Source organism: Salvelinus fontinalis, unplaced genomic scaffold (assembly GCF_029448725.1).
Source record: "Salvelinus fontinalis isolate EN_2023a unplaced genomic scaffold, ASM2944872v1 scaffold_0086, whole genome shotgun sequence".
Lineage (NCBI taxonomy): Eukaryota > Metazoa > Chordata > Actinopteri > Salmoniformes > Salmonidae > Salvelinus > Salvelinus fontinalis.
Genome location: NW_026600295.1, coordinates 122,359 through 194,447, shown reverse-complemented (window position 1 = coordinate 194,447; position 72,089 = coordinate 122,359). Strand labels below are relative to the sequence as shown.

Below are 72,089 nucleotides of genomic sequence, written 5' to 3'. Positions count from 1 at the left end.
AAATCATGTTGAAATACAGAAATAAACACTTCTCCATAAACAAGCTCTAAATCATGTTTGATGCACTCTGGAAGTTAATTTTTTTTCACTACTGTTTAATCAGGATGTTAGGAACACTGTGGACAGTTTTCAGCAAGTTGCAACATTGAAATACAGAAATAAACACTTTTCCAAAAACATGCTCTAAATCATGTTGAAAAACAGAAATAAGCACTTTTCAAAAACAAGCTTCAAATCATGTTGAAATACAGAAATTGACACTTTTCCAAAAACAAGCTCCAAATCATGTTGAAATACAGAAATTGAAACTTTTCCATAAACAAGCTCTAAATCATGTTTGATGTACTCTGGAAGTTAATTTTTTTTCAGTACTGTTTAATCAGGATGTTAGGAACACTGTGGACAGTTTTCAGCAAGTTGCAACATTGAAATACAGAAATAAACACTTTTCCAAAAACAAGCTTCAAATCATGTTGAAATACAGAAATTGACACTTTTCCAAAAACAAGCTCCAAATCATGTTGAAATACAGAAATAAACACTTTTCCATAAACAGGCTCTAAATCATGTTTGATGCACTCTGGAAGTTAATTTTTTTTCAGTACTGTTTAATCAGGATGTTAGGAACACTGTGGACAGTTTTCAGCAAGTTGCAACATTGAAATACAGAAATAAACACTTTTCCAAAAACATGCTCTAAATCATGTTGAAAAACAGAAATAAGCACTTTTCAAAAACAAGCTTCAAATCATGTTGAAATACAGAAATTGACACATTTCCAAAAACAAGCTCCAAATCATGTTGAAATACAGAAATAAAAACTTTTCCATAAACAAGCTCTAAATCATGTTGAAAAACAGAAATAAGCACTTTTCAAAAACAAGCTTCAAATCATGTTGAAATACAGAAATTGACACTTTTCCAAAAACAAGCTCCAAATCATGTTGAAATACAGAAATAAAAACTTTTCCATAAACAAGCTCTAAATCATGTTTGATGCACTCTGGAAGTTAATTTTTTTTCAGTACTGTTTAATCAGGATGTTAGGAACACTGTGGACAGTTTTCAGCAAGTTGCAACATTGAAATACAGAAATAAACACTTTTCCAAAAACATGCCCTAAATCATGTTGAAAAACAGAAATAAGCACTTTTCAAAAACAAGCTTCAAATCATGTTTGATGCACTCTGGAAGTTAATTTTTTTTCAGTACTGTTTAATCAGGATGTTAGGAACACTGTGGACAGTTTTCAGCAAGTTGCAACATTGAAATACAGAAATAAAAACTTTTCCATAAACAAGCTCTAAATCATGTTGAAAAACAGAAATAAGCACTTTTCAAAAACAAGCTTCAAATCATGTTGAAATACAGAAATTGACACTTTTCCAAAAACAAGCTCCAAATCATGTTGAAATACAGAAATTGACACTTTTCCATAAACAAGCTCTAAATCATGTTTGATGCACTCTGGAAGTTAATTTTTTTTCAGTACTGTTTAATCAGGATGTTAGGAACACTGTGGACAGTTTTCAGCAAGTTGCAACATTGAAATACAGAAATAAACACTTTTCCAAAAACAAGCTCTAAATCATGTTGAAAAACAGAAATAAGCACTTTTCAAAAACAAGCTTCAAATCATGTTGAAATACAGAAATTGACACTTTTCCAAAAACAAGCTCCAAATCATGTTGAAATACAGAAATAAAAACGTTTCCATAAACAAGCTCTAAATCATGTTGAAAAACAGAAATAAGCACTTTTCAAAAACAAGCTTCAAATCATGTTGAAATACAGAAATTGACACTTTTCCAAAAACAAGCTCCAAATCATGTTGAAATACAGAAATAAACACTTCTCCATAAACAAGCTCTAAATCATGTTTGATGCACTCTGGAAGTTAATTTTTTTTCAGTACTGTTTAATCAGGATGTTAGGAACACTGTGGACAGTTTTCAGCAAGTTGCAACATTGAAATACAGAAATAAACACTTTTCCAAAAACATGCTCTAAATCATGTTGAAAAACAGAAATAAGCACTTTTCAAAAACAAGCTTCAAATCATGTTGAAATACAGAAATTGACACATTTCCAAAAACAAGCTCCAAATCATGTTGAAATACAGAAATAAAAACTTTTCCATAAACAAGCTCTAAATCATGTTGAAAAACAGAAATAAGCACTTTTCAAAAACAAGCTTCAAATCATGTTGAAATACAGAAATTGACACTTTTCCAAAAACAAGCTCCAAATCATGTTGAAATACAGAAATAAAAACTTTTCCATAAACAAGCTCTAAATCATGTTTGATGCACTCTGGAAGTTAATTTTTTTTCAGTACTGTTTAATCAGGATGTTAGGAACACTGTGGACAGTTTTCAGCAAGTTGCAACATTGAAATACAGAAATAAACACTTTTCCAAAAACATGCCCTAAATCATGTTGAAAAACAGAAATAAGCACTTTTCAAAAACAAGCTTCAAATCATGTTTGATGCACTCTGGAAGTAAATTTTTTTTCAGTACTGTTTAATCAGGATGTTAGGAACACTGTGGACAGTTTTCAGCAAGTTGCAACATTGAAAAACAGAAATAAAAACTTTTCCATAAACAAGCTCTAAATCATGTTGAAAAACAGAAATAAGCACTTTTCAAAAACAAGCTTCAAATCATGTTGAAATACAGAAATTGACACTTTTCCAAAAACAAGCTCCAAATCATGTTGAAATACAGAAATTGACACTTTTCCATAAACAAGCTCTAAATCATGTTTGATGCACTCTGGAAGTTAATTTTTTTTCAGTACTGTTTAATCAGGATGTTAGGAACACTGTGGACAGTTTTCAGCAAGTTGCAACATTGAAATACAGAAATAAACACTTTTCCAAAAACAAGCTCTAAATCATGTTGAAAAACAGAAATAAGCACTTTTCAAAAACAAGCTTCAAATCATGTTGAAATACAGAAATTGACACTTTTCCAAAAACAAGCTCCAAATCATGTTGAAATACAGAAATAAAAACGTTTCCATAAACAAGCTCTAAATCATGTTGAAAAACAGAAATAAGCACTTTTCAAAAACAAGCTTCAAATCATGTTGAAATACAGAAATTGACACTTTTCCAAAAACAAGCTCCAAATCATGTTGAAATACAGAAATAAACACTTCTCCATAAACAAGCTCTAAATCATGTTTGATGCACTCTGGAAGTTAATTTTTTTTCAGTACTGTTTAATCAGGATGTTAGGAACACTGTGGACAGTTTTCAGCAAGTTGCAACATTGAAATACAGAAATAAACACTTTTCCAAAAACATGCTCTAAATCATGTTGAAAAACAGAAATAAGCACTTTTCAAAAACAAGCTTCAAATCATGTTGAAATACAGAAATTGACACTTTTCCAAAAACAAGCTCCAAATCATGTTGAAATACAGAAATTGACACTTTTCCATAAACAAGCTCTAAATCATGTTTGATGTACTCTGGAAGTTAATTTTTTTTCAGTACTGTTTAATCAGGATGTTAGGAACACTGTGGACAGTTTTCAGCAAGTTGCAACATTGAAATACAGAAATAAACACTTTTCCAAAAACAAGCTTCAAATCATGTTGAAATACAGAAATTGACACTTTTCCAAAAACAAGCTCCAAATCATGTTGAAATACAGAAATAAACACTTCTCCATAAACAAGCTCTAAATCATGTTTGATGCACTCTGGAAGTTAATTTTTTTTCAGTACTGTTTAATCAGGATGTTAGGAACAATGTGGACAGTTTTCAGCAAGTTGCAACATTGAAATACAGAAATAAACACTTTTCCAAAAACATGCTCTAAATCATGTTGAAAAACAGAAATAAGCACTTTTCAAAAACAAACTTCAAATCATGTTGAAATACAGAAATTGACACTTTTCCAAAAACAAGCTCCAAATCATGTTGAAATACAGAAATAAAAACGTTTCCATAAACAAGCTCTAAATCATGTTGAAAAACAGAAATAAGCACTTTTCAAAAACAAGCTTCAAATCATGTTGAAATACAGAAATTGACACTTTTCCAAAAACAAGCTCCAAATCATGTTGAAATACAGAAATTGACACTTTTCCATAAACAAGCTCTAAATCATGTTTGATGTACTCTGGAAGTAAAACATTTTTCAGTACTGTTTAATCAGGATGTTAGGAACACTGTGGACAGTTTTCAGCAAGTTGCAACATTGAAATACAGAAATAAACACTTTTCCAAAAACAAGCTACAAATCATGTTGAAATACAGAAATTAACACTTTTCCAAAAACAAGCTCCAAATCATGTTGAAATACAGAAATTGACACTTTTCCATAAACAAGCTCTAAATCATGTTTGATGTACTCTGGAAGTAAATTTTTTTTCAGTACTGTTTAATCAGGATGTTAGGAACACTGTGGACAGTTTTCAGCAAGTTGCAACATTGAAATACAGAAATAAACACTTTTCCAAAAACAAGTTTCAAATCATGTTGAAATACAGAAATAAACACTTCTCCATAAACAAGCTCTAAATCATGTTGAAATACAGAAATAAACACTTCTCCATAAACAAGCTCTAAATCATGTTTGATGCACTCTGGAAGTTAATTTTTTTTCAGTACTGTTTAATCAGGATGTTAGGAACACTGTGGACAGTTTTCAGCAAGTTGCAACATTGAAATACAGAAATAAACACTTTTCCAAAAACATGCTCTAAATCATGCTGAAAAACAGAAATAAGCACTTTTCAAAAACAAGCTTCAAATCATGTTGAAATACAGAAATTGACACTTTTCCAAAAACAAGCTCCAAATCATGTTGAAATACAGAAATTGACACTTTTCCATAAACAAGCTCTAAATCATGTTTGATGTACTCTGGAAGTTAATTTTTTTTCAGTACTGTTTAATCAGGATGTTAGGAACACTGTGGACAGTTTTCAGCAAGTTGCAACATTGAAATACAGAAATAAACACTTTTCCAAAAACAAGCTTCAAATCATGTTGAAATACAGAAATTGACACTTTTCCAAAAACAAGCTCCAAATCATGTTGAAATACAGAAATAAACACTTCTCCATAAACAAGCTCTAAATCATGTTTGATGCACTCTGGAAGTTAATTTTTTTCAGTACTGTTTAATCAGGATGTTAGGAACACTGTGGACAGTTTTCAGCAAGTTGCAACATTGAAATACAGAAATAAACACTTTTCCAAAAACATGCTCTAAATCATGTTGAAAAACAGAAATAAGCACTTTTCAAAAACAAGCTTCAAATCATGTTGAAATACAGAAATTGACACTTTTCCAAAAACAAGCTCCAAATCATGTTGAAATACAGAAATAAAAACGTTTCCATAAACAAGCTCTAAATCATATTGAAAAACAGAAATAAGCACTTTTCAAAAACAAGCTTCAAATCATGTTGAAATACAGAAATTGACACTTTTCCAAAAACAAGCTCCAAATCATGTTGAAATACAGAAATAAACATTTCTCCATAAACAAGCTCTAAATCATGTTTGATGCACTCTGGAAGTTAATTTTTTTTCAGTACTGTTTAATCAGGATGTTAGGAACACTGTGGACAGTTTTCAGCAAGTTGCAACATTGAAATACAGAAATAAACACTTTTCCAAAAACATGCTCTAAATCATGCTGAAAAACAGAAATAAGCACTTTTCAAAAACAAGCTTCAAATCATGTTGAAATACAGAAATTGACACTTTTACAAAAACAAGCTCCAAATCATGTTGAAATACAGAAATTGACACTTTTCCATAAACAAGCTCTAAATCATGTTTGATGTACTCTGGAAGTTAATTTTTTTTCAGTACTGTTTAATCAGGATGTTAGGAACACTGTGGACAGTTTTCAGCAAGTTGCAACATTGAAATACAGAAATAAACACTTTTCCAAAAACAAGCTTCAAATCATGTTGAAATACAGAAATTGACACTTTTCCAAAAACAAGCTCCAAATCATGTTGAAATACAGAAATAAACACTTCTCCATAAACAAGCTCTAAATCATGTTTGATGCACTCTGGAAGTTAATTTTTTTCAGTACTGTTTAATCAGGATGTTAGGAACACTGTGGACAGTTTTCAGCAAGTTGCAACATTGAAATACAGAAATAAACACTTTTCCAAAAACATGCTCTAAATCATGTTGAAAAACAGAAATAAGCACTTTTCAAAAACAAGCTTCAAATCATGTTGAAATACAGAAATTGACACTTTTCCAAAAACAAGCTCCAAATCATGTTGAAATACAGAAATAAAAACGTTTCCATAAACAAGCTCTAAATCATATTGAAAAACAGAAATAAGCACTTTTCAAAAACAAGCTTCAAATCATGTTGAAATACAGAAATTGACACTTTTCCAAAAACAAGCTCCAAATCATGTTGAAATACAGAAATAAACACTTCTCCATAAACAAGCTCTAAATCATGTTTGATGCACTCTGGAAGTTAATTTTTTTTCAGTACTGTTTAAACAGTACTGAAAAAAAATTAACTTCCAGAGTGCATCAAACATGATTTAGAGCTTGTTTATGGAAAAGTGTCAATTTCTTTATTTCAACATAATTTGAAGCTTGTTTTTGAAAAGTGCTTATTTCTGTTTTTCAACATGATTTAGAGCATGTTTTTGGAAAAGTGTTTATTTCTGTATTTCAATGTTGCAACTTGCTGAAAACTGTCCACAGTGTTCCTAACATCCTGATTAAACAGTACTGAAAAAAAATTAACTTCCAGAGTGCATCAAACATGATTTAGAGCTTGTTTATGGAAAAGTGTTTATTTCTGTATTTCAACATGATTTGGAGCTTGTTTTTGGAAAAGTGTCAATTTCTGTATTTCAACATGATTTGGAGCTTGTTTTTGGAAAAGTGTCAATTTCTGTATTTCAACATGATTTGAAGCTTGTTTTTGGAAAAGTGTTTATTTCTGTATTTCAATGTTGCAACTTGCTGAAAACTGTCCACAGTGTTCCTAACATCCTGATTAAATAGTACTGAAAAAAAATTAACTTCCAGAGTGCATCAAACATGATTTAGAGCTTGTTTATGGAAAAGTGTTTATTTCTGTATTTCAACATGATTTGGAGCTTGTTTTTGGAAAAGTGTCAATTTCTGTATTTCAACATGATTTGAAGCTTGTTTTTGGAAAAGTGTTTATTTCTGTATTTCAATGTTGCAACTTGCTGAAAACTGTCCACAGTGTTCCTAACATCCTGATTAAACAGTACTGAAAAAAAATTAACTTCCAGAGTGCATCAAACATGATTTAGAGCTTGTTTATGGAAAAGTGTTTATTTCTGTATTTCAACATGATTTGGAGCTTGTTTTTGGAAAAGTGTCAATTTCTGTATTTCAACATGATTTGAAGCTTGTTTTTGAAAAGTGCTTATTTCTGTTTTTCAACATGATTTAGAGCTTGTTTTTGGAAAAGTGTTTATTTCTGTATTTCAATGTTGCAACTTGCTGAAAACTGTCCACAGTGTTCCTAACATCCTGATTAAACAGTACTGAAAAAAAATTAACTTCCAGAGTGCATCAAACATGATTTAGAGCTTGTTTATGGAAAAGTGTTTATTTCTGTATTTCAACATGATTTGGAGCTTGTTTTTGGAAAAGTGTCAATTTCTGTATTTCAACATGATTTGAAGCTTGTTTTTGGAAAAGTGTTTATTTCTGTATTTCAATGTTGCAACTTGCTGAAAACTGTCCACAGTGTTCCTAACATCCTGATTAAACAGTACTGAAAAAAAATTAACTTCCAGAGTGCATCAAACATGATTTAGAGCTTGTTTATGGAAAAGTGTTTATTTCTGTATTTCAACATGATTTGGAGCTTGTTTTTGGAAAAGTGTCAATTTCTGTATTTCAACATGATTTGAAGCTTGTTTTTGGAAAAGTGTTTATTTCTGTATTTCAATGTTGCAACTTGCTGAAAACTGTCCACAGTGTTCCTAACATCCTGATTAAACAGTACTGAAAAAAAATTAACTTCCAGAGTGCATCAAACATGATTTAGAGCTTGTTTATGGAAAAATGTTAATTTCTGTATTTCAACATGATTTGGAGCTTGTTTTTGGAAAAGTGTCAATTTCTGTATTTCAACATGATTTGAAGCTTGTTTTTGAAAAGTGCTTATTTCTGTTTTTCAACATGATTTAGAGCATGTTTTTGGAAAAGTGTTTATTTCTGTATTTCAATGTTGCAACTTGCTGAAAACTGTCCACAGTGTTCCTAACATCCTGATTAACCTGTTTGGGGTGCAAGCCCGACCTCGGACCAAAAATGACAACAGCTGCAGAGCGCGAAATTCAAAATCTATTTTTTAAAAATATTTAACTTTTACACATTAACAAGTCCAATACAGCATTTGAAAGATAAACATCTTGTCAATCCAGCCAACATGTCCGATTTTTTAAATGTTTTACAGAGAAAACACCACATATATTTATGTTAGCTCACCACCAAATACAAAAGTGGACAGACACGTATGAATTATGATTATGAAGTATGAATTATGATTGAAGTAGCATGCACAACCAACCGAAATAAACTAAAACCAACCTAAAGAGCCCAGAAAAAACGACCTCAGATGACAGTCATATAACATGTTACACAATAAATCTATGTTTTGTTCATAAAAAGTGCATATTTTAGCTATAAATCTGTTTTACATTGATGCTACCCAAAAATGCTAACACATAGCTAGAGTCTGAATCCAGCCGGGAGTAGCCAGAGAAAATACATACACCAACGTCGGCTACTAATTACACCTCATAAAACATTTCAGAAAAACATATGGTGGATAACTAATGAAAGACAGATATCTTGTGAATACAGACAACATTTCCGATTTTTGAAGTGTTTTACAGCGAAAACACAATATATCGTTATATTAGCTAACATCATAAGCTAGCATAAGGCAGCATTGATTCTAGTCAAGCGCTAGCCTAGCATAGTTAGCAGCGTTAGCATTCAACAGTTCGACATATATATGAAAAAGCATCCCAAATTGGGTCTTATCTTTCTTGGTACTCCATCAGAATGTTGTAACGGGGTCCAATGTCCAGTAGAGTCTTTAGTTGGGTTCCAGAACGAAGGATTCCCCTCTTTGGTTAGCTAGCACGGTAGCATTGCTGCGCCAGAAAGCGTTTCTTCAAAAAATTCTTCCGTCGTTTCACATCTAAAGTCCAGAATAAATTGCAATAATATAATTAAAGTATATTGAAAAAACAACCTTTAGGATGATTTTGTGACATGTAGCAAATAATATCGTAGTCAGGCATCATATTCAAAGTTACCTACCTTGTTCCAGAAGCCGAGATCAAATTATCCTTCGCGCCCGGATTTTTATTTTAACTGCGCATGTCTCACAAGAAGTTCTGTTATTCAGTCCAGGGACGAGATATTCGACCCCTTTCAATTCTCACTTCCGCATTACAGTCTAAGGTACGCCTCTGACGTGTCCCTATGGTCCTAAGTCAAATGGCCTTTTATAGAGAAGGTCTTAAAGAGACACATCGCATTTTGGGAAACTCAATTCGGCTGGGAAAATGGCTGTAAAAATATTTCTGTTCGACTTAGAGAAACAATTCAAACCTTTTTAGAAACTACAGACTGTTATCTATCCAACAGTAGTAAATATATGCATATTGGAAAATAAAAAGTTTCTTAGGAGGCCGTTTGAAAATGTGCACACATTTTCCAGTTTTTTCAATATTCAGCGTGCAGCCATAACAGGTTAACTTCCAGAGTGCATCAAACATGATTTAGAGCTTGTTTATGGAAAAGTGTTTATTTCTGTATTTCAACATGATTTGGAGCTTGTTTTTGGAAAAGTGTCAATTTCTGTATTTCAACATGATTTAGAGCTTGTTTTTGGAAAAGTGTTTATTTCTGTATTTCAATGTTGCAACTTGCTGAAAACTGTCCACAGTGTTCCTAACATCCTGATTAAACAGTACTGAAAAAAAATTAACTTCCAGAGTGCATCAAACATGATTTAGAGCTTGTTTATGGAAAAGTGTTTATTTCTGTATTTCAACATGATTTGGAGCTTGTTTTTGGAAAAGTGTCAATTTCTGTATTTCAACATGATTTGAAGCTTGTTTTTGGAAAAGTGTTTATTTCTGTATTTCAATGTTGCAACTTGCTGAAAACTGTCCACAGTGTTCCTAACATCCTGATTAAACAGTACTGAAAAAAAATTAACTTCCAGAGTGCATCAAACATGATTTAGAGCTTGTTTATGGAAAAGTGTTTATTTCTGTATTTCAACATGATTTGGAGCTTGTTTTTGGAAAAGTGTCAATTTCTGTATTTCAACATGATTTGAAGCTTGTTTTTGGAAAAGTGTTTATTTCTGTATTTCAATGTTGCAACTTGCTGAAAACTGTCCACAGTGTTCCTAACATCCTGATTAAACAGTACTGAAAAAAAATTAACTTCCAGAGTGCATCAAACATGATTTAGAGCTTGTTTATGGAAAAATGTTAATTTCTGTATTTCAACATGATTTGGAGCTTGTTTTTGGAAAAGTGTCAATTTCTGTATTTCAACATGATTTGAAGCTTGTTTTTGAAAAGTGCTTATTTCTGTTTTTCAACATGATTTAGAGCATGTTTTTGGAAAAGTGTTTATTTCTGTATTTCAATGTTGCAACTTGCTGAAAACTGTCCACAGTGTTCCTAACATCCTGATTAAACAGTACTGAAAAAAAATTAACTTCCAGAGTGCATCAAACATGATTTAGAGCTTGTTTATGGAAAAGTGTTTATTTCTGTATTTCAACATGATTTGGAGCTTGTTTTTGGAAAAGTGTCAATTTCTGTATTTCAACATGATTTGGAGCTTGTTTTTGGAAAAGTGTCAATTTCTGTATTTCAACATGATTTGAAGCTTGTTTTTGGAAAAGTGTTTATTTCTGTATTTCAATGTTGCAACTTGCTGAAAACTGTCCACAGTGTTCCTAACATCCTGATTAAACAGTACTGAAAAAAAATTAACTTCCAGAGTGCATCAAACATGATTTAGAGCTTGTTTATGGAAAAGTGTTTATTTCTGTATTTCAACATGATTTGGAGCTTGTTTTTGGAAAAGTGTCAATTTCTGTATTTCAACATGATTTGAAGCTTGTTTTTGAAAAGTGCTTATTTCTGTTTTTCAACATGATTTAGAGCTTGTTTTTGGAAAAGTGTTTATTTCTGTATTTCAATGTTGCAACTTGCTGAAAACTGTCCACAGTGTTCCTAACATCCTGATTAAACAGTACTGAAAAAAAATTAACTTCCAGAGTGCATCAAACATGATTTAGAGCTTGTTTATGGAAAAGTGTTTATTTCTGTATTTCAACATGATTTGGAGCTTGTTTTTGGAAAAGTGTCAATTTCTGTATTTCAACATGATTTGAAGCTTGTTTTTGGAAAAGTGTTTATTTCTGTATTTCAATGTTGCAACTTGCTGAAAACTGTCCACAGTGTTCCTAACATCCTGATTAAACAGTACTGAAAAAAAATTAACTTCCAGAGTGCATCAAACATGATTTAGAGCTTGTTTATGGAAAAGTGTTTATTTCTGTATTTCAACATGATTTGGAGCTTGTTTTTGGAAAAGTGTCAATTTCTGTATTTCAACATGATTTGAAGCTTGTTTTTGGAAAAGTGTTTATTTCTGTATTTCAATGTTGCAACTTGCTGAAAACTGTCCACAGTGTTCCTAACATCCTGATTAAACAGTACTGAAAAAAAATTTACTTTCAGAGTGCATCAAACATGATTTAGAGCTTGTTTATGGAAAAATGTTAATTTCTGTATTTCAACATGATTTGGAGCTTGTTTTTGGAAAAGTGTCAATTTCTGTATTTCAACATGATTTGAAGCTTGTTTTTGAAAAGTGCTTATTTCTGTTTTTCAACATGATTTAGAGCATGTTTTTGGAAAAGTGTTTATTTCTGTATTTCAATGTTGCAACTTGCTGAAAACTGTCCACAGTGTTCCTAACATCCTGATTAAACAGTACTGAAAAAAAATTAACTTCCAGAGTGCATCAAACATGATTTAGAGCTTGTTTATGGAAAAGTGTTTATTTCTGTATTTCAACATGATTTGGAGCTTGTTTTTGGAAAAGTGTCAATTTCTGTATTTCAACATGATTTGAAGCTTGTTTTTGGAAAAGTGTTTATTTCTGTATTTCAATGTTGCAACTTGCTGAAAACTGTCCACAGTGTTCCTAACATCCTGGTTAAACAGTACTGAAAAAAAATTAACTTCCAGAGTGCATCAAACATGATTTAGAGCTTGTTTATGGAAAAGTGTTTATTTCTGTATTTCAACATGATTTGGAGCTTGTTTTTGGAAAAGTGTCAATTTCTGTATTTCAACATGATTTGAAGCTTGTTTTTGGAAAAGTGTTTATTTCTGTATTTCAATGTTGCAACTTGCTGATAACTGTCCACAGTGTTCCTAACATCCTGATTAAACAGTACTGAAAAAAAATTAACTTCCAGAGTGCATCAAACATGATTTAGAGCTTGTTTATGGAAAAGTGTTTATTTCTGTATTTCAACATGATTTGGAGCTTGTTTTTGGAAAAGTGTCAATTTCTGTATTTCAACATGATTTGAAGCTTGTTTTTGAAAAGTGCTTATTTCTGTTTTTCAACATGATTTAGAGCTTGTTTTTGGAAAAGTGTTTATTTCTGTATTTCAATGTTGCAACTTGCTGAAAACTGTCCACAGTGTTCCTAACATCCTGATTAAACAGTACTGAAAAAAAATTAACTTCCAGAGTGCATCAAACATGATTTAGAGCTTGTTTATGGAAAAGTGTTTATTTCTGTATTTCAACATGATTTGGAGCTTGTTTTTGGAAAAGTGTCAATTTCTGTATTTCAACATGATTTGAAGCTTGTTTTTGGAAAAGTGTTTATTTCTGTATTTCAATGTTGCAACTTGCTGAAAACTGTCCACAGTGTTCCTAACATCCTGATTAAACAGTACTGAAAAAAAATTAACTTCCAGAGTGCATCAAACATGATTTAGAGCTTGTTTATGGAAAAGTGTTTATTTCTGTATTTCAACATGATTTGGAGCTTGTTTTTGGAAAAGTGTCAATTTCTGTATTTCAACATGATTTGAAGCTTGTTTTTGAAAAGTGCTTATTTCTGTTTTTCAACATGATTTAGAGCATGTTTTTGGAAAAGTGTTTATTTCTGTATTTCAATGTTGCAACTTGCTGAAAACTGTCCACAGTGTTCCTAACATCCTGATTAAACAGTACTGAAAAAAAATTAACTTCCAGAGTGCATCAAACATGATTTAGAGCTTGTTTATGGAAAAGTGTTTATTTCTGTATTTCAACATGATTTGGAGCTTGTTTTTGGAAAAGTGTCAATTTCTGTATTTCAACATGATTTGAAGCTTGTTTTTGGAAAAGTGTTTATTTCTGTATTTCAATGTTGCAACTTGCTGAAAAATGTCCACAGTGTTCCTAACATCCTGATTAAACAGTACTGAAAAAAATTAACTTCCAGAGTGCATCAAACATGATTTAGAGCTTGTTTATGGAAAAGTGTTTATTTCTGTATTTCAACATGATTTGGAGCTTGTTTTTGGAAAAGTGTCAATTTCTGTATTTCAACATGATTTGAAGCTTGTTTTTGAAAAGTGCTTATTTCTGTTTTTCAACATGATTTAGAGCATGTTTTTGGAAAAGTGTTTATTTCTGTATTTCAATGTTGCAACTTGCTGAAAACTGTCCACAGTGTTCCTAACATCCTGATTAAACAGTACTGAAAAAAAATTAACTTCCAGAGTGCATCAAACATGATTTAGAGCTTGTTTATGGAAAAGTGTTTATTTCTGTATTTCAACATGATTTGGAGCTTGTTTTTGGAAAAGTGTCAATTTCTGTATTTCAACATGATTTGAAGCTTGTTTTTGAAAAGTGCTTATTTCTGTTTTTCAACATGATTTAGAGCTTGTTTTTGGAAAAGTGTTTATTTCTGTATTTCAATGTTGCAACTTGCTGAAAACTGTCCACAGTGTTCCTAACATCCTGATTAAACAGTACTGAAAAAAAATTAACTTCCAGAGTGCATCAAACATGATTTAGAGCTTGTTTATGGAAAAGTGTCAATTTCTGTATTTCAACATAATTTGAAGCTTGTTTTTGAAAAGTGCTTATTTCTGTTTTTCAACATGATTTAGAGCATGTTTTTGGAAAAGTGTTTATTTCTGTATTTCAATGTTGCAACTTGCTGAAAACTGTCCACAGTGTTCCTAACATCCTGATTAAACAGTACTGAAAAAAAATTAACTTCCAGAGTGCATCAAACATGATTTAGAGCTTGTTTATGGAAAAGTGTCAATTTCTGTATTTCAACATAATTTGAAGCTTGTTTTTGAAAAGTGCTTATTTCTGTTTTTCAACATGATTTAGAGCATGTTTTTGGAAAAGTGTTTATTTCTGTATTTCAATGTTGCAACTTGCTGAAAACTGTCCACAGTGTTCCTAACATCCTGATTAAACAGTACTGAAAAAAAATTAACTTCCAGAGTGCATCAAACATGATTTAGAGCTTGTTTATGGAAAAGTGTTTATTTCTGTATTTCAACATGATTTGGAGCTTGTTTTTGGAAAAGTGTCAATTTCTGTATTTCAACATGATTTGAAGCTTGTTTTTGAAAAGTGCTTATTTCTGTTTTTCAACATGATTTAGAGCATGTTTTTGGAAAAGTGTTTATTTCTGTATTTCAATGTTGCAACTTGCTGAAAACTGTCCACAGTGTTCCTAACATCCTGATTAAACAGTACTGAAAAAAAATTAACTTCCAGAGTGCATCAAACATGATTTAGAGCTTGTTTATGGAAAAGTGTTTATTTCTGTATTTCAACATGATTTGGAGCTTGTTTTTGGAAAAGTGTCAATTTCTGTATTTCAACATGATTTGAAGCTTGTTTTTGAAAAGTGCTTATTTCTGTTTTTCAACATGATTTAGAGCTTGTTTTTGGAAAAGTGTTTATTTCTGTATTTCAATGTTGCAACTTGCTGAAAACTGTCCACAGTGTTCCTAACATCCTGATTAAACAGTACTGAAAAAAAATTAACTTCCAGAGTGCATCAAACATGATTTAGAGCTTGTTTATGGAAAAGTGTCAATTTCTGTATTTCAACATAATTTGAAGCTTGTTTTTGAAAAGTGCTTATTTCTGTTTTTCAACATGATTTAGAGCATGTTTTTGGAAAAGTGTTTATTTCTGTATTTCAATGTTGCAACTTGCTGAAAACTGTCCACAGTGTTCCTAACATCCTGATTAAACAGTACTGAAAAAAAATTAACTTCCAGAGTGCATCAAACATGATTTAGAGCTTGTTTATGGAAAAGTGTCAATTTCTGTATTTCAACATAATTTGAAGCTTGTTTTTGAAAAGTGCTTATTTCTGTTTTTCAACATGATTTAGAGCATGTTTTTGGAAAAGTGTTTATTTCTGTATTTCAATGTTGCAACTTGCTGAAAACTGTCCACAGTGTTCCTAACATCCTGATTAAACAGTACTGAAAAAAAATTAACTTCCAGAGTGCATCAAACATGATTTAGAGCTTGTTTATGGAAAAGTGTTTATTTCTGTATTTCAACATGATTTGGAGCTTGTTTTTGGAAAAGTGTCAATTTCTGTATTTCAACATGATTTGAAGCTTGTTTTTGGAAAAGTGTTTATTTCTGTATTTCAACATGATTTAGAGCTTGTTTTTGGAAAAGTGTTTATTTCTGTATTTCAACATGATTTAGAGCTTGTTTTTGGAAAAGTGTTTATTTCTGTATTTCAATGTTGCAACTTGCTGAAAACTGTCCACAGTGTTCCTAACATCCTGATTAAACAGTACTGAAAAAAAATTAACTTCCAGAGTGCATCAAACATGATTTAGAGCTTGTTTATGGAAAAGTGTTTATTTCTGTATTTCAACATGATTTGGAGCTTGTTTTTGGAAAAGTGTCAATTTCTGTATTTCAACATGATTTGAAGCTTGTTTTTGAAAAGTGCTTATTTCTGTTTTTCAACATGATTTAGAGCATGTTTTTGGAAAAGTGTTTATTTCTGTATTTCAATGTTGCAACTTGCTGAAAACTGTCCACAGTGTTCCTAACATCCTGATTAAACAGTACTGAAAAAAAATTAACTTCCAGAGTGCATCAAACATGATTTAGAGCTTGTTTATGGAAAAGTGTTTATTTCTGTATTTCAACATGATTTGGAGCTTGTTTTTGGAAAAGTGTCAATTTCTGTATTTCAACATGATTTGAAGCTTGTTTTTGGAAAAGTGTTTATTTCTGTATTTCAATGTTGCAACTTGCTGAAAAATGTCCACAGTGTTCCTAACATCCTGATTAAACAGTACTGAAAAAAATTAACTTCCAGAGTGCATCAAACATGATTTAGAGCTTGTTTATGGAAAAGTGTTTATTTCTGTATTTCAACATGATTTGGAGCTTGTTTTTGGAAAAGTGTCAATTTCTGTATTTCAACATGATTTGAAGCTTGTTTTTGAAAAGTGCTTATTTCTGTTTTTCAACATGATTTAGAGCATGTTTTTGGAAAAGTGTTTATTTCTGTATTTCAATGTTGCAACTTGCTGAAAACTGTCCACAGTGTTCCTAACATCCTGATTAAACAGTACTGAAAAAAAATTAACTTCCAGAGTGCATCAAACATGATTTAGAGCTTGTTTATGGAAAAGTGTTTATTTCTGTATTTCAACATGATTTGGAGCTTGTTTTTGGAAAAGTGTCAATTTCTGTATTTCAACATGATTTGAAGCTTGTTTTTGAAAAGTGCTTATTTCTGTTTTTCAACATGATTTAGAGCTTGTTTTTGGAAAAGTGTTTATTTCTGTATTTCAATGTTGCAACTTGCTGAAAACTGTCCACAGTGTTCCTAACATCCTGATTAAACAGTACTGAAAAAAAATTAACTTCCAGAGTGCATCAAACATGATTTAGAGCTTGTTTATGGAAAAGTGTCAATTTCTGTATTTCAACATAATTTGAAGCTTGTTTTTGAAAAGTGCTTATTTCTGTTTTTCAACATGATTTAGAGCATGTTTTTGGAAAAGTGTTTATTTCTGTATTTCAATGTTGCAACTTGCTGAAAACTGTCCACAGTGTTCCTAACATCCTGATTAAACAGTACTGAAAAAAAATTAACTTCCAGAGTGCATCAAACATGATTTAGAGCTTGTTTATGGAAAAGTGTCAATTTCTGTATTTCAACATAATTTGAAGCTTGTTTTTGAAAAGTGCTTATTTCTGTTTTTCAACATGATTTAGAGCATGTTTTTGGAAAAGTGTTTATTTCTGTATTTCAATGTTGCAACTTGCTGAAAACTGTCCACAGTGTTCCTAACATCCTGATTAAACAGTACTGAAAAAAAATTAACTTCCAGAGTGCATCAAACATGATTTAGAGCTTGTTTATGGAAAAGTGTTTATTTCTGTATTTCAACATGATTTGGAGCTTGTTTTTGGAAAAGTGTCAATTTCTGTATTTCAACATGATTTGAAGCTTGTTTTTGGAAAAGTGTTTATTTCTGTATTTCAACATGATTTAGAGCTTGTTTTTGGAAAAGTGTTTATTTCTGTATTTCAACATGATTTAGAGCTTGTTTTTGGAAAAGTGTTTATTTCTGTATTTCAATGTTGCAACTTGCTGAAAACTGTCCACAGTGTTCCTAACATCCTGATTAAACAGTACTGAAAAAAAAATAATTTCCAGAGTGCATCAAACATGATTTAGAGCTTGTTTATGGAAAAGTGTTTATTTCTGTATTTCAACATGATTTGGAGCTTGTTTTTGGAAAAGTGTCAATTTCTGTATTTCAACATGATTTGAAGCTTGTTTTTGAAAAATGCTTATTTCTTTTTTTCAACATGATTTAGAGCTTGTTTTTGGAAAAGTGTTTATTTCTGTATTTCAATGTTGCAACTTGCTGAAAACTGTCCACAGTTTTCCTAACATCCTGATTAAACAGTACTGAAAAAAAATTAACTTCCAGAGTGCATCAAACATGATTTAGAGCTTGTTTATGGAAAAGTGTTTATTTCTGTATTTCAACATGATTTGGAGCTTGTTTTTGGAAAAGTGTCAATTTCTGTATTTCAACATGATTTGAAGCTTGTTTTTGAAAAGTGCTTATTTCTGTTTTTCAACATGATTTAGAGCATGTTTTTGGAAAAGTGTTTATTTCTGTATTTCAATGTTGCAACTTGCTGAAAACTGTCCACAGTGTTCCTAACATCCTGATTAAACAGTACTGAAAAAAAATTAACTTCCAGAGTGCATCAAACATGATTTAGAGCTTGTTTATGGAAAAGTGTCAATTTCTGTATTTCAACATAATTTGAAGCTTGTTTTTGAAAAGTGCTTATTTCTGTTTTTCAACATGATTTAGAGCATGTTTTTGGAAAAGTGTTTATTTCTGTATTTCAATGTTGCAACTTGCTGAAAACTGTCCACAGTGTTCCTAACATCCTGATTAAACAGTACTGAAAAAAAATTAACTTCCAGAGTGCATCAAACATGATTTAGAGCTTGTTTATGGAAAAGTGTCAATTTCTGTATTTCAACATAATTTGAAGCTTGTTTTTGAAAAGTGCTTATTTCTGTTTTTCAACATGATTTAGAGCATGTTTTTGGAAAAGTGTTTATTTCTGTATTTCAATGTTGCAACTTGCTGAAAACTGTCCACAGTGTTCCTAACATCCTGATTAAACAGTACTGAAAAAAAATTAACTTCCAGAGTGCATCAAACATGATTTAGAGCTTGTTTATGGAAAAGTGTTTATTTCTGTATTTCAACATGATTTGGAGCTTGTTTTTGGAAAAGTGTCAATTTCTGTATTTCAACATGATTTGAAGCTTGTTTTTGGAAAAGTGTTTATTTCTGTATTTCAACATGATTTAGAGCTTGTTTTTGGAAAAGTGTTTATTTCTGTATTTCAACATGATTTAGAGCTTGTTTTTGGAAAAGTGTTTATTTCTGTATTTCAATGTTGCAACTTGCTGAAAACTGTCCACAGTGTTCCTAACATCCTGATTAAACAGTACTGAAAAAAAATTAATTTCCAGAGTGCATCAAACATGATTTAGAGCTTGTTTATGGAAAAGTGTTTATTTCTGTATTTCAACATGATTTGGAGCTTGTTTTTGGAAAAGTGTCAATTTCTGTATTTCAACATGATTTGAAGCTTGTTTTTGAAAAATGCTTATTTCTTTTTTTCAACATGATTTAGAGCTTGTTTTTGGAAAAGTGTTTATTTCTGTATTTCAATGTTGCAACTTGCTGAAAACTGTCCACAGTGTTCCTAACATCCTGATTAAACAGTACTGAAAAAAAATTAACTTCCAGAGTGCATCAAACATGATTTAGAGCTTGTTTATGGAAAAGTGTTTATTTCTGTATTTCAACATGATTTGGAGCTTGTTTTTGGAAAAGTGTCAATTTCTGTATTTCAACATGATTTGAAGCTTGTTTTTGAAAAGTGCTTATTTCTGTTTTTCAACATGATTTAGAGCATGTTTTTGGAAAAGTGTTTATTTCTGTATTTCAATGTTGCAACTTGCTGAAAACTGTCCACAGTGTTCCTAACATCCTGATTAAACAGTACTGAAAAAAAATTAACTTCCAGAGTGCATCAAACATGATTTAGAGCTTGTTTATGGAAAAGTGTTTACTTCTGTATTTCAACATGATTTGGAGCTTGTTTTTGGAAAAGTGTCAATTTCTGTATTTCAACATGATTTGAAGCTTGTTTTTGGAAAAGTGTTTATTTCTGTATTTCAATGTTGCAACTTGCTGAAAACTGTCCAGTGTTCCTAACATCCTGATTAAACACTACTGAAAAAAAATTTAACTTCCAGAGTGCATCAAACATGATTTAGAGCTTGTTCATGGAAAAGTGTTTATTTCTGTATTTCAACATGATTTGGAGCTTGTTTTTGGAAAAGTGTCAATTTCTGTATTTCAACATGATTTGAAGCTTGTTTTTGGAAAAGTGTTTATTTCTGTATTTCAATGTTGCAACTTGCTGAAAACTGTCCACAGTGTTCCTAACATCCTGATTAAACAGTACTGAAAAAAAATTAACTTCCAGAGTGCATCAAACATTATTTAGAGCTTGTTTATGGGAAAGTGTCAATTTCTGTATTTCAACATGATTTGGAGCTTGTTTTTGGAAAAGTGTTAATTTCTGTATTTCAACATGATTTAGAGCTTGTTTTTGGAAAAGTGTTTATTTCTGTATTTCAACATGATTTAGAGCTTGTTTTTGGAAAAGTTTTTATTTCTGTATTTCAATGTTGCAACTTGCTGAAAACTGTCCACAGTGTTCCTAACATCCTGATTAAACAGTACTGAAAAAAAATTAACTTCCAGAGTGCATCAAACATGATTTAGAGCTTGTTTATGGAAAAGTGTTTATTTCTGTATTTCAACATGATTTAGAGCTTGTTTTTGGAAAAGTGTCAATTTCTGTATTTCAACATGATTTGAAGCTTGTTTTTGGAAAAGTGTTTATTTCTGTATTTCAATGTTGCAACTTGCTGAAAAATGTCCACAGTGTTCCTAACATCCTGATTAAACAGTACTGAAAAAAATTAACTTCCAGAGTGCATCAAACATGATTTAGAGCTTGTTTATGGAAAAGTGTTTATTTCTGTATTTCAACATGATTTGGAGCTTGTTTTTGGAAAAGTGTCAATTTCTGTATTTCAACATGATTTGAAGCTTGTTTTTGAAAAGTGCTTATTTCTGTTTTTCAACATGATTTAGAGCATGTTTTTGGAAAAGTGTTTATTTCTGTATTTCAATGTTGCAACTTGCTGAAAACTGTCCACAGTGTTCCTAACATCCTGATTAAACAGTACTGAAAAAAAATTAACTTCCAGAGTGCATCAAACATGATTTAGAGCTTGTTTATGGAAAAGTGTTTATTTCTGTATTTCAACATGATTTGGAGCTTGTTTTTGGAAAAGTGTCAATTTCTGTATTTCAACATGATTTGAAGCTTGTTTTTGAAAAGTGCTTATTTCTGTTTTTCAACATGATTTAGAGCATGTTTTTGGAAAAGTGTTTGTTTCTGTATTTCAATGTTGCAACTTGCTGAAAACTGTCCACAGTGTTCCTAACATCCTGATTAAACAGTACTGAAAAAAAATTAACTTCCAGAGTGCATCAAACATGATTTAGAGCTTGTTTATGGAAAAGTGTTTATTTCTGTATTTCAACATGATTTGGAGCTTGTTTTTGGAAAAGTGTCAATTTCTGTATTTCAACATAATTTGAAGCTTGTTTTTGAAAAGTGCTTATTTCTGTTTTTCAACATGATTTAGAGCATGTTTTTGGAAAAGTGTTTATTTCTGTATTTCAATGTTGCAACTTGCTGAAAACTGTCCACAGTGTTCCTAACATCCTGATTAAACAGTACTGAAAAAAAATTAACTTCCAGAGTGCATCAAACATGATTTAGAGCTTGTTTATGGAAAAGTGTTTACTTCTGTATTTCAACATGATTTGGAGCTTGTTTTTGGAAAAGTGTCAATTTCTGTATTTCAACATGATTTGAAGCTTGTTTTTGGAAAAGTGTTTATTTCTGTATTTCAATGTTGCAACTTGCTGAAAACTGTCCACAGTGTTCCTAACATCCTGATTAAACAGTACTGAAAAAAAAATTAACTTCCAGAGTGCATCAAACATGATTTAGAGCTTGTTCATGGAAAAGTGTTTATTTCTGTATTTCAACATGATTTGGAGCTTGTTTTTGGAAAAGTGTCAATTTCTGTATTTCAACATGATTTGAAGCTTGTTTTTGGAAAAGTGTTTATTTCTGTATTTCAATGTTGCAACTTGCTGAAAACTGTCCACAGTGTTCCTAACATCCTGATTAAACAGTACTGAAAAAAAATTAACTTCCAGAGTGCATCAAACATTATTAAGAGCTTGTTTATGGGAAAGTGTCAATTTCTGTATTTCAACATGATTTGGAGCTTGTTTTTGGAAAAGTGTTAATTTCTGTATTTCAACATGATTTAGAGCTTGTTTTTGGAAAAGTGTTTATTTCTGTATTTCAACATGATTTAGAGCTTGTTTTTGGAAAAGTTTTTATTTCTGTATTTCAATGTTGCAACTTGCTGAAAACTGTCCACAGTGTTCCTAACATCCTGATTAAACAGTACTGAAAAAAAAATAACTTCCAGAGTGCATCAAACATGATTTAGAGCTTGTTTATGGAAAAGTGTTTATTTCTGTATTTCAACATGATTTGGAGCTTGTTTTTGGAAAAGTGTTTATTTCTGTATTTCAATGTTGCAACTTGCTGAAAACTGTCCACAGTGTTCCTAACATCCTGATTAAACAGTACTGAAAAAAAAATTAACTTCCAGAGTGCATCAAACATGATTTAGAGCTTGTTCATGGAAAAGTGTTTATTTCTGTATTTCAACATGATTTGGAGCTTGTTTTTGGAAAAGTGTCAATTTCTGTATTTCAACATGATTTGAAGCTTGTTTTTGGAAAAGTGTTTATTTCTGTATTTCAATGTTGCAACTTGCTGAAAACTGTCCACAGTGTTCCTAACATCCTGATTAAACAGTACTGAAAAAAAATTAACTTCCAGAGTGCATCAAACATTATTAAGAGCTTGTTTATGGGAAAGTGTCAATTTCTGTATTTCAACATGATTTGGAGCTTGTTTTTGGAAAAGTGTTAATTTCTGTATTTCAACATGATTTAGAGCTTGTTTTTGGAAAAGTGTTTATTTCTGTATTTCAACATGATTTAGAGCTTGTTTTTGGAAAAGTTTTTATTTCTGTATTTCAATGTTGCAACTTGCTGAAAACTGTCCACAGTGTTCCTAACATCCTGATTAAACAGTACTGAAAAAAAAATAACTTCCAGAGTTCATCAAACATGATTTAGAGCTTGTTTATGGAAAAGTGTTTATTTCTGTATTTCAACATGATTTGGAGCTTGTTTTTGGAAAAGTGTCAATTTCTGTATTTCAACATGATTTGAAGCTTGTTTTTGGAAAAGTGTTTATTTCTGTATTTCAATGTTGCAACTTGCTGAAAACTGTCCAGTGTTCCTAACATCCTGATTAAACACTACTGAAAAAAAATTTAACTTCCAGAGTGCATCAAACATGATTTAGAGCTTGTTCATGGAAAAGTGTTTATTTCTGTATTTCAACATGATTTGGAGCTTGTTTTTGGAAAAGTGTCAATTTCTGTATTTCAACATGATTTGAAGCTTGTTTTTGGAAAAGTGTTTATTTCTGTATTTCAATGTTGCAACTTGCTGAAAACTGTCCACAGTGTTCCTAACATCCTGATTAAACAGTACTGAAAAAAAATTAACTTCCAGAGTGCATCAAACATTATTTAGAGCTTGTTTATGGGAAAGTGTCAATTTCTGTATTTCAACATGATTTGGAGCTTGTTTTTGGAAAAGTGTTAATTTCTGTATTTCAACATGATTTAGAGCTTGTTTTTGGAAAAGTGTTTATTTCTGTATTTCAACATGATTTAGAGCTTGTTTTTGGAAAAGTTTTTATTTCTGTATTTCAATGTTGCAACTTGCTGAAAACTGTCCACAGTGTTCCTAACATCCTGATTAAACAGTACTGAAAAAAAATTAACTTCCAGAGTGCATCAAACATGATTTAGAGCTTGTTTATGGAAAAGTGTTTATTTCTGTATTTCAACATGATTTAGAGCTTGTTTTTGGAAAAGTGTCAATTTCTGTATTTCAACATGATTTGAAGCTTGTTTTTGGAAAAGTGTTTATTTCTGTATTTCAATGTTGCAACTTGCTGAAAAATGTCCACAGTGTTCCTAACATCCTGATTAAACAGTACTGAAAAAAATTAACTTCCAGAGTGCATCAAACATGATTTAGAGCTTGTTTATGGAAAAGTGTTTATTTCTGTATTTCAACATGATTTGGAGCTTGTTTTTGGAAAAGTGTTTATTTCTGTATTTCAATGTTGCAACTTGCTGAAAACTGTCCACAGTGTTCCTAACATCCTGATTAAACAGTACTGAAAAAAAAATTAACTTCCAGAGTGCATCAAACATGATTTAGAGCTTGTTCATGGAAAAGTGTTTATTTCTGTATTTCAACATGATTTGGAGCTTGTTTTTGGAAAAGTGTCAATTTCTGTATTTCAACATGATTTGAAGCTTGTTTTTGGAAAAGTGTTTATTTCTGTATTTCAATGTTGCAACTTGCTGAAAACTGTCCACAGTGTTCCTAACATCCTGATTAAACAGTACTGAAAAAAAATTAACTTCCAGAGTGCATCAAACATTATTAAGAGCTTGTTTATGGGAAAGTGTCAATTTCTGTATTTCAACATGATTTGGAGCTTGTTTTTGGAAAAGTGTTAATTTCTGTATTTCAACATGATTTAGAGCTTGTTTTTGGAAAAGTGTTTATTTCTGTATTTCAACATGATTTAGAGCTTGTTTTTGGAAAAGTTTTTATTTCTGTATTTCAATGTTGCAACTTGCTGAAAACTGTCCACAGTGTTCCTAACATCCTGATTAAACAGTACTGAAAAAAAAATAACTTCCAGAGTGCATCAAACATGATTTAGAGCTTGTTTATGGAAAAGTGTTTATTTCTGTATTTCAACATGATTTGGAGCTTGTTTTTGGAAAAGTGTCAATTTCTGTATTTCAACATGATTTGAAGCTTGTTTTTGGAAAAGTGTTTATTTCTGTATTTCAATGTTGCAACTTGCTGAAAACTGTCCAGTGTTCCTAACATCCTGATTAAACACTACTGAAAAAAAAATTAACTTCCAGAGTGCTTTAAACATGATTTAGAGCTTGTTCATGGAAAAGTGTTTATTTCTGTATTTCAACATGATTTGGAGCTTGTTTTTGGAAAAGTGTCAATTTCTGTATTTCAACATGATTTGAAGCTTGTTTTTGGAAAAGTGTTTATTTCTGTATTTCAATGTTGCAACTTGCTGAAAACTGTCCACAGTGTTCCTAACATCCTGATTAAACAGTACTGAAAAAAAATTAACTTCCAGAGTGCATCAAACATTATTTAGAGCTTGTTTATGGGAAAGTGTCAATTTCTGTATTTCAACATGATTTGGAGCTTGTTTTTGGAAAAGTGTTAATTTCTGTATTTCAACATGATTTAGAGCTTGTTTTTGGAAAAGTGTTTATTTCTGTATTTCAACATGATTTAGAGCTTGTTTTTGGAAAAGTTTTTATTTCTGTATTTCAATGTTGCAACTTGCTGAAAACTGTCCACAGTGTTCCTAACATCCTGATTAAACAGTACTGAAAAAAAATTAACTTCCAGAGTGCATCAAACATGATTTAGAGCTTGTTTATGGAAAAGTGTTTATTTCTGTATTTCAACATGATTTAGAGCTTGTTTTTGGAAAAGTGTCAATTTCTGTATTTCAACATGATTTGAAGCTTGTTTTTGGAAAAGTGTTTATTTCTGTATTTCAATGTTGCAACTTGCTGAAAAATGTCCACAGTGTTCCTAACATCCTGATTAAACAGTACTGAAAAAAATTAACTTCCAGAGTGCATCAAACATGATTTAGAGCTTGTTTATGGAAAAGTGTTTATTTCTGTATTTCAACATGATTTGGAGCTTGTTTTTGGAAAAGTGTCAATTTCTGTATTTCAACATGATTTGAAGCTTGTTTTTGAAAAGTGCTTATTTCTGTTTTTCAACATGATTTAGAGCATGTTTTTGGAAAAGTGTTTATTTCTGTATTTCAATGTTGCAACTTGCTGAAAACTGTCCACAGTGTTCCTAACATCCTGATTAAACAGTACTGAAAAAAAATTAACTTCCAGAGTGCATCAAACATGATTTAGAGCTTGTTTATGGAAAAGTGTTTATTTCTGTATTTCAACATGATTTGGAGCTTGTTTTTGGAAAAGTGTCAATTTCTGTATTTCAACATGATTTGAAGCTTGTTTTTGAAAAGTGCTTATTTCTGTTTTTCAACATGATTTAGAGCATGTTTTTGGAAAAGTGTTTGTTTCTGTATTTCAATGTTGCAACTTGCTGAAAACTGTCCACAGTGTTCCTAACATCCTGATTAAACAGTACTGAAAAAAAATTAACTTCCAGAGTGCATCAAACATGATTTAGAGCTTGTTTATGGAAAAGTGTTTATTTCTGTATTTCAACATGATTTGGAGCTTGTTTTTGGAAAAGTGTCAATTTCTGTATTTCAACATAATTTGAAGCTTGTTTTTCAAAAGTGCTTATTTCTGTTTTTCAACATGATTTAGAGCATGTTTTTGGAAAAGTGTTTATTTCTGTATTTCAATGTTGCAACTTGCTGAAAACTGTCCACAGTGTTCCTAACATCCTGATTAAACAGTACTGAAAAAAAATTAACTTCCAGAGTGCATCAAACATGATTTAGAGCTTGTTTATGGAAAAGTGTTTACTTCTGTATTTCAACATGATTTGGAGCTTGTTTTTGGAAAAGTGTCAATTTCTGTATTTCAACATGATTTGAAGCTTGTTTTTGGAAAAGTGTTTATTTCTGTATTTCAATGTTGCAACTTGCTGAAAACTGTCCACAGTGTTCCTAACATCCTGATTAAACAGTACTGAAAAAAAAATTAACTTCCAGAGTGCATCAAACATGATTTAGAGCTTGTTCATGGAAAAGTGTTTATTTCTGTATTTCAACATGATTTGGAGCTTGTTTTTGGAAAAGTGTCAATTTCTGTATTTCAACATGATTTGAAGCTTGTTTTTGGAAAAGTGTTTATTTCTGTATTTCAATGTTGCAACTTGCTGAAAACTGTCCACAGTGTTCCTAACATCCTGATTAAACAGTACTGAAAAAAAATTAACTTCCAGAGTGCATCAAACATTATTAAGAGCTTGTTTATGGGAAAGTGTCAATTTCTGTATTTCAACATGATTTGGAGCTTGTTTTTGGAAAAGTGTTAATTTCTGTATTTCAACATGATTTAGAGCTTGTTTTTGGAAAAGTGTTTATTTCTGTATTTCAACATGATTTAGAGCTTGTTTTTGGAAAAGTTTTTATTTCTGTATTTCAATGTTGCAACTTGCTGAAAACTGTCCACAGTGTTCCTAACATCCTGATTAAACAGTACTGAAAAAAAAATAACTTCCAGAGTGCATCAAACATGATTTAGAGCTTGTTTATGGAAAAGTGTTTATTTCTGTATTTCAACATGATTTGGAGCTTGTTTTTGGAAAAGTGTTTATTTCTGTATTTCAATGTTGCAACTTGCTGAAAACTGTCCACAGTGTTCCTAACATCCTGATTAAACAGTACTGAAAAAAAATTTAACTTCCAGAGTGCATCAAACATGATTTAGAGCTTGTTCATGGAAAAGTGTTTATTTCTGTATTTCAACATGATTTGGAGCTTGTTTTTGGAAAAGTGTCAATTTCTGTATTTCAACATGATTTGAAGCTTGTTTTTGGAAAAGTGTTTATTTCTGTATTTCAATGTTGCAACTTGCTGAAAACTGTCCACAGTGTTCCTAACATCCTGATTAAACAGTACTGAAAAAAAATTAACTTCCAGAGTGCATCAAACATTATTAAGAGCTTGTTTATGGGAAAGTGTCAATTTCTGTATTTCAACATGATTTGGAGCTTGTTTTTGGAAAAGTGTTAATTTCTGTATTTCAACATGATTTAGAGCTTGTTTTTGGAAAAGTGTTTATTTCTGTATTTCAACATGATTTAGAGCTTGTTTTTGGAAAAGTTTTTATTTCTGTATTTCAATGTTGCAACTTGCTGAAAACTGTCCACAGTGTTCCTAACATCCTGATTAAACAGTACTGAAAAAAAAATAACTTCCAGAGTGCATCAAACATGATTTAGAGCTTGTTTATGGAAAAGTGTTTATTTCTGTATTTCAACATGATTTGGAGCTTGTTTTTGGAAAAGTGTCAATTTCTGTATTTCAACATGATTTGAAGCTTGTTTTTGGAAAAGTGTTTATTTCTGTATTTCAATGTTGCAACTTGCTGAAAAATGTCCACAGTGTTCCTAACATCCTGATTAAACAGTACTGAAAAAAATTAACTTCCAGAGTGCATCAAACATGATTTAGAGCTTGTTTATGGAAAAGTGTTTATTTCTGTATTTCAACATGATTTGGAGCTTGTTTTTGGAAAAGTGTCAATTTCTGTATTTCAACATGATTTGAAGCTTGTTTTTGAAAAGTGCTTATTTCTGTTTTTCAACATGATTTAGAGCATGTTTTTGGAAAAGTGTTTATTTCTGTATTTCAATGTTGCAACTTGCTGAAAACTGTCCACAGTGTTCCTAACATCCTGATTAAACAGTACTGAAAAAAAATTAACTTCCAGAGTGCATCAAACATGATTTAGAGCTTGTTTATGGAAAAGTGTTTATTTCTGTATTTCAACATGATTTGGAGCTTGTTTTTGGAAAAGTGTCAATTTCTGTATTTCAACATGATTTGAAGCTTGTTTTTGAAAAGTGCTTATTTCTGTTTTTCAACATGATTTAGAGCTTGTTTTTGGAAAAGTGTTTATTTCTGTATTTCAATGTTGCAACTTGCTGAAAACTGTCCACAGTGTTCCTAACATCCTGATTAAACAGTACTGAAAAAAAATTAACTTCCAGAGTGCATCAAACATTATTTAGAGCTTGTTTATGGGAAAGTGTCAATTTCTGTATTTCAACATGATTATGAGCTTGTTTTTGGAAAAGTGTTAATTTCTGTATTTCAACATGATTTAGAGCTTGTTTTTGGAAAAGTGTTTATTTCTGTATTTCAACATGATTTAGAGCTTGTTTTTGGAAAAGTTTTTATTTCTGTATTTCAATGTTGCAACTTGCTGAAAACTGTCCACAGTGTTCCTAACATCCTGATTAAACAGTACTGAAAAAAAAATTAACTTCCAGAGTGCATCAAACATGATTTAGAGCTTGTTCATGGAAAAGTGTTTATTTCTGTATTTCAACATGATTTGGAGCTTGTTTTTGGAAAAGTGTCAATTTCTGTATTTCAACATGATTTGAAGCTTGTTTTTGGAAAAGTGTTTATTTCTGTATTTCAATGTTGCAACTTGCTGAAAACTGTCCACAGTGTTCCTAACATCCTGATTAAACAGTACTGAAAAAAAATTAACTTCCAGAGTGCATCAAACATTATTAAGAGCTTGTTTATGGGAAAGTGTCAATTTCTGTATTTCAACATGATTTGGAGCTTGTTTTTGGAAAAGTGTTAATTTCTGTATTTCAACATGATTTAGAGCTTGTTTTTGGAAAAGTGTTTATTTCTGTATTTCAACATGATTTAGAGCTTGTTTTTGGAAAAGTTTTTATTTCTGTATTTCAATGTTGCAACTTGCTGAAAACTGTCCACAGTGTTCCTAACATCCTGATTAAACAGTACTGAAAAAAAAATAACTTCCAGAGTGCATCAAACATGATTTAGAGCTTGTTTATGGAAAAGTGTTTATTTCTGTATTTCAACATGATTTGGAGCTTGTTTTTGGAAAAGTGTCAATTTCTGTATTTCAACATGATTTGAAGCTTGTTTTTGGAAAAGTGTTTATTTCTGTATTTCAATGTTGCAACTTGCTGAAAAATGTCCACAGTGTTCCTAACATCCTGATTAAACAGTACTGAAAAAAATTAACTTCCAGAGTGCATCAAACATGATTTAGAGCTTGATTATGGAAAAGTGTTTATTTCTGTATTTCAACATGATTTGGAGCTTGTTTTTGGAAAAGTGTCAATTTCTGTATTTCAACATGATTTGAAGCTTGTTTTTGAAAAGTGCTTATTTCTGTTTTTCAACATGATTTAGAGCATGTTTTTGGAAAAGTGTTTATTTCTGTATTTCAATGTTGCAACTTGCTGAAAACTGTCCACAGTGTTCCTAACATCCTGATTAAACAGTACTGAAAAAAAATTAACTTCCAGAGTGCATCAAACATGATTTAGAGCTTGTTTATGGAAAAGTGTTTATTTCTGTATTTCAACATGATTTGGAGCTTGTTTTTGGAAAAGTGTCAATTTCTGTATTTCAACATGATTTGAAGCTTGTTTTTGAAAAGTGCTTATTTCTGTTTTTCAACATGATTTAGAGCTTGTTTTTGGAAAAGTGTTTATTTCTGTATTTCAATGTTGCAACTTGCTGAAAACTGTCCACAGTGTTCCTAACATCCTGATTAAACAGTACTGAAAAAAAATTAACTTCCAGAGTGCATCAAACATTATTTAGAGCTTGTTTATGGGAAAGTGTCAATTTCTGTATTTCAACATGATTATGAGCTTGTTTTTGGAAAAGTGTTAATTTCTGTATTTCAACATGATTTAGAGCTTGTTTTTGGAAAAGTGTTTATTTCTGTATTTCAACATGATTTGGAGCTTGTTTTTGGAAAAGTTTTTATTTCTGTATTTCAATGTTGCAACTTGCTGAAAACTGTCCACAGTGTTCCTAACATCCTGATTAAACAGTACTGAAAAAAAATTAACTTCCAGAGTGCATCAAACATGATTTAGAGCTTGTTTATGGAAAAGTGTTTATTTCTGTATTTCAACATGATTTGGAGCTTGTTTTTGGAAAAGTGTCAATTTCTGTATTTCAACATGATTTGAAGCTTGTTTTTGGAAAAGTGTTTATTTCTGTATTTCAATGTTGCAACTTGCTGAAAAATGTCCACAGTGTTCCTAACATCCTGATTAAACAGTACTGAAAAAAATTAACTTCCAGAGTGCATCAAACATGATTTAGAGCTTGTTTATGGAAAAGTGTTTATTTCTGTATTTCAACATGATTTGGAGCTTGTTTTTGGAAAAGTGTCAATTTCTGTATTTCAACATGATTTGAAGCTTGTTTTTGAAAAGTGCTTATTTCTGTTTTTCAACATGATTTAGAGCATGTTTTTGGAAAAGTGTTTATTTCTGTATTTCAATGTTGCAACTTGCTGAAAACTGTCCACAGTGTTCCTAACATCCTGATTAAACAGTACTGAAAAAAAATTAACTTCCAGAGTGCATCAAACATGATTTAGAGCTTGTTTATGGAAAAGTGTTTATTTCTGTATTTCAACATGATTTGGAGCTTGTTTTTGGAAAAGTGTCAATTTCTGTATTTCAACATGATTTGAAGCTTGTTTTTGAAAAGTGCTTATTTCTGTTTTTCAACATGATTTAGAGCTTGTTTTTGGAAAAGTGTTTATTTCTGTATTTCAATGTTGCAACTTGCTGAAAACTGTCCACAGTGTTCCTAACATCCTGATTAAACAGTACTGAAAAAAAATTAACTTCCAGAGTGCATCAAACATGATTTAGAGCTTGTTTATGGAAAAGTGTCAATTTCTGTATTTCAACATAATTTGAAGCTTGTTTTTGAAAAGTGCTTATTTCTGTTTTTCAACATGATTTAGAGCATGTTTTTGGAAAAGTGTTTATTTCTGTATTTCAATGTTGCAACTTGCTGAAAACTGTCCACAGTGTTCCTAACATCCTGATTAAACAGTACTGAAAAAAAATTAACTTCCAGAGTGCATCAAACATGATTTAGAGCTTGTTTATGGAAAAGTGTTTATTTCTGTATTTCAACATGATTTGGAGCTTGTTTTTGGAAAAGTGTCAATTTCTGTATTTCAACATGATTTGAAGCTTGTTTTTGAAAAGTGCTTATTTCTGTTTTTCAACATGATTTAGAGCTTGTTTTTGGAAAAGTGTTTATTTCTGTATTTCAATGTTGCAACTTGCTGAAAACTGTCCACAGTGTTCCTAACATCCTGATTAAACAGTACTGAAAAAAAATTAACTTCCAGAGTGCATCAAACATGATTTAGAGCTTGTTTATGGAAAAGTGTCAATTTCTGTATTTCAACATAATTTGAAGCTTGTTTTTGAAAAGTGCTTATTTCTGTTTTTCAACATGATTTAGAGCATGTTTTTGGAAAAGTGTTTATTTCTGTATTTCAATGTTGCAACTTGCTGAAAACTGTCCACAGTGTTCCTAACATCCTGATTAAACAGTACTGAAAAAAAATTAACTTCCAGAGTGCATCAAACATGATTTAGAGCTTGTTTATGGAAAAGTGTTTATTTCTGTATTTCAACATGATTTGGAGCTTGTTTTTGGAAAAGTGTCAATTTCTGTATTTCAACATGATTTGAAGCTTGTTTTTGGAAAAGTGTTTATTTCTGTATTTCAACATGATTTAGAGCTTGTTTTTGGAAAAGTGTTTATTTCTGTATTTCAACATGATTTAGAGCTTGTTTTTGGAAAAGTGTTTATTTCTGTATTTCAATGTTGCAACTTGCTGAAAACTGTCCACAGTGTTCCTAACATCCTGATTAAACAGTACTGAAAAAAAATTAATTTCCAGAGTGCATCAAACATGATTTAGAGCTTGTTTATGGAAAAGTGTTTATTTCTGTATTTCAACATGATTTGGAGCTTGTTTATGGAAAAGTGTCAATTTCTGTATTTCAACATAATTTGAAGCTTGTTTTTGAAAAGTGCTTATTTCTGTTTTTCAACATGATTTAGAGCTTGTTTTTGGAAAAGTGTTTATTTCTGTATTTCAATGTTGCAACTTGCTGAAAACTGTCCACAGTGTTCCTAACATCCTGATTAAACAGTACTGAAAAAAAATTAACTTCCAGAGTGCATCAAACATGATTTAGAGCTTGTTTATGGAAAAGTGTTTATTTCTGTATTTCAACATGATTTGGAGCTTGTTTTTGGAAAAATGTCAATTTCTGTATTTCAACATGATTTGAAGCTTGTTTTTGGAAAAGTGTTTATTTCTGTATTTCAACATGATTTGGAGCTTGTTTTTGGAAAAGTGTTTATTTCTGTATTTCAACATGATTTAGAGCTTGTTTTTGGAAAAGTGTTTATTTCTGTATTTCAATGTTGCAACTTGCTGAAAACTGTCCACAGTGTTCCTAACATCCTGATTAAACAGTACTGAAAAAAAATTAATTTCCAGAGTGCATCAAACATGATTTAGAGCTTGTTTATGGAAAAGTGTTTATTTCTGTATTTCAACATGATTTGGAGCTTGTTTTTGGAAAAGTGTCAATTTCTGTATTTCAACATGATTTGAAGCTTGTTTTTGAAAAATGCTTATTTCTTTTTTTCAACATGATTTAGAGCTTGTTTTTGGAAAAGTGTTTATTTCTGTATTTCAATGTTGCAACTTGCTGAAAACTGTCCACAGTGTTCCTAACATCCTGATTAAACAGTACTGAAAAAAAATTAACTTCCAGAGTGCATCAAACATGATTTAGAGCTTGTTTATGGAAAAGTGTTTATTTCTGTATTTCAACATGATTTGGAGCTTGTTTTTGGAAAAGTGTCAATTTCTGTATTTCAACATGATTTGAAGCTTGTTTTTGGAAAAGTGTTTATTTCTGTATTTCAATGTTGCAACTTGCTGAAAACTGTCCACAGTGTTCCTAACATCCTGATTAAACAGTACTGAAAAAAAATTAACTTCCAGAGTGCATCAAACATGATTTAGAGCTTGTTTATGGAAAAGTGTTTATTTCTGTATTTCAACATGATTTGGAGCTTGTTTTTGGAAAAGTGTCAATTTCTGTATTTCAACATGATTTGAAGCTTGTTTTTGGAAAAGTGTTTATTTCTGTATTTCAATGTTGCAACTTGCTGAAAACTTTCCACAGTGTTCCTAACATCCTAATTAAACAGTACTGAAAAAAATTAACTTCCAGAGTGCATCAAACATGATTTAGAGCTTGTTTATGGAAAAGTGTTTATTTCTGTATTTCAACATGATTTGGAGCTTGTTTTTGGAAAAGTGTCAATTTCTGTATTTCAACATGATTTGAAGCTTGTTTTTGAAAAGTGCTTATTTCTGTTTTTCAACATGATTTAGAGCTTGTTTTTGGAAAAGTGTTTATTTCTGTATTTCAATGTTGCAACTTGCTGAAAACTGTCCACAGTGTTCCTAACATCCTGATTAACCCTTTCATGCGTGAGTTCCAAATATTTCTAACGGTCGCCCCAGCGTGAGTTTTTTTATGCACGTGATGTTAGAACGTTCTCTCCATTCCAGAATGTGATTGTTATGTAACAGTACATTTAACCTGCGCTGCCCTCAAACCAAAGCACGCAGCCTGTTTTATTTGTCAATTTTAAATTATTTTCTAACAAGTTTTTTATTTTCTAATAACAGTTTGAAATGATGTGTGTTTCGCCTTATTCATTCACATAAAAGTAGTCATTTTTACTTTTGCGGACCAATTAATTTTTGGGACATTTCTGACCCGGACAAAATTCCCCAAACACTTCTCAATTGTTTGTGCAGGACATTTACTCATCTGCCGTCCTGCATACACGTGTTCATATTTTCCACCTGTCGCCTGCATCGAAATCAAAGTTGTTTTCGTTACCAATAATACCTTTGGTAATGTGTGCGTTTCTATCAAAGTGCCTTAATACGTTATAATAGTTTCTGCATGTCGTGTTATGTCGTTTCTACTGTAACGTCATGTTTTTATGTACATTCCTTATAACCGCGGACAGGCGATGTAACGTTACTCATTTCATAACATTTATGGTGTTATACTCAATGCTTAGGTATCTAGCTACATTCTCCTATTAGCTCTGGAAAACAATGCTAATTTCGTCAGGGAAGTATTAGCATGTGTTGTATTTCGAAGCTACCCTGGCCTTATGACTCCCAAGTGGCACAGCGTCTCAGCGCTAGAAGCGTCACTACAGAGACCCATCTTCAAATCAAGACTGCGTTTCTATCAAAGTAAGTGCCTAATTACGTTATAATAGTTTCTGTGTCGTGTTATACCGTTTCTACCGTAGCTCACTGTGTATGGAGCATAATATATTTGTGTATATTCCGTATAACCGCGGACACGCTAGGTAACGTTACTCATGTTACTCACCTTTTATGGTGTTATATTCAATCGTGCTTATGTAGCTAGTTACATTATTCTATTAGTTCTGTAAAACAATGCTAAAGGCGTCAGAAGTATTGGCATGTTGTATTTTGACGCTACCCTGGAGAAATATCTTATACCACTTGGTCGTTTTCTGAGTACATTCCACAAAGCTGTTTATCATGTCAGCCTTATCCACTGCTCCCATTTTGAGGTAATAGTCAAGCACGCAGTCTGGTTTGATGTTTCTCTGTCTGGTTTGTTTCTCTCTCCCGTCAGGTGGTCCACCTTCCCTGTGGCCAACATGGTTGCTGTATGGACAGTGGAGAGGACTTGGACGTCTCGTTTGTCATGCCACTTTACTGCCAGCTGTTAACATTTCTTATTTTGTATAACGGGTCATTTAGGATGGTAGTAGCGTTGATGAAATGCAGTCATAGCAGCAGAACTAGAAAGCAGTCTTTACTGTCACCAGGAATGTGTACATTTCACAAATTGTGGTTGTCCCCCACTCCTGGCTCTCTCTTCTCCTGTAGCTCCAAGGCATAGTGATTGGTCTCTACTATGTCTCCCACCAGCTCCTCTGTCAGAAACAACTTGAAGCACTCTGCCTCAGTTGGAAATGGCAAGGGGCGTTGCACTCCAGACTGGGACTCATCAACACAATCAGCAGGGCCAGGAGGGATGAAATGGCTGGCAGCCTTCCAGCTACCACAGAACTGTACTTCATCCACTGTCAGTCTGCCACCATCACCACCAGCATCTTCAAAGGGACCTGGGACTTCGTCAGTGGACAAGGGAAATTCAGATTCAGGGTTCTCAGTGGCTACAAGGTTGGGGGGCAGCTCCTCACTCAGTCAGAATCTGATTCCTGACTTTCATACTCTGACTCATTGTCAGAATTTTTAAAAAATCTCCATAATTTCCACATTTGTTTGTTGTCTCCTTTTGAAAGATTGCTAATGCTTCAGCTTAGCTCACTAGCTACATACATAAACAACAACACTGAATGGTTTACAGTGAGAGGGTACGTGGTTGACTGCCGGCACGCGCCACTTGTATCAATAAATCCCTATCAGAAAATGTTTCGTGTGGCAATTATTTGTGTATTTACCGTTTTATTCACATGTTTTCAAATCTAGGTGACAAATCATGCATTCCGATTCTTGCACAGATTGTAATGGGCACATATGTGTGTAAAATACTTTTTTGAAGGTTATACTGATTATGATGAGCTAAGCTAATTCCAGCTGTGTAGCCATGTTTGTTGACATACAATGCATTCTGGGTTCACGTAATCGTCTGTTTGACCAAAGATGTTATAACAAAATGAGGTGAGTAAGAGTTCATAAATTGTTTGAGTACTTCCGGAAATGAATGGTGGGATGTGAACGATGGTAGATGACACACCCCTTCAACATGCATACTGTAACGACCCTGCTGTTTCATTACAATACTATAAACAGACCAAACTCATCTCGTCTTCTCTTCGGTTTCTGTGAGGAAAAATGCATGGCTGCGCGCTGAAACTAATCATCGGATTACTTTCGATTTCTATAAAGTTTTTCCTAATTATTTCGATCAATGGTGAGAACACCCGTGATGTGATTAATTATACATAGTAATTGCTATTAGCTAATTCATATTGTAGTTTATGTCAGCCTAGAGTTAGAAAATATAACTGCTTGTGTTGGGTCAATCTTTCCTCAGTTAGCGCTAGGACTATTGTAGCCTACATTTTCCCGGTTAGGATGATTGTGTTATGCTATACTGTATATACTTCTGTGAATGTCTGAACATTGAATCCAAAAAATAAACTGCTCACATTCTGGACATAACTTTGTAAGGACTGTTTGTGTAAATAATTTCTGAAAAAAGTGTGGCCAACTCAAACGCTGATTGTTGCGTCATTCGAAACTGGCCGTTCTAAACGAGCGTTCTAAATGGGTGTTCTAATCACACAGGGTGTGATCGTACGCTTCAGGGACCACTGTAGAACGATCACACCCTGTGTGATGGTACGTGTGAAAGGGTTAAACAGTACTGAAAAAAAATTTACTTCCAGAGTGCATCAAACATGATTTAGAGCTTGTTTATGGAAAAGTGTCAATTTCTGTATTTCAACATAATTTGGAGCTTGTTTTTGGAAAAGTGTTAATTTCTGTATTTCAACATGATTTAGAGCTTGTTTTTGGAAAAGTGTTTATTTCTGTATTTCAACATGATTTAGAGCTTGTTTTTGGAAAAGTTTTTATTTCTGTATTTCAATGTTGCAACTTGCTGAAAACTGTCCACAGTGTTCCTAACATCCTGATTAAACAGTACTGAAAAAAAATTAACTTCCAGAGTGCATCAAACATGATTTAGAGCTTGTTTATGGAAAAGTGTTTATTTCTGTATTTCAACATGATTTGGAGCTTGTTTTTGGAAAAGTGTCAATTTCTGTATTTCAACATGATTTGAAGCTTGTTTTTGGAAAAGTGTTTATTTCTGTATTTCAATGTTGCAACTTGCTGAAAACTGTCCACAGTGTTCCTAACATCCTGATTAAACAGTACTGAAAAAAAATTAACTTCCAGAGTGCATCAAACATGATTTAGAGCTTGTTTATGGAAAAGTGTTTATTTCTGTATTTCAACATGATTTGGAGCTTGTTTTTGGAAAAGTGTCAATTTCTGTATTTCAACATGATTTGAAGCTTGTTTTTGGAAAAGTGTTTATTTCTGTATTTCAATGTTGCAACTTGCTGAAAACTTTCCACAGTGTTCCTAACATCCTAATTAAACAGTACTGAAAAAAATTAACTTCCAGAGTGCATCAAACATGATTTAGAGCTTGTTTATGGAAAAGTGTTTATTTCTGTATTTCAACATGATTTGGAGCTTGTTTTTGGAAAAGTGTCAATTTCTGTATTTCAACATGATTTGAAGCTTGTTTTTGAAAAGTGCTTATTTCTGTTTTTCAACATGATTTAGAGCTTGTTTTTGGAAAAGTGTTTATTTCTGTATTTCAATGTTGCAACTTGCTGAAAACTGTCCACAGTGTTCCTAACATCCTGATTAACCCTTTCATGCGTGAGTTCCAAATATTTCTAACGGTCGCCCCAGCGTGAGTTTTTTTATGCACGTGATGTTAGAACGTTCTCTCCATTCCAGAATGTGATTGTTATGTAACAGTACATTTAACCTGCGCTGCCCTCAAACCAAAGCACGCAGCCTGTTTTATTTGTCAATTTTAAATTATTTTCTAACAAGTTTTTTATTTTCTAATAACAGTTTGAAATGATGTGTGTTTCGCCTTATTCATTCACATAAAAGTAGTCATTTTTACTTTTGCGGACCAATTAATTTTTGGGACATTTCTGACCCGGACAAAATTCCCCAAACACTTCTCAATTGTTTGTGCAGGACATTTACTCATCTGCCGTCCTGCATACACGTGTTCATATTTTCCACCTGTCGCCTGCATCGAAATCAAAGTTGTTTTCGTTACCAATAATACCTTTGGTAATGTGTGCGTTTCTATCAAAGTGCCTTAATACGTTATAATAGTTTCTGCATGTCGTGTTATGTCGTTTCTACTGTAACGTCATGTTTTTATGTACATTCCTTATAACCGCGGACAGGCGATGTAACGTTACTCATTTCATAACATTTATGGTGTTATACTCAATGCTTAGGTATCTAGCTACATTCTCCTATTAGCTCTGGAAAACAATGCTAATTTCGTCAGGGAAGTATTAGCATGTGTTGTATTTCGAAGCTACCCTGGCCTTATGACTCCCAAGTGGCACAGCGTCTCAGCGCTAGAAGCGTCACTACAGAGACCCATCTTCAAATCAAGACTGCGTTTCTATCAAAGTAAGTGCCTAATTACGTTATAATAGTTTCTGTGTCGTGTTATACCGTTTCTACCGTAGCTCACTGTGTATGGAGCATAATATATTTGTGTATATTCCGTATAACCGCGGACACGCTAGGTAACGTTACTCATGTTACTCACCTTTTATGGTGTTATATTCAATCGTGCTTATGTAGCTAGTTACATTATTCTATTAGTTCTGTAAAACAATGCTAAAGGCGTCAGAAGTATTGGCATGTTGTATTTTGACGCTACCCTGGAGAAATATCTTATACCACTTGGTCGTTTTCTGAGTACATTCCACAAAGCTGTTTATCATGTCAGCCTTATCCACTGCCCCCATTTTGAGGTAATAGTCAAGCACGCAGTCTGGTTTGATGTTTCTCTGTCTGGTTTGTTTCTCTCTCCCGTCAGGTGGTCCACCTTCCCTGTGGCCAACATGGTTGCTGTATGGACAGTGGAGAGGACTTGGACGTCTCGTTTGTCATGCCACTTTACTGCCAGCTGTTAACATTTCTTATTTTGTATAACGGGTCATTTAGGATGGTAGTAGCGTTGATGAAATGCAGTCATAGCAGCAGAACTAGAAAGCAGTCTTTACTGTCACCAGGAATGTGTACATTTCACAAATTGTGGTTGTCCCCCACTCCTGGCTCTCTCTTCTCCTGTAGCTCCAAGGCATAGTGATTGGTCTCTACTATGTCTCCCACCAGCTCCTCTGTCAGAAACAACTTGAAGCACTCTGCCTCAGTTGGAAATGGCAAGGGGCGTTGCACTCCAGACTGGGACTCATCAACACAATCAGCAGGGCCAGGAGGGATGAAATGGCTGGCAGCCTTCCAGCTACCACAGAACTGTACTTCATCCACTGTCAGCCTGCCACCATCACCACCAGCATCTTCAAAGGGACCTGGGACTTCGTCAGTGGACAAGGGAAATTCAGATTCAGGGTTCTCAGTGGCTACAAGGTTGGGGGGCAGCTCCTCACTCAGTCAGAATCTGATTCCTGACTTTCATACTCTGACTCATTGTCAGAATTTTTAAAAAATCTCCATAATTTCCACATTTGTTTGTTGTCTCCTTTTGAAAGATTGCTAATGCTTCAGCTTAGCTCACTAGCTACATACATAAACAACAACACTGAATGGTTTACAGTGAGAGGGTACGTGGTTGACTGCCGGCACGCGCCACTTGTATCAATAAATCCCTATCAGAAAATGTTTCGTGTGGCAATTATTTGTGTATTTACCGTTTTATTCACATGTTTTCAAATCTAGGTGACAAATCATGCATTCCGATTCTTGCACAGATTGTAATGGGCACATATGTGTGTAAAATACTTTTTTGAAGGTTATACTGATTATGATGAGCTAAGCTAATTCCAGCTGTGTAGCCATGTTTGTTGACATACAATGCATTCTGGGTTCACGTAATCGTCTGTTTGACCAAAGATGTTATAACAAAATGAGGTGAGTAAGAGTTCATAAATTGTTTGAGTACTTCCGGAAATGAATGGTGGGATGTGAACGATGGTAGATGACACACCCCTTCAACATGCATACTGTAACGACCCTGCTGTTTCATTACAATACTATAAACAGACCAAACTCATCTCGTCTTCTCTTCGGTTTCTGTGAGGAAAAATGCATGGCTGCGCGCTGAAACTAATCATCGGATTACTTTCGATTTCTATAAAGTTTTTCCTAATTATTTCGATCAATGGTGAGAACACCCGTGATGTGATTAATTATACATAGTAATTGCTATTAGCTAATTCATATTGTAGTTTATGTCAGCCTAGAGTTAGAAAATATAACTGCTTGTGTTGGGTCAATCTTTCCTCAGTTAGCGCTAGGACTATTGTAGCCTACATTTTCCCGGTTAGGATGATTGTGTTATGCTATACTGTATATACTTCTGTGAATGTCTGAACATTGAATCCAAAAAATAAACTGCTCACATTCTGGACATAACTTTGTAAGGACTGTTTGTGTAAATAATTTCTGAAAAAAGTGTGGCCAACTCAAACGCTGATTGTTGCGTCATTCGAAACTGGCCGTTCTAAACGAGCGTTCTAAATGGGTGTTCTAATCACACAGGGTGTGATCGTACGCTTCAGGGACCACTGTAGAACGATCACACCCTGTGTGATGGTACGTGTGAAAGGGTTAAACAGTACTGAAAAAAAATTTACTTCCAGAGTGCATCAAACATGATTTAGAGCTTGTTTATGGAAAAGTGTCAATTTCTGTATTTCAACATAATTTGGAGCTTGTTTTTGGAAAAGTGTTAATTTCTGTATTTCAACATGATTTAGAGCTTGTTTTTGGAAAAGTGTTTATTTCTGTATTTCAACATGATTTAGAGCTTGTTTTTGGAAAAGTTTTTATTTCTGTATTTCAATGTTGCAACTTGCTGAAAACTGTCCACAGTGTTCCTAACATCCTGATTAAACAGTACTGAAAAAAAATTAACTTCCAGAGTGCATCAAACATGATTTAGAGCTTGTTTATGGAAAAGTGTTTATTTCTGTATTTCAACATGATTTGGAGCTTGTTTTTGGAAAAGTGTCAATTTCTGTATTTCAACATGATTTGAAGCTTGTTTTTGGAAAAGTGTTTATTTCTGTATTTCAATGTTGCAACTTGCTGAAAACTGTCCACAGTGTTCCTAACATCCTGATTAAACAGTACTGAAAAAAAATTAACTTCCAGAGTGCATCAAACATGATTTAGAGCTTGTTTATGGAAAAGTGTTTATTTCTGTATTTCAACATGATTTGGAGCTTGTTTTTGGAAAAGTGTCAATTTCTGTATTTCAACATGATTTGAAGCTTGTTTTTGGAAAAGTGTTTATTTCTGTATTTCAATGTTGCAACTTGCTGAAAACTTTCCACAGTGTTCCTAACATCCTGATTAAACAGTACTGAAAAAAATTAACTTCCAGAGTGCATCAAACATGATTTAGAGCTTGTTTATGGAAAAGTGTTTATTTCTGTATTTCAACATGATTTGGAGCTTGTTTTTGGAAAAGTGTCAATTTCTGTATTTCAACATGATTTGAAGCTTGTTTTTGAAAAGTGCTTATTTCTGTTTTTCAACATGATTTAGAGCTTGTTTTTGGAAAAGTGTTTATTTCTGTATTTCAATGTTGCAACTTGCTGAAAACTGTCCACAGTGTTCCTAACATCCTGATTAAACAGTACTGAAAAAAAATTTACTTCCAGAGTGCATCAAACATGATTTAGAGCTTGTTTATGGAAAAGTGTCAATTTCTGTATTTCAACATAATTTGAAGCTTGTTTTTGAAAAGTGCTTATTTCTGTTTTTCAACATGATTTAGAGCATGTTTTTGGAAAAGTGTTTATTTCTGTATTTCAATGTTGCAACTTGCTGAAAACTGTCCACAGTGTTCCTAACATCCTGATTAAACAGTACTGAAAAAAAATTAACTTCCAGAGTGCATCAAACATGATTTAGAGCTTGTTTATGGAAAAGTGTTTATTTCTGTATTTCAACATGATTTGGAGCTTGTTTTTGGAAAAGTGTCAATTTCTGTATTTCAACATGATTTGAAGCTTGTTTTTGGAAAAGTGTTTATTTCTGTATTTCAATGTTGCAACTTGCTGAAAACTGTCCACAGTGTTCCTAACATCCTGATTAAACAGTACTGAAAAAAAATTAACTTCCAGAGTGCATCAAACATGATTTAGAGCTTGTTTATGGAAAAGTGTTTATTTCTGTATTTCAACATGATTTGGAGCTTGTTTTTGGAAAAGTGTCAATTTCTGTATTTCAACATGATTTGAAGCTTGTTTTTGGAAAAGTGTTTATTTCTGTATTTCAATGTTGCAACTTGCTGAAAACTTTCCACAGTGTTCCTAACATCCTGATTAAACAGTACTGAAAAAAATTAACTTCCAGAGTGCATCAAACATGATTTAGAGCTTGTTTATGGAAAAGTGTTTATTTCTGTATTTCAACATGATTTGGAGCTTGTTTTTGGAAAAGTGTCAATTTCTGTATTTCAACATGATTTGAAGCTTGTTTTTGAAAAGTGCTTATTTCTGTTTTTCAACATGATTTAGAGCTTGTTTTTGGAAAAGTGTTTATTTCTGTATTTCAATGTTGCAACTTGCTGAAAACTGTCCACAGTGTTCCTAACATCCTGATTAAACAGTACTGAAAAAAAATTTACTTCCAGAGTGCATCAAACATGATTTAGAGCTTGTTTATGGAAAAGTGTCAATTTCTGTATTTCAACATAATTTGAAGCTTGTTTTTGAAAAGTGCTTATTTCTGTTTTTCAACATGATTTAGAGCATGTTTTTGGAAAAGTGTTTATTTCTCTATTTCAATGTTGCAACTTGCTGAAAACTGTCCACAGTGTTCCTAACATCCTGATTAAACAGTACTGAAAAAAAATTAACTTCCAGAGTGCATCAAACATGATTTAGAGCTTGTTTATGGAAAAGTGTTTATTTCTGTATTTCAACATGATTTGGAGCTTGTTTTTGGAAAAGTGTCAATTTCTGTATTTCAACATGATTTGAAGCTTGTTTTTGGAAAAGTGTTTATTTCTGTATTTCAATGTTGCAACTTGCTGAAAACTGTCCACAGTGTTCCTAACATCCTGATTAAACAGTACTGAAAAAAAAATAACTTCCAGAGTGCATCAAACATTATTTAGAGCTTGTTTATGGGAAAGTGTCAATTTCTGTATTTCAACATGATTTGGAGCTTGTTTTTGGAAAAGTGTTAATTTCTGTATTTCAACATGATTTAGAGCTTGTTTTTGGAAAAGTGTTTATTTCTGTATTTCAACATGATTTAGAGCTTGTTTTTGGAAAAGTGTTTATTTCTGTATTTCAATGTTGCAACTTGCTGAAAACTGTCCACAGTGTTCCTAACATCCTGATTAAACAGTACTGAAAAAAAATTAACTTCCAGAGTGCATCAAACATGATTTAGAGCTTGTTTATGGAAAAGTGTTTATTTCTGTATTTCAACATGATTTGGAGCTTGTTTTTGGAAAAGTGTCAATTTCTGTATTTCAACATGATTTGAAGCTTGTTTTTGGAAAAGTGTTTATTTCTGTATTTCAATGTTGCAACTTGCTGAAAACTTTCCACAGTGTTCCTAACATTATGATTAAACAGTACTGAAAAAAAATTAACTTCCAGAGTGCATCAAACATGATTTAGAGCTTGTTTATGGAAAAGTGTCAATTTCTGTATTTCAACATGATTTAGAGCTTGTTTTTGGAAAAGTGTTTATTTCTGTATTTCAACATGATTTAGAGCTTGTTTTTGGAAAAGTGTTTATTTCTGTATTTCAATGTTGCAACTTGCTGAAAACTGTCCACAGTGTTCCTAACATCCTGATTAAACAGTACTGAAAAAAAATTAACTTCCAGAGTGCATCAAACATGATTTAGAGCTTGTTTATGGAAAAGTGTCCATTTCTGTATTTCAACATAATTTGAAGCTTGTTTTTGAAAAGTGCTTATTTCTGTTTTTCAACATGATTTAGAGCTTGTTTTTGGAAAAGTGTTTATTTCTGTATTTCAATGTTGCAACTTGCTGAAAACTGTCCACAGTCTTCCTAACATCCTGATTAAACAGTACTGAAAAAAAATTAACTTCCAGAGTGCATCAAACATGATTTAGAGCTTGTTTATGGAAAAGTGTTTATTTCTGTATTTCAACATGATTTGGAGCTTGTTTTTGGAAAAGTGTCAATTTCTGTATTTCAACATGATTTGAAGCTTGTTTTTGGAAAAGTGTTTATTTCTGTATTTCAACATGATTTAGAGCTTGTTTTTGGAAAAGTGTTTATTTCTGTATTTCAACATGATTTAGAGCTTGTTTTTGGAAAAGTGTTTATTTCTGTATTTCAATGTTGCAACTTGCTGAAAACTGTCCACAGTGTTCCTAACATCCTGATTAAACAGTACTGAAAAAAAATTAATTTCCAGAGTGCATCAAACATGATTTAGAGCTTGTTTATGGAAAAGTGTTTATTTCTGTATTTCAACATGATTTGGAGCTTGTTTTTGGAAAAGTGTCAATTTCTGTATTTCAACATGATTTGAAGCTTGTTTTTGAAAAATGCTTATTTCTTTTTTTCAACATGATTTAGAGCTTGTTTTTGGAAAAGTGTTTATTTCTGTATTTCAATGTTGCAACTTGCTGAAAACTGTCCACAGTGTTCCTAACATCCTGATTAAACAGTACTGAAAAAAAATTAACTTCCAGAGTGCATCAAACATGATTTAGAGCTTGTTTATGGAAAAGTGTTTATTTCTGTATTTCAACATGATTTGGAGCTTGTTTTTGGAAAAGTGTCAATTTCTGTATTTCAACATGATTTGAAGCTTGTTTTTGGAAAAGTGTTTATTTCTGTATTTCAATGTTGCAACTTGCTGAAAACTTTCCACAGTGTTCCTAACATCCTGATTAAACAGTACTGAAAAAAATTAACTTCCAGAGTGCATCAAACATGATTTAGAGCTTGTTTATGGAAAAGTGTTTATTTCTGTATTTCAACATGATTTGGAGCTTGTTTTTGGAAAAGTGTCAATTTCTGTATTTCAACATGATTTGAAGCTTGTTTTTGAAAAGTGCTTATTTCTGTTTTTCAACATGATTTAGAGCTTGTTTTTGGAAAAGTGTTTATTTCTGTATTTCAATGTTGCAACTTGCTGAAAACTGTCCACAGTGTTCCTAACATCCTGATTAACCCTTTCATGCGTGAGTTCCAAATATTTCTAACGGTCGCCCCAGCGTGAGTTTTTTTATGCACGTGATGTTAGAACGTTCTCTCCATTCCAGAATGTGATTGTTATGTAACAGTACATTTAACCTGCGCTGCCCTCAAACCAAAGCACGCAGCCTGTTTTATTTGTCAATTTTAAATTATTTTCTAACAAGTTTTTTATTTTCTAATAACAGTTTGAAATGATGTGTGTTTCGCCTTATTCATTCACATAAAAGTAGTCATTTTTACTTTTGCGGACCAATTAATTTTTGGGACATTTCTGACCCGGACAAAATTCCCCAAACACTTCTCAATTGTTTGTGCAGGACATTTACTCATCTGCCGTCCTGCATACACGTGTTCATATTTTCCACCTGTCGCCTGCATCGAAATCAAAGTTGTTTTCGTTACCAATAATACCTTTGGTAATGTGTGCGTTTCTATCAAAGTGCCTTAATACGTTATAATAGTTTCTGCATGTCGTGTTATGTCGTTTCTACTGTAACGTCATGTTTTTATGTACATTCCTTATAACCGCGGACAGGCGATGTAACGTTACTCATTTCATAACATTTATGGTGTTATACTCAATGCTTAGGTATCTAGCTACATTCTCCTATTAGCTCTGGAAAACAATGCTAATTTCGTCAGGGAAGTATTAGCATGTGTTGTATTTCGAAGCTACCCTGGCCTTATGACTCCCAAGTGGCACAGCGTCTCAGCGCTAGAAGCGTCACTACAGAGACCCATCTTCAAATCAAGACTGCGTTTCTATCAAAGTAAGTGCCTAATTACGTTATAATAGTTTCTGTGTCGTGTTATACCGTTTCTACCGTAGCTCACTGTGTATGGAGCATAATATATTTGTGTATATTCCGTATAACCGCGGACACGCTAGGTAACGTTACTCATGTTACTCACCTTTTATGGTGTTATATTCAATCGTGCTTATGTAGCTAGTTACATTATTCTATTAGTTCTGTAAAACAATGCTAAAGGCGTCAGAAGTATTGGCATGTTGTATTTTGACGCTACCCTGGAGAAATATCTTATACCACTTGGTCGTTTTCTGAGTACATTCCACAAAGCTGTTTATCATGTCAGCCTTATCCACTGCCCCCATTTTGAGGTAATAGTCAAGCACGCAGTCTGGTTTGATGTTTCTCTGTCTGGTTTGTTTCTCTCTCCCGTCAGGTGGTCCACCTTCCCTGTGGCCAACATGGTTGCTGTATGGACAGTGGAGAGGACTTGGACGTCTCGTTTGTCATGCCACTTTACTGCCAGCTGTTAACATTTCTTATTTTGTATAACGGGTCATTTAGGATGGTAGTAGCGTTGATGAAATGCAGTCATAGCAGCAGAACTAGAAAGCAGTCTTTACTGTCACCAGGAATGTGTACATTTCACAAATTGTGGTTGTCCCCCACTCCTGGCTCTCTCTTCTCCTGTAGCTCCAAGGCATAGTGATTGGTCTCTACTATGTCTCCCACCAGCTCCTCTGTCAGAAACAACTTGAAGCACTCTGCCTCAGTTGGAAATGGCAAGGGGCGTTGCACTCCAGACTGGGACTCATCAACACAATCAGCAGGGCCAGGAGGGATGAAATGGCTGGCAGCCTTCCAGCTACCACAGAACTGTACTTCATCCACTGTCAGTCTGCCACCATCACCACCAGCATCTTCAAAGGGACCTGGGACTTCGTCAGTGGACAAGGGAAATTCAGATTCAGGGTTCTCAGTGGCTACAAGGTTGGGGGGCAGCTCCTCACTCAGTCAGAATCTGATTCCTGACTTTCATACTCTGACTCATTGTCAGAATTTTTAAAAAATCTCCATAATTTCCACATTTGTTTGTTGTCTCCTTTTGAAAGATTGCTAATGCTTCAGCTTAGCTCACTAGCTACATACATAAACAACAACACTGAATGGTTTACAGTGAGAGGGTACGTGGTTGACTGCCGGCACGCGCCACTTGTATCAATAAATCCCTATCAGAAAATGTTTCGTGTGGCAATTATTTGTGTATTTACCGTTTTATTCACATGTTTTCAAATCTAGGTGACAAATCATGCATTCCGATTCTTGCACAGATTGTAATGGGCACATATGTGTGTAAAATACTTTTTTGAAGGTTATACTGATTATGATGAGCTAAGCTAATTCCAGCTGTGTAGCCATGTTTGTTGACATACAATGCATTCTGGGTTCACGTAATCGTCTGTTTGACCAAAGATGTTATAACAAAATGAGGTGAGTAAGAGTTCATAAATTGTTTGAGTACTTCCGGAAATGAATGGTGGGATGTGAACGATGGTAGATGACACACCCCTTCAACATGCATACTGTAACGACCCTGCTGTTTCATTACAATACTATAAACAGACCAAACTCATCTCGTCTTCTCTTCGGTTTCTGTGAGGAAAAATGCATGGCTGCACGCTGAAACTAATCATCGGATTACTTTCGATTTCTATAAAGTTTTTCCTAATTATTTCGATCAATGGTGAGAACACCCGTGATGTGATTAATTATACATAGTAATTGCTATTAGCTAATTCATATTGTAGTTTATGTCAGCCTAGAGTTAGAAAATATAACTGCTTGTGTTGGGTCAATCTTTCCTCAGTTAGCGCTAGGACTATTGTAGCCTACATTTTCCCGGTTAGGATGATTGTGTTATGCTATACTGTATATACTTCTGTGAATGTCTGAACATTGAATCCAAAAAATAAACTGCTCACATTCTGGACATAACTTTGTAAGGACTGTTTGTGTAAATAATTTCTGAAAAAAGTGTGGCCAACTCAAACGCTGATTGTTGCGTCATTCGAAACTGGCCGTTCTAAACGAGCGTTCTAAATGGGTGTTCTAATCACACAGGGTGTGATCGTACGCTTCAGGGACCACTGTAGAACGATCACACCCTGTGTGATGGTACGTGTGAAAGGGTTAAACAGTACTGAAAAAAAATTTACTTCCAGAGTGCATCAAACATGATTTAGAGCTTGTTTATGGAAAAGTGTCAATTTCTGTATTTCAACATAATTTGGAGCTTGTTTTTGGAAAAGTGTTAATTTCTGTATTTCAACATGATTTAGAGCTTGTTTTTGGAAAAGTGTTTATTTCTGTATTTCAACATGATTTAGAGCTTGTTTTTGGAAAAGTTTTTATTTCTGTATTTCAATGTTGCAACTTGCTGAAAACTGTCCACAGTGTTCCTAACATCCTGATTAAACAGTACTGAAAAAAAATTAACTTCCAGAGTGCATCAAACATGATTTAGAGCTTGTTTATGGAAAAGTGTTTATTTCTGTATTTCAACATGATTTGGAGCTTGTTTTTGGAAAAGTGTCAATTTCTGTATTTCAACATGATTTGAAGCTTGTTTTTGGAAAAGTGTTTATTTCTGTATTTCAATGTTGCAACTTGCTGAAAACTGTCCACAGTGTTCCTAACATCCTGATTAAACAGTACTGAAAAAAAATTAACTTCCAGAGTGCATCAAACATGATTTAGAGCTTGTTTATGGAAAAGTGTTTATTTCTGTATTTCAACATGATTTGGAGCTTGTTTTTGGAAAAGTGTCAATTTCTTTATTTCAACATGATTTGAAGCTTGTTTTTGGAAAAGTGTTTATTTCTGTATTTCAATGTTGCAACTTGCTGAAAACTTTCCACAGTGTTCCTAACATCCTGATTAAACAGTACTGAAAAAAATTAACTTCCAGAGTGCATCAAACATGATTTAGAGCTTGTTTATGGAAAAGTGTTTATTTCTGTATTTCAACATGATTTGGAGCTTGTTTTTGGAAAAGTGTCAATTTCTGTATTTCAACATGATTTGAAGCTTGTTTTTGAAAAGTGCTTATTTCTGTTTTTCAACATGATTTAGAGCTTGTTTTTGGAAAAGTGTTTATTTCTGTATTTCAATGTTGCAACTTGCTGAAAACTGTCCACAGTGTTCCTAACATCCTGATTAAACAGTACTGAAAAAAAATTTACTTCCAGAGTGCATCAAACATGATTTAGAGCTTGTTTATGGAAAAGTGTCAATTTCTGTATTTCAACATAATTTGAAGCTTGTTTTTGAAAAGTGCTTATTTCTGTTTTTCAACATGATTTAGAGCATGTTTTTGGAAAAGTGTTTATTTCTGTATTTCAATGTTGCAACTTGCTGAAAACTGTCCACAGTGTTCCTAACATCCTGATTAAACAGTACTGAAAAAAAATTAACTTCCAGAGTGCATCAAACATGATTTAGAGCTTGTTTATGGAAAAGTGTTTATTTCTGTATTTCAACATGATTTGGAGCTTGTTTTTGGAAAAGTGTCAATTTCTGTATTTCAACATGATTTGAAGCTTGTTTTTGGAAAAGTGTTTATTTCTGTATTTCAATGTTGCAACTTGCTGAAAACTGTCCACAGTGTTCCTAACATCCTGATTAAACAGTACTGAAAAAAAATTAACTTCCAGAGTGCATCAAACATGATTTAGAGCTTGTTTATGGAAAAGTGTTTATTTCTGTATTTCAACATGATTTGGAGCTTGTTTTTGGAAAAGTGTCAATTTCTGTATTTCAACATGATTTGAAGCTTGTTTTTGGAAAAGTGTTTATTTCTGTATTTCAATGTTGCAACTTGCTGAAAACTTTCCACAGTGTTCCTAACATCCTGATTAAACAGTACTGAAAAAAATTAACTTCCAGAGTGCATCAAACATGATTTAGAGCTTGTTTATGGAAAAGTGTTTATTTCTGTATTTCAACATGATTTGGAGCTTGTTTTTGGAAAAGTGTCAATTTCTGTATTTCAACATGATTTGAAGCTTGTTTTTGAAAAGTGCTTATTTCTGTTTTTCAACATGATTTAGAGCTTGTTTTTGGAAAAGTGTTTATTTCTGTATTTCAATGTTGCAACTTGCTGAAAACTGTCCACAGTGTTCCTAACATCCTGATTAAACAGTACTGAAAAAAAATTTACTTCCAGAGTGCATCAAACATGATTTAGAGCTTGTTTATGGAAAAGTGTCAATTTCTGTATTTCAACATAATTTGAAGCTTGTTTTTGAAAAGTGCTTATTTCTGTTTTTCAACATGATTTAGAGCATGTTTTTGGAAAAGTGTTTATTTCTCTATTTCAATGTTGCAACTTGCTGAAAACTGTCCACAGTGTTCCTAACATCCTGATTAAACAGTACTGAAAAAAAATTAACTTCCAGAGTGCATCAAACATGATTTAGAGCTTGTTTATGGAAAAGTGTTTATTTCTGTATTTCAACATGATTTGGAGCTTGTTTTTGGAAAAGTGTCAATTTCTGTATTTCAACATGATTTGAAGCTTGTTTTTGGAAAAGTGTTTATTTCTGTATTTCAATGTTGCAACTTGCTGAAAACTGTCCACAGTGTTCCTAACATCCTGATTAAACAGTACTGAAAAAAAAATAACTTCCAGAGTGCATCAAACATTATTTAGAGCTTGTTTATGGGAAAGTGTCAATTTCTGTATTTCAACATGATTTGGAGCTTGTTTTTGGAAAAGTGTTAATTTCTGTATTTCAACATGATTTAGAGCTTGTTTTTGGAAAAGTGTTTATTTCTGTATTTCAACATGATTTAGAGCTTGTTTTTGGAAAAGTGTTTATTTCTGTATTTCAATGTTGCAACTTGCTGAAAACTGTCCACAGTGTTCCTAACATCCTGATTAAACAGTACTGAAAAAAAATTAACTTCCAGAGTGCATCAAACATGATTTAGAGCTTGTTTATGGAAAAGTGTTTATTTCTGTATTTCAACATGATTTGGAGCTTGTTTTTGGAAAAGTGTCAATTTCTGTATTTCAACATGATTTGAAGCTTGTTTTTGGAAAAGTGTTTATTTCTGTATTTCAATGTTGCAACTTGCTGAAAACTTTCCACAGTGTTCCTAACATTATGATTAAACAGTACTGAAAAAAAATTAACTTCCAGAGTGCATCAAACATGATTTAGAGCTTGTTTATGGAAAAGTGTCAATTTCTGTATTTCAACATGATTTAGAGCTTGTTTTTGGAAAAGTGTTTATTTCTGTATTTCAACATGATTTAGAGCTTGTTTTTGGAAAAGTGTTTATTTCTGTATTTCAATGTTGCAACTTGCTGAAAACTGTCCACAGTGTTCCTAACATCCTGATTAAACAGTACTGAAAAAAAATTAACTTCCAGAGTGCATCAAACATGATTTAGAGCTTGTTTATGGAAAAGTGTCCATTTCTGTATTTCAACATAATTTGAAGCTTGTTTTTGAAAAGTGCTTATTTCTGTTTTTCAACATGATTTAGAGCATGTTTTTGGAAAAGTGTTTATTTCTGTATTTCAATGTTGCAACTTGCTGAAAACTGTCCACAGTGTTCCTAACATCCTGATTAAACAGTACTGAAAAAAAAATAACTTCCAGAGTGCATCAAACATTATTTAGAGCTTGTTTATGGGAAAGTGTCAATTTCTGTATTTCAACATGATTTGGAGCTTGTTTTTGGAAAAGTGTTAATTTCTGTATTTCAACATGATTTAGAGCTTGTTTTTGGAAAAGTGTTTATTTCTGTATTTCAACATGATTTAGAGCTTGTTTTTGGAAAAGTGTTTATTTCTGTATTTCAATGTTGCAACTTGCTGAAAACTGTCCACAGTGTTCCTAACATCCTGATTAAACAGTACTGAAAAAAAATTAACTTCCAGAGTGCATCAAACATGATTTAGAGCTTGTTTATGGAAAAGTGTCAATTTCTGTATTTCAACATGATTTAGAGCTTGTTTTTGGAAAAGTGTTTATTTCTGTATTTCAACATGATTTAGAGCTTGTTTTTGGAAAAGTGTTTATTTCTGTATTTCAATGTTGCAACTTGCTGAAAACTGTCCACAGTGTTCCTAACATCCTGATTAAACAGTACTGAAAAAAAATTAACTTCCAGAGTGCATCAAACATGATTTAGAGCTTGTTTATGGAAAAGTGTCCATTTCTGTATTTCAACATAATTTGAAGCTTGTTTTTGAAAAGTGCTTATTTCTGTTTTTCAACATGATTTAGAGCATGTTTTTGGAAAAGTGTTTATTTCTGTATTTCAATGTTGCAACTTGCTGAAAACTGTCCACAGTGTTCCTAACATCCTGATTAAACAGTACTGAAAAAAAATTAACTTCCAGAGTGCATCAAACATGATTTAGAGCTTGTTTATGGAAAAGTGTTTATTTCTGTATTTCAACATGATTTGGAGCTTGTTTTTGGAAAAGTGTCAATTTCTGTATTTCAACATGATTTGAAGCTTGTTTTTGGAAAAGTGTTTATTTCTGTATTTCAATGTTGCAACTTGCTGAAAACTGTCCACAGTGTTCCTAACATCCTGATTAAACAGTACTGAAAAAAAATTAACTTCCAGAGTGCATCAAACATGATTTAGAGCTTGTTTATGGAAAAGTGTTTATTTCTGTATTTCAACATGATTTGGAGCTTGTTTTTGGAAAAGTGTCAATTTCTGTATTTCAACATGATTTGAAGCTTGTTTTTGAAAAGTGCTTATTTCTGTTTTTCAACATGATTTAGAGCTTGTTTTTGGAAAAGTGTTTATTTCTGTATTTCAATGTTGCAACTTGCTGAAAACTGTCCACAGTGTTCCTAACATCCTGATTAAACAGTACTGAAAAAATTTTTACTTCCAGAGTGCATCAAACATGATTTAGAGCTTGTTTATGGAAAAGTGTCAATTTCTGTATTTCAACATAATTTGAAGCTTGTTTTTGAAAAGTGCTTATTTCTGTTTTTCAACATGATTTAGAGCATGTTTTTGGAAAAGTGTTTATTTCTGTATTTCAATGTTGCAACTTGCTGAAAACTGTCCACAGTGTTCCTAACATCCTGATTAAACAGTACTGAAAAAAAATTAACTTCCAGAGTGCATCAAACATGATTTAGAGCTTGTTTATGGAAAAGTGTTTATTTCTGTATTTCAACATGATTTGGAGCTTGTTTTTGGAAAAGTGTCAATTTCTGTATTTCAACATGATTTGAAGCTTGTTTTTGGAAAAGTGTTTATTTCTGTATTTCAATGTTGCAACTTGCTGAAAACTGTCCACAGTGTTCCTAACATCCTGATTAAACAGTACTGAAAAAAAATTAACTTCCAGAGTGCATCAAACATGATTTAGAGCTTGTTTATGGAAAAGTGTTTTTTTCTGTATTTCAACATGATTTGGAGCTTGTTTTTGGAAAAGTGTCAATTTCTGTATTTCAACATGATTTGAAGCTTGTTTTTGGAAAAGTGTTTATTTCTGTATTTCAATGTTGCAACTTGCTGAAAACTTTCCACAGTGTTCCTAACATCCTGATTAAACAGTACTGAAAAAAATTAACTTCCAGAGTGCATCAAACATGATTTAGAGCTTGTTTATGGAAAAGTGTTTATTTCTGTATTTCAACATGATTTGGAGCTTGTTTTTGGAAAAGTGTCAATTTCTGTATTTCAACATGATTTGAAGCTTGTTTTTGAAAAGTGCTTATTTCTGTTTTTCAACATGATTTAGAGCTTGTTTTTGGAAAAGTGTTTATTTCTGTATTTCAATGTTGCAACTTGCTGAAAACTGTCCACAGTGTTCCTAACATCCTGATTAAACAGTACTGAAAAAAAATTAACTTCCAGAGTGCATCAAACATGATTTAGAGCTTGTTTATGGAAAAGTGTTTATTTCTGTATTTCAACATGATTTGGAGCTTGTTTTTGGAAAAGTGTCAATTTCTGTATTTCAACATGATTTGAAGCTTGTTTTTGGAAAAGTGTTTATTTCTGTATTTCAATGTTGCAACTTGCTGAAAACTGTCCACAGTGTTCCTAACATCCTGATTAAACAGTACTGAAAAAAAATTAACTTCCAGAGTGCATCAAACATGATTTAGAGCTTGTTTATGGAAAAGTGTTTATTTCTGTATTTCAACATGATTTGGAGCTTGTTTTTGGAAAAGTGTCAATTTCTGTATTTCAACATGATTTGAAGCTTGTTTTTGAAAAGTGCTTATTTCTGTTTTTCAACATGATTTAGAGCATGTTTTTGGAAAAGTGTTTATTTCTGTATTTCAATGTTGCAACTTGCTGAAAACTGTCCACAGTGTTCCTAACATCCTGATTAAACAGTACTGAAAAAAAAATAACTTCCAGAGTGCATCAAACATTATTTAGAGCTTGTTTATGGGAAAGTGTCAATTTCTGTATTTCAACATGATTTGGAGCTTGTTTTTGGAAAAGTGTTAATTTCTGTATTTCAACATGATTTAGAGCTTGTTTTTGGAAAAGTGTTTATTTCTGTATTTCAACATGATTTAGAGCTTGTTTTTGGAAAAGTGTTTATTTCTGTATTTCAATGTTGCAACTTGCTGAAAACTGTCCACAGTGTTCCTAACATCCTGATTAAACAGTACTGAAAAAAAATTAACTTCCAGAGTGCATCAAACATGATTTAGAGCTTGTTTATGGAAAAGTGTTTATTTCTGTATTTCAACATGATTTGGAGCTTGTTTTTGGAAAAGTGTCAATTTCTGTATTTCAACATGATTTGAAGCTTGTTTTTGGAAAAGTGTTTATTTCTGTATTTCAATGTTGCAACTTGCTGAAAACTTTCCACAGTGTTCCTAACATTATGATTAAACAGTACTGAAAAAAAAATTAACTTCCAGAGTGCATCAAACATGATTTAGAGCTTGTTTATGGAAAAGTGTCAATTTCTGTATTTCAACATGATTTAGAGCTTGTTTTTGGAAAAGTGTTTATTTCTGTATTTCAACATGATTTAGAGCTTGTTTTTGGAAAAGTGTTTATTTCTGTATTTCAATGTTGCAACTTGCTGAAAACTGTCCACAGTGTTCCTAACATCCTGATTAAACAGTACTGAAAAAAAATTAACTTCCAGAGTGCATCAAACATGATTTAGAGCTTGTTTATGGAAAAGTGTCCATTTCTGTATTTCAACATAATTTGAAGCTTGTTTTTGAAAAGTGCTTATTTCTGTTTTTCAACATGATTTAGAGCATGTTTTTGGAAAAGTGTTTATTTCTGTATTTCAATGTTGCAACTTGCTGAAAACTGTCCACAGTGTTCCTAACATCCTGATTAAACAGTACTGAAAAAAAAATTAACTTCCAGAGTGCATCAAACATGATTTAGAGCTTGTTTATGGAAAAGTGTTTATTTCTGTATTTCAACATGATTTGGAGCTTGTTTTTGGAAAAGTGTCAATTTCTGTATTTCAACATGATTTGAAGCTTGTTTTTGGAAAAGTGTTTATTTCTGTATTTCAATGTTGCAACTTGCTGAAAACTGTCCACAGTGTTCCTAACATCCTGATTAAACAGTACTGAAAAAAAATTAACTTCCAGAGTGCATCAAACATGATTTAGAGCTTGTTTATGGAAAAGTGTTTATTTCTGTATTTCAACATGATTTGGAGCTTGTTTTTGGAAAAGTGTCAATTTCTGTATTTCAACATGATTTGAAGCTTGTTTTTGAAAAGTGCTTATTTCTGTTTTTCAACATGATTTAGAGCTTGTTTTTGGAAAAGTGTTTATTTCTGTATTTCAATGTTGCAACTTGCTGAAAACTGTCCACAGTGTTCCTAACATCCTGATTAAACAGTACTGAAAAAAATTAACTTCCAGAGTGCATCAAACATGATTTAGAGCTTGTTTATGGAAAAGTGTCAATTTCTGTATTTCAACATAATTTGAAGCTTGTTTTTGAAAAGTGCTTATTTCTGTTTTTCAACATGATTTAGAGCATGTTTTTGGAAAAGTGTTTATTTCTGTATTTCAATGTTGCAACTTGCTGAAAACTGTCCACAGTGTTCCTAACATCCTGATTAAACAGTACTGAAAAAAAATTAACTTCCAGAGTGCATCAAACATGATTTAGAGCTTGTTTATGGAAAAGTGTTTATTTCTGTATTTCAACATGATTTGGAGCTTGTTTTTGGAAAAGTGTTTATTTCTGTATTTCAATGTTGCAACTTGCTGAAAACTGTCCACAGTGTTCCTAACATCCTGATTAAACAGTACTGAAAAAAAATTAATTTCCAGAGTGCATCAAACATGATTTAGAGCTTGTTTATGGAAAAGTGTTTATTTCTGTATTTCAACATGATTTGGAGCTTGTTTTTGGAAAAGTGTCAATTTCTGTATTTCAACATGATTTGAAGCTTGTTTTTGAAAAATGCTTATTTCTGTTTTTCAACATGATTTAGAGCTTGTTTTTGGAAAAGTGTTTATTTCTGTATTTCAATGTTGCAACTTGCTGAAAACTGTCCACAGTGTTCCTAACATCCTGATTAAACAGTACTGAAAAAAAATTAACTTCCAGAGTGCATCAAACATGATTTAGAGCTTGTTTATGGAAAAGTGTTTATTTCTGTATTTCAACATGATTTGGAGCTTGTTTTTGGAAAAGTGTCAATTTCTGTATTTCAACATGATTTGAAGCTTGTTTTTGAAAAGTGCTTATTTCTGTTTTTCAACATGATTTAGAGCATGTTTTTGGAAAAGTGTTTGTTTCTGTATTTCAATGTTGCAACTTGCTGAAAACTGTCCACAGTGTTCCTAACATCCTGATTAAACAGTACTGAAAAAAAATTAACTTCCAGAGTGCATCAAACATGATTTAGAGCTTGTTTATGGAAAAGTGTTTACTTCTGTATTTCAACATGATTTGGAGCTTGTTTTTGGAAAAGTGTCAATTTCTGTATTTCAACATGATTTGAAGCTTGTTTTTGGAAAAGTGTTTATTTCTGTATTTCAATGTTGCAACTTGCTGAAAACTGTCCACAGTGTTCCTAACATCCTGATTAAACAGTACTGAAAAAAAAATTAACTTCCAGAGTGCATCAAACATGATTTAGAGCTTGTTTATGGAAAAGTGTTTATTTCTGTATTTCAACATGATTTGGAGCTTGTTTTTGGAAAAGTGTCAATTTCTGTATTTCAACATGATTTGAAGCTTGTTTTTGGAAAAGTGTTTATTTCTGTATTTCAATGTTGCAACTTGCTGAAAACTGTCCACAGTGTTCCTAACATCCTGATTAAACAGTACTGAAAAAAAATTAACTTCCAGAGTGCATCAAACATTATTTAGAGCTTGTTTATGGGAAAGTGTCAATTTCTGTATTTCAACATGATTTGGAGCTTGTTTTTGGAAAAGTGTCAATTTCTGTATTTCAACATGATTTGAAGCTTGTTTTTGGAAAAGTGTTTATTTCTGTATTTCAATGTTGCAACTTCCTGAAAACTTTCCACAGTGTTCCTAACATCCTGATTAAACAGTACTGAAAAAAATTAACTTCCAGAGTGCATCAAACATGATTTAGAGCTTGTTTATGGAAAAGTGTTTATTTCTGTATTTCAACATGATTTGGAGCTTGTTTTTGGAAAAGTGTCAATTTCTGTATTTCAACATGATTTGAAGCTTGTTTTTGAAAAGTGCTTATTTCTGTTTTTCAACATGATTTAGAGCTTGTTTTTGGAAAAGTGTTTATTTCTGTATTTCAATGTTGCAACTTGCTGAAAACTGTCCACAGTGTTCCTAACATCCTGATTAAACAGTACTGAAAAAAAATTAACTTCCAGAGTGCATCAAACATGATTTAGAGCTTGTTTATGGAAAAGTGTCAATTTCTGTATTTCAACATGATTTGAAGCTTGTTTTTGAAAAGTGCTTATTTCTGTTTTTCAACATGATTTAGAGCATGTTTTTGGAAAAGTGTTTATTTCTGTATTTCAATGTTGCAACTTGCTGAAAACTGTCCACAGTGTTCCTAACATCCTGATTAAACAGTACTGGAAAAAAATTAACTTCCAGAGTGCATCAAACATGATTTAGAGCTTGTTTATGGAAAAGTGTTTACTTCTGTATTTCAACATGATTTGGAGCTTGTTTTTGGAAAAGTGTCAATTTCTGTATTTCAACATGATTTGAAGCTTGTTTTTGGAAAAGTGTTTATTTCTGTATTTCAATGTTGCAACTTGCTGAAAACTGTCCACAGTGTTCCTAACATCCTGATTAAACAGTACTGAAAAAAAATTAACTTCCAGAGTGCATCAAACATGATTTAGAGCTTGTTTATGGAAAAGTGTTTATTTCTGTATTTCAACATGATTTGGAGCTTGTTTTTGGAAAAGTGTCAATTTCTGTATTTCAACATGATTTGAAGCTTGTTTTTGGAAAAGTGTTTATTTCTGTATTTCAATGTTGCAACTTGCTGAAAACTGTCCACAGTGTTCCTAACATCCTGATTAAACAGTACTGAAAAAAAATTAACTTCCAGAGTGCATCAAACATGATTTAGAGCTTGTTTATGGAAAAGTGTTTATTTCTGTATTTCAACATGATTTGGAGCTTGTTTTTGGAAAAGTGTCAATTTCTGTATTTCAACATGATTTGAAGCTTGTTTTTGAAAAGTGCTTATTTCTGTTTTTCAACATGATTTAGAGCTTGTTTTTGGAAAAGTGTTTATTTCTGTATTTCAATGTTGCAACTTGCTGAAAACTGTCCACAGTGTTCCTAACATCCTGATTAAACAGTACTGAAAAAAATTAACTTCCAGAGTGCATCAAACATGATTTAGAGCTTGTTTATGGAAAAGTGTCAATTTCTGTATTTCAACATAATTTGAAGCTTGTTTTTGAAAAGTGCTTATTTCTGTTTTTCAACATGATTTAGAGCATGTTTTTGGAAAAGTGTTTATTTCTGTATTTCAATGTTGCAACTTGCTGAAAACTGTCCACAGTGTTCCTAACATCCTGATTAAACAGTACTGAAAAAAAATTAACTTCCAGAGTGCATCAAACATGATTTAGAGCTTGTTTATGGAAAAGTGTTTATTTCTGTATTTCAACATGATTTGGAGCTTGTTTTTGGAAAAGTGTTTATTTCTGTATTTCAATGTTGCAACTTGCTGAAAACTGTCCACAGTGTTCCTAACATCCTGATTAAACAGTCCTGAAAAAAAATTAATTTCCAGAGTGCATCAAACATGATTTAGAGCTTGTTTATGGAAAAGTGTTTATTTCTGTATTTCAACATGATTTGGAGCTTGTTTTTGGAAAAGTGTCAATTTCTGTATTTCAACATGATTTGAAGCTTGTTTTTGAAAAATGCTTATTTCTGTTTTTCAACATGATTTAGAGCTTGTTTTTGGAAAAGTGTTATTTCTGTATTTCAATGTTGCAACTTGCTGAAAACTGTCCACAGTGTTCCTAACATCCTGATTAAACAGTACTGAAAAAAAATTAACTTCCAGAGTGCATCAAACATGATTTAGAACTTGTTTATGGAAAAGTGTTTATTTCTGTATTTCAACATGATTTGGAGCTTGTTTTTGGAAAAGTGTCAATTTCTGTATTTCAACATGATTTGAAGCTTGTTTTTGAAAAGTGCTTATTTCTGTTTTTCAACATGATTTAGAGCATGTTTTTGGAAAAGTGTTTGTTTCTGTATTTCAATGTTGCAACTTGCTGAAAACTGTCCACAGTGTTCCTAACATCCTGATTAAACAGTACTGAAAAAAAATTAACTTCCAGAGTGCATCAAACATGATTTAGAGCTTGTTTATGGAAAAGTGTTTACTTCTGTATTTCAACATGATTTGGAGCTTGTTTTTGGAAAAGTGTCAATTTCTGTATTTCAACATGATTTGAAGCTTGTTTTTGGAAAAGTGTTTATTTCTGTATTTCAATGTTGCAACTTGCTGAAAACTGTCCACAGTGTTCCTAACATCCTGATTAAACAGTACTGAAAAAAAATTTAACTTCCAGAGTGCATCAAACATGATTTAGAGCTTGTTTATGGAAAAGTGTTTATTTCTGTATTTCAACATGATTTGGAGCTTGTTTTTGGAAAAGTGTCAATTTCTGTATTTCAACATGATTTGAAGCTTGTTTTTGGAAAAGTGTTTATTTCTGTATTTCAATGTTGCAACTTGCTGAAAACTGTCCACAGTGTTCCTAACATCCTGATTAAACAGTACTGAAAAAAAATTAACTTCCAGAGTGCATCAAACATTATTTAGAGCTTGTTTATGGGAAAGTGTCAATTTCTGTATTTCAACATGATTTGGAGCTTGTTTTTGGAAAAGTGTCAATTTCTGTATTTCAACATGATTTGAAGCTTGTTTTTGGAAAAGTGTTTATTTCTGTATTTCAATGTTGCAACTTGCTGAAAACTTTCCACAGTGTTCCTAACATCCTGATTAAACAGTACTGAAAAAAATTAACTTCCAGAGTGCATCAAACATGATTTAGAGCTTGTTTATGGAAAAGTGTTTATTTCTGTATTTCAACATGATTTGGAGCTTGTTTTTGGAAAAGTGTCAATTTCTGTATTTCAACATGATTTGAAGCTTGTTTTTGAAAAGTGCTTATTTCTGTTTTTCAACATGATTTAGAGCTTGTTTTTGGAAAAGTGTTTATTTCTGTATTTCAATGTTGCAACTTGCTGAAAACTGTCCACAGTGTTCCTAACATCCTGATTAAACAGTACTGAAAAAAAATTAACTTCCAGAGTGCATCAAACATGATTTAGAGCTTGTTTATGGAAAAGTGTCAATTTCTGTATTTCAACATGATTTGAAGCTTGTTTTTGAAAAGTGCTTATTTCTGTTTTTCAACATGATTTAGAGCATGTTTTTGGAAAAGTGTTTATTTCTGTATTTCAATGTTGCAACTTGCTGAAAACTGTCCACAGTGTTCCTAACATCCTGATTAAACAGTACTGGAAAAAAATTAACTTCCAGAGTGCATCAAACATGATTTAGAGCTTGTTTATGGAAAAGTGTTTACTTCTGTATTTCAACATGATTTGGAGCTTGTTTTTGGAAAAGTGTCAATTTCTGTATTTCAACATGATTTGAAGCTTGTTTTTGGAAAAGTGTTTATTTCTGTATTTCAATGTTGCAACTTGCTGAAAACTGTCCACAGTGTTCCTAACATCCTGATTAAACAGTACTGAAAAAAAATTAACTTCCAGAGTGCATCAAACATGATTTAGAGCTTGTTTATGGAAAAGTGTTTATTTCTGTATTTCAACATGATTTGGAGCTTGTTTTTGGAAAAGTGTCAATTTCTGTATTTCAACATGATTTGAAGCTTGTTTTTGAAAAGTGCTTATTTCTGTTTTTCAACATGATTTAGAGCATGTTTTTGGAAAAGTGTTTGTTTCTGTATTTCAATGTTGCAACTTGCTGAAAACTGTCCACAGTGTTCCTAACATCCTGATTAAACAGTACTGAAAAAAAATTAACTTCCAGAGTGCATCAAACATGATTTAGAGCTTGTTTATGGAAAAGTGTTTACTTCTGTATTTCAACATGATTTGGAGCTTGTTTTTGGAAAAGTGTCAATTTCTGTATTTCAACATGATTTGAAGCTTGTTTTTGGAAAAGTGTTTATTTCTGTATTTCAATGTTGCAACTTGCTGAAAACTGTCCACAGTGTTCCTAACATCCTGATTAAACAGTACTGAAAAAAAAATTAACTTCCAGAGTGCATCAAACATGATTTAGAGCTTGTTTATGGAAAAGTGTTTATTTCTGTATTTCAACATGATCCGGAGCTTGTTTTTGGAAAAGTGTTAATTTCTGTATTTCAACATGATTTGAAGCTTGTTTTTGGAAAAGTGTTTATTTCTGTATTTCAATGTTGCAACTTGCTGAAAACTGTCCACAGTGTTCCTAACATCCTGATTAAACAGTACTGAAAAAAATTAACTTCCAGAGTGCATCAAACATGATTTAGAGCTTGTTTATGGAAAAGTGTTTATTTCTGTATTTCAACATGATTTGGAGCTTGTTTTTGGAAAAGTGTCAATTTCTGTATTTCAACATGATTTGAAGCTTCTTTTTGAAAAGTGCTTATTTCTGTTTTTCAACATGATTTAGAGCTTGTTTTTGGAAAAGTGTTTATTTCTGTATTTCAATGTTGCAACTTGCTGAAAACTGTCCACAGTGTTCCTAACATCCTGATTAAACAGTACTGAAAAAAAATTAACTTCCAGAGTGCATCAAACATGATTTAGAGCTTGTTTATGGAAAAGTGTCAATTTCTGTATTTCAACATGATTTGAAGCTTGTTTTTGAAAAGTGCTTATTTCTGTTTTTCAACATGATTTAGAGCATGTTTTTGGAAAAGTGTTTATTTCTGTATTTCAATGTTGCAACTTGCTGAAAACTGTCCACAGTGTTCCTAACATCCTGATTAAACAGTACTGGAAAAAAATTAACTTCCAGAGTGCATCAAACATGATTTAGAGCTTGTTTATGGAAAAGTGTTTACTTCTGTATTTCAACATGATTTGGAGCTTGTTTTTGGAAAAGTGTCAATTTCTGTATTTCAACATGATTTGAAGCTTGTTTTTGGAAAAGTGTTTATTTCTGTATTTCAATGTTGCAACTTGCTGAAAACTGTCCACAGTGTTCCTAACATCCTGATTAAACAGTACTGAAAAAAAATTAACTTCCAGAGTGCATCAAACATGATTTAGAGCTTGTTTATGGAAAAGTGTTTATTTCTGTATTTCAACATGATTTGGAGCTTGTTTTTGGAAAAGTGTCAATTTCTGTATTTCAACATGATTTGAAGCTTGTTTTTGAAAAGTGCTTATTTCTGTTTTTCAACATGATTTAGAGCATGTTTTTGGAAAAGTGTTTGTTTCTGTATTTCAATGTTGCAACTTGCTGAAAACTGTCCACAGTGTTCCTAACATCCTGATTAAACAGTACTGAAAAAAAATTAACTTCCAGAGTGCATCAAACATGATTTAGAGCTTGTTTATGGAAAAGTGTTTACTTCTGTATTTCAACATGATTTGGAGCTTGTTTTTGGAAAAGTGTCAATTTCTGTATTTCAACATGATTTGAAGCTTGTTTTTGGAAAAGTGTTTATTTCTGTATTTCAATGTTGCAACTTGCTGAAAACTGTCCACAGTGTTCCTAACATCCTGATTAAACAGTACTGAAAAAAAATTTAACTTCCAGAGTGCATCAAACATGATTTAGAGCTTGTTTATGGAAAAGTGTTTATTTCTGTATTTCAACATGATTTGGAGCTTGTTTTTGGAAAAGTGTTAATTTCTGTATTTCAACATGATTTGAAGCTTGTTTTTGGAAAAGTGTTTATTTCTGTATTTCAATGTTGCAACTTGCTGAAAACTGTCCACAGTGTTCCTAACATCCTGATTAAACAGTACTGAAAAAAAATTAACTTCCAGAGTGCATCAAACATGATTTAGAGCTTGTTTATGGAAAAGTGTTTATTTCTGTATTTCAACATGATTTGGAGCTTGTTTTTGGAAAAGTGTCAATTTCTGTATTTCAACATGATTTGAAGCTTGTTTTTGAAAAGTGCTTATTTCTGTTTTTCAACATGATTTAGAGCTTGTTTTTGGAAAAGTGTTTATTTCTGTATTTCAATGTTGCAACTTGCTGAAAACTGTCCACAGTGTTCCTAACATCCTGATTAAACAGTACTGAAAAAAAATTTACTTCCAGAGTGCATCAAACATGATTTAGAGCTTGTTTATGGAAAAGTGTCAATTTCTGTATTTCAACATGATTTGAAGCTTGTTTTTGAAAAGTGTCAATTTCTGTATTTCAACATGATTTGGAGCTTGTTTTTGGAAAAGTGTTAATTTCTGTATTTCAACATGATTTAGAGCTTGTTTTTGGAAAAGTGTTTTCTTCTGTATTTCAACATGATTTAGAGCTTGTTTTTGGAAAAGTGTTTATTTCTGTATTTCAATGTTGCAACTTGCTGAAAACTGTCCACAGTGTTCCTAACATCCTGATTAAACAGTACTGAAAAAAAATTAACTTCCATAGTGCATCAAACATGATTTAGAGCTTGTTTATGGAAAAGTGTTTATTTCTGTATTTCAACATGATTTGGAGCTTGTTTTTGGAAAAGTGTCAATTTCTGTATTTCAACATGATTTGAAGCTTGTTTTTGGAAAAGTGTTTATTTCTGTATTTCAATGTTGCAACTTGCTGAAAACTGTCCACAGTGTTCCTAACATCCTGATTAAACAGTACTGGAAAAAAATTAACTTCCAGAGTGCATCAAACATTATTTAGAGCTTGTTTATGGAAAAGTGTCAATTTCTGTATTTCAACATGATTTGGAGCTTGTTTTTGGAAAAGTGTTAATTTCTGTATTTCAACATGATTTAGAGCTTGTTTTTGGAAAAGTGTTTATTTCTGTATTTCAACATGATTTAGAGCTTGTTTTTGGAAAAGTGTTTATTTCTGTATTTCAATGTTGCAACTTGCTGAAAACTGTCCACAGTGTTCCTAACATCCTGATTAAACAGTACTGAAAAAAAATTAACTTCCAGAGTGCATCAAACATGATTTAGAGCTTGTTTATGGAAAAGTGTCAATTTCTGTATTTCAACATGATTTAGAGCTTGTTTTTGGAAAAGTGTTTATTTCTGTATTTCAATGTTGCAACTTGCTGAAAACTGTCCACAGTGTTCCTAACATCCTGATTAAACAGTACTGAAAATTTTTTTACTTCCATAGTGCATCAAACATGATTTAGAGCTTGTTTTTGGAAAAGTGTTTATTTCTGTATTTCAACATGATTTGGAGCTTGTTTTTGGAAAAGTGTCAATTTCTGTATTTCAACATGATTTGAAGCTTGTTTTTGGAAAAGTGTTTATTTCTGTATTTCAATGTTGCAACTTGCTGAAAACTGTCCACAGTGTTCCTAACATCCTGATTAAACAGTACTGGAAAAAAATTAACTTCCAGAGTGCATCAAACATTATTTAGAGCTTGTTTATGGAAAAGTGTCAATTTCTGTATTTCAACATGATTTGGAGCTTGTTTTTGGAAAAGTGTCAATTTCTGTATTTCAATATGATTTAGAGCTTGTTTTTGGAAAAGTGTTTATTTCTGTATTTCAACATGATTTAGAGCTTGTTTTTGGAAAAGTGTTTATTTCTGTATTTCAATGTTGCAACTTGCTGAAAACTGTCCACAGTGTTCCTAACATCCTGATTAAACAGTACTGAAAAAAAATTAACTTCCAGAGTGCATCAAACATGATTTAGAGCTTGTTTATGGAAAAGTGTCAATTTCTGTATTTCAACATGATTTGAAGCTTGTTTTTGAAAAGTGCTTATTTCTGTTTTTCAACATGATTTAGAGCATGTTTTTGGAAAAGTGTTTATTTCTGTATTTCAATGTTGCAACTTGCTGAAAACTGTCCACAGTGTTCCTAACATCCTGATTAAACAGTACTGGAAAAAAATTAACTTCCAGAGTGCATCAAACATGATTTAGAGCTTGTTTATGGAAAAGTGTTTATTTCTGTATTTCAACATGATTTGGAGCTTGTTTTTGGAAAAGTGTCAATTTCTGTTTTTCAACATGATTTAGAGCATGTTTTTGGAAAAGTGTTTATTTCTGTATTTCAATGTTGCAACTTGCTGAAAACTGTCCACAGTGTTCCTAACATCCTGATTAAACAGTACTGAAAAAAAATTAACTTCCAGAGTGCATCAAACATGATTTAGAGCTTGTTTATGGAAAAGTGTTTATTTCTGTATTTCAACATGATTTGGAGCTTGTTTTTGGAAAAGTGTCAATTTCTGTATTTCAACATGATTTGAAGCTTGTTTTTGGAAAAGTGTTTATTTCTGTATTTCAATGTTGCAACTTGCTGAAAACTGTCCACAGTGTTCCTAACATCCTGATTAAACAGTACTGAAAAAAAATTAACTTCCAGAGTGCATCAAACATGATTTAGAGCTTGTTTATGGAAAAGTGTTTATTTCTGTATTTCAACATGATTTGGAGCTTGTTTTTGGAAAAGTGTCAATTTCTGTATTTCAACATGATTTGAAGCTTGTTTTTGAAAAGTGCTTATTTCTGTTTTTCAACATGATTTAGAGCTTGTTTTTGGAAAAGTGTTTATTTCTGTATTTCAATGTTGCAACTTGCTGAAAACTGTCCACAGTGTTCCTAACATCCTGATTAAACAGTACTGAAAAAAATTAACTTCCAGAGTGCATCAAACATGATTTAGAGCTTGTTTATGGAAAAGTGTCAATTTCTGTATTTCAACATAATTTGAAGCTTGTTTTTGAAAAGTGCTTATTTCTGTTTTTCAACATGATTTAGAGCATGTTTTTGGAAAAGTGTTTATTTCTGTATTTCAATGTTGCAACTTGCTGAAAACTGTCCACAGTGTTCCTAACATCCTGATTAAACAGTACTGAAAAAAAATTAACTTCCAGAGTGCATCAAACATGATTTAGAGCTTGTTTATGGAAAAGTGTTTATTTCTGTATTTCAACATGATTTGGAGCTTGTTTTTGGAAAAGTGTTTATTTCTGTATTTCAATGTTGCAACTTGCTGAAAACTGTCCACAGTGTTCCTAACATCCTGATTAAACAGTACTGAAAAAAAATTAATTTCCAGAGTGCATCAAACATGATTTAGAGCTTGTTTATGGAAAAGTGTTTATTTCTGTATTTCAACATGATTTGGAGCTTGTTTTTGGAAAAGTGTCAATTTCTGTATTTCAACATGATTTGAAGCTTGTTTTTGAAAAATGCTTATTTCTGTTTTTCAACATGATTTAGAGCTTGTTTTTGGAAAAGTGTTTATTTCTGTATTTCAATGTTGCAACTTGCTGAAAACTGTCCACAGTGTTCCTAACATCCTGATTAAACAGTACTGAAAAAAAATTAACTTCCAGAGTGCATCAAACATGATTTAGAGCTTGTTTATGGAAAAGTGTTTATTTCTGTATTTCAACATGATTTGGAGCTTGTTTTTGGAAAAGTGTCAATTTCTGTATTTCAACATGATTTGAAGCTTGTTTTTGAAAAGTGCTTATTTCTGTTTTTCAACATGATTTAGAGCATGTTTTTGGAAAAGTGTTTGTTTCTGTATTTCAATGTTGCAACTTGCTGAAAACTGTCCACAGTGTTCCTAACATCCTGATTAAACAGTACTGAAAAAAAATTAACTTCCAGAGTGCATCAAACATGATTTAGAGCTTGTTTATGGAAAAGTGTTTACTTCTGTATTTCAACATGATTTGGAGCTTGTTTTTGGAAAAGTGTCAATTTCTGTATTTCAACATGATTTGAAGCTTGTTTTTGGAAAAGTGTTTATTTCTGTATTTCAATGTTGCAACTTGCTGAAAACTGTCCACAGTGTTCCTAACATCCTGATTAAACAGTACTGAAAAAAAATTTAACTTCCAGAGTGCATCAAACATGATTTAGAGCTTGTTTATGGAAAAGTGTTTATTTCTGTATTTCAACATGATTTGGAGCTTGTTTTTGGAAAAGTGTCAATTTCTGTATTTCAACATGATTTGAAGCTTGTTTTTGGAAAAGTGTTTATTTCTGTATTTCAATGTTGCAACTTGCTGAAAACTGTCCACAGTGTTCCTAACATCCTGATTAAACAGTACTGAAAAAAAATTAACTTCCAGAGTGCATCAAACATTATTTAGAGCTTGTTTATGGGAAAGTGTCAATTTCTGTATTTCAACATGATTTGGAGCTTGTTTTTGGAAAAGTGTCAATTTCTGTATTTCAACATGATTTGAAGCTTGTTTTTGGAAAAGTGTTTATTTCTGTATTTCAATGTTGCAACTTGCTGAAAACTTTCCACAGTGTTCCTAACATCCTGATTAAACAGTACTGAAAAAAATTAACTTCCAGAGTGGATCAAACATGATTTAGAGCTTGTTTATGGAAAAGTGTTTATTTCTGTATTTCAACATGATTTGGAGCTTGTTTTTGGAAAAGTGTCAATTTCTGTATTTCAACATGATTTGAAGCTTGTTTTTGAAAAGTGCTTATTTCTGTTTTTCAACATGATTTAGAGCTTGTTTTTGGAAAAGTGTTTATTTCTGTATTTCAATGTTGCAACTTGCTGAAAACTGTCCACAGTGTTCCTAACATCCTGATTAAACAGTACTGAAAAAAAATTAACTTCCAGAGTGCATCAAACATGATTTAGAGCTTGTTTTATGGAAAAGTGTCAATTTCTGTATTTCAACATGATTTGAAGCTTGTTTTTGAAAAGTGCTTATTTCTGTTTTTCAACATGATTTAGAGCATGTTTTTGGAAAAGTGTTTATTTCTGTATTTCAATGTTGCAACTTGCTGAAAACTGTCCACAGTGTTCCTAACATCCTGATTAAACAGTACTGGAAAAAAATTAACTTCCAGAGTGCATCAAACATGATTTAGAGCTTGTTTATGGAAAAGTGTTTACTTCTGTATTTCAACATGATTTGGAGCTTGTTTTTGGAAAAGTGTCAATTTCTGTATTTCAACATGATTTGAAGCTTGTTTTTGGAAAAGTGTTTATTTCTGTATTTCAATGTTGCAACTTGCTGAAAACTGTCCACAGTGTTCCTAACATCCTGATTAAACAGTACTGAAAAAAAATTTACTTCCAGAGTGCATCAAACATGATTTAGAGCTTGTTTATGGAAAAGTGTTTATTTCTGTATTTCAACATGATTTGGAGCTTGTTTTTGGAAAAGTGTCAATTTCTGTATTTCAACATGATTTGAAGCTTGTTTTTGAAAAGTGCTTATTTCTGTTTTTCAACATGATTTAGAGCATGTTTTTGGAAAAGTGTTTGTTTCTGTATTTCAATGTTGCAACTTGCTGAAAACTGTCCACAGTGTTCCTAACATCCTGATTAAACAGTACTGAAAAAAAATTAACTTCCAGAGTGCATCAAACATGATTTAGAGCTTGTTTATGGAAAAGTGTTTACTTCTGTATTTCAACATGATTTGGAGCTTGTTTTTGGAAAAGTGTCAATTTCTGTATTTCAACATGATTTGAAGCTTGTTTTTGGAAAAGTGTTTATTTCTGTATTTCAATGTTGCAACTTGCTGAAAACTGTCCACAGTGTTCCTAACATCCTGATTAAACAGTACTGAAAAAAAATTTAACTTCCAGAGTGCATCAAACATGATTTAGAGCTTGTTTATGGAAAAGTGTTTATTTCTGTATTTCAACATGATTTGGAGCTTGTTTTTGGAAAAGTGTTAATTTCTGTATTTCAACATGATTTGAAGCTTGTTTTTGGAAAAGTGTTTATTTCTGTATTTCAATGTTGCAACTTGCTGAAAACTGTCCACAGTGTTCCTAACATCCTGATTAAACAGTACTGAAAAAAATTAACTTCCAGAGTGCATCAAACATGATTTAGAGCTTGTTTATGGAAAAGTGTTTATTTCTGTATTTCAACATGATTTGGAGCTTGTTTTTGGAAAAGTGTCAATTTCTGTATTTCAACATGATTTGAAGCTTGTTTTTGAAAAGTGCTTATTTCTGTTTTTCAACATGATTTAGAGCTTGTTTTTGGAAAAGTGTTTATTTCTGTATTTCAATGTTGCAACTTGCTGAAAACTGTCCACAGTGTTCCTAACATCCTGATTAAACAGTACTGAAAAAAAATTTACTTCCAGAGTGCATCAAACATGATTTAGAGCTTGTTTATGGAAAAGTGTCAATTTCTGTATTTCAACATGATTTGAAGCTTGTTTTTGAAAAGTGCTTATTTCTGTTTTTCAACATGATTTAGAGCATGTTTTTGGAAAAGTGTTTATTTCTGTATTTCAATGTTGCAACTTGCTGAAAACTGTCCACAGTGTTCCTAACATCCTGATTAAACAGTACTGGAAAAAAATTAAATTCCAGAGTGCATCAAACATGATTTAGAGCTTGTTTATGGAAAAGTGTTTACTTCTGTATTTCAACATGATTTGGAGCTTGTTTTTGGAAAAGTGTCAATTTCTGTATTTCAACATGATTTGAAGCTTGTTTTTGGAAAAGTGTTTATTTCTGTATTTCAATGTTGCAACTTGCTGAAAACTGTCCACAGTGTTCCTAACATCCTGATTAAACAGTACTGAAAAAAAATTAACTTCCAGAGTGCATCAAACATGATTTAGAGCTTGTTTATGGAAAAGTGTTTATTTCTGTATTTCAACATGATTTGGAGCTTGTTTTTGGAAAAGTGTCAATTTCTGTATTTCAACATGATTTGAAGCTTGTTTTTGAAAAGTGCTTATTTCTGTTTTTCAACATGATTTAGAGCATGTTTTTGGAAAAGTGTTTGTTTCTGTATTTCAATGTTGCAACTTGCTGAAAACTGTCCACAGTGTTCCTAACATCCTGATTAAACAGTACTGAAAAAAAATTAACTTCCAGAGTGCATCAAACATGATTTAGAGCTTGTTTATGGAAAAGTGTTTACTTCTGTATTTCAACATGATTTGGAGCTTGTTTTTGGAAAAGTGTCAATTTCTGTATTTCAACATGATTTGAAGCTTGTTTTTGGAAAAGTGTTTATTTCTGTATTTCAATGTTGCAACTTGCTGAAAACTGTCCACAGTGTTCCTAACATCCTGATTAAACAGTACTGAAAAAAAATTTACCTTCCAGAGTGCATCAAACATGATTTAGAGCTTGTTTATGGAAAAGTGTTTATTTCTGTATTTCAACATGATTTGGAGCTTGTTTTTGGAAAAGTGTTAATTTCTGTATTTCAACATGATTTGAAGCTTGTTTTTGGAAAAGTGTTTATTTCTGTATTTCAATGTTGCAACTTGCTGAAAACTGTCCACAGTGTTCCTAACATCCTGATTAAACAGTACTGAAAAAAAATTAACTTCCAGAGTGCATCAAACATTATTTAGAGCTTGTTTATGGGAAAATGTCAATTTCTGTATTTCAACATGATTTGGAGCTTGTTTTTGGAAAAGTGTCAATTTCTGTATTTCAACATGATTTGAAGCTTGTTTTTGGAAAAGTGTTTATTTCTGTATTTCAATGTTGCAACTTGCTGAAAACTTTCCACAGTGTTCCTAACATCCTGATTAAACAGTACTGAAAAAAATTAACTTCCAGAGTGCATCAAACATGATTTAGAGCTTGTTTATGGAAAAGTGTTTATTTCTGTATTTCAACATGATTTGGAGCTTGTTTTTGGAAAAGTGTCAATTTCTGTATTTCAACATGATTTGAAGCTTGTTTTTGAAAAGTGCTTATTTCTGTTTTTCAACATGATTTAGAGCTTGTTTTTGGAAAAGTGTTTATTTCTGTATTTCAATGTTGCAACTTGCTGAAAACTGTCCACAGTGTTCCTAACATCCTGATTAAACAGTACTGAAAAAAAATTAACTTCCAGAGTGCATCAAACATGATTTAGAGCTTGTTTATGGAAAAGTGTCAATTTCTGTATTTCAACATGATTTGAAGCTTGTTTTTGAAAAGTGCTTATTTCTGTTTTTCAACATGATTTAGAGCATGTTTTTGGAAAAGTGTTTATTTCTGTATTTCAATGTTGCAACTTGCTGAAAACTGTCCACAGTGTTCCTAACATCCTGATTAAACAGTACTGGAAAAAAATTAACTTCCAGAGTGCATCAAACATGATTTAGAG

The 72,089-nt window shown here is 32.2% G+C and overlaps 3 long non-coding RNA genes across 3 annotated transcripts; all 3 read left to right on the top strand.

The window, feature by feature from the left end:
• The first annotated feature begins 34,060 nt into the window (after nt 1-34,060).
• Nucleotides 34,061-36,823, top strand: LOC129843007 (uncharacterized). The gene is made up of 2 exons (XR_008757774.1): nt 34,061-34,849; nt 35,265-36,823. It is a non-coding gene; the product is annotated as an uncharacterized LOC129843007 (long non-coding RNA).
• Nucleotides 36,824-38,056: 1,233 nt separating this feature from the next.
• Nucleotides 38,057-40,819, top strand: LOC129843008 (uncharacterized). Its single transcript, XR_008757775.1, has 2 exons — nt 38,057-38,845; nt 39,261-40,819. It is a non-coding gene; the product is annotated as an uncharacterized LOC129843008 (long non-coding RNA).
• Nucleotides 40,820-45,594: 4,775 nt separating this feature from the next.
• On the top strand, nt 45,595-47,602 carry LOC129843006 (uncharacterized). Its single transcript, XR_008757773.1, has 2 exons — nt 45,595-46,383; nt 46,799-47,602. It is a non-coding gene; the product is annotated as an uncharacterized LOC129843006 (long non-coding RNA).
• Nucleotides 47,603-72,089: the final 24,487 nt, after the last annotated feature.